Below are 72,089 nucleotides of genomic sequence, written 5' to 3'. Positions count from 1 at the left end.
GAGGACTCAGAAGGTTAGTGGAGAAGGGCTGTGGCAATGGGGAGTGAAGTCCTAGCACAGCCCTAATTGACAGAATCCCATGCTTGTCTCCCCAACTAGACCTTACAGCTACACTGGGGTGGAGATCCATCTAACAGCTCTAGGGCAGAAAAAACTACTTGTGGTCAGAATCCTAGATGGATTTTTGAAAACAGCTGCACTAAAACATTGAAGGTTGGATCAATGCACACTCTACTTTGGAAACAGAGTCCTACTTTAACAAAGAGTTTAAAGGCAAATAGCAGGCTAGGAAAATGAGCAAAAAAGTAAAGTTTCTGATCATTGAAAGTTATTATGATGACAAGGAGGATCAAAGCATTCAAAAGATGACAACAAAATCACAACTCCTATATCTACAGCCTCCAAGAAATATAAGAATTGGGTTCAAGCTATGGAAGAGCTCAAAAGGGGCTTTGAAAATCAAATAAGAGAGATGGAGGAAATATTAGGGATAGAACTGAGAAAAGTGCAAAAGGAACTACAAAAGGGGCAGCTAGATGGCTCAATGGATAGAGCACCAACCTTGAATTCAGGAGGATCTAAGTTCAAATTCCTAGCTGTGTGACCCTGGGCAAATCACTTAATTCCAATTGCCACAGAAAAAAATAAAACAAACAAACAAACAAACAAACAAAAAAACCAAAAACTAATGAAAAGCATGTTTAATTGACCAATTGGCAAAGGAGGTAAAAAAGTTCACTGAGGAAAATATTTTTTTGTTTTTTCTGAGGCAATTGGGGTAAAGTGACTTGCCCAGGGTCACACAAAAGTAATTCTTTAAAAAATAGAATTGAGCAAATGGAAGCTAATGACTTTATGAGAATTCAAGATAAAATAAAGCAAAACCAAAAAATGAAAAATAGAAAAAAATGTGACATATCTCATTGGAAAAACAATTGACCTAGAAAATAGATCCAGCAGAGATAATTTTAAAAAAATTATTGATTTGCCTGAAAGTCATGATCAAAAAAAAGACCTTGGACATCATCTTACAAAAAAATTTCAAGGAAAATTGTCCTGATAATCTAGAACCAGAGGGTAAAATAAAAATTGAGAGAATCCACTGATCACCTCCTGAAAGACATCCCAAAATAAAAACTCCCAGAAATATTATAGTCAAATCCCAGATCTTCCAGGTCAAGGAGAAAATATTGCCAACATCCAGAAAGAAACAATTCAAATATAGTAGAGCCACAATCAGGTAACACAAAATTTAGCAGCTTCTACATCAAAGGACCAGAGGGCTTGGAATATGATATTCTATAGAGCAATGGAGCTAGGACTGCAACCAAGAATCACCTACCCAAAAAAAGTGAGAATCATCCTTCAGAGGAAAAGGAAAAGGAAACGAGGATTTTCAAGCATTCATGATGAAAAGACCAGAGCTGAATGGAAAACTTGATTTTCAAATACATGACTGGAGAAGTGTAAGGAGATAATCAAGAAAGTGATATAAGGGACTTAATAAGATTTATCTGTTTACATTCTTACATGGGAGGATGATACTTGTAACTCATTAGAACATTCTCATTATTATGGCAGTTAGAAGGAGTATATATAGACAGAGGGCATGGGTGTGAGCTGAATATGAAGGGATAATATCTTTTTTTTTTTAAAATGATGAAATAAAGGGGTCAGAGAGGAATGTATTGGGAGAAAAGGAAAGGGAGAAGTGGAATGGTACAAATTATATGCCATAAAAATTAGGGAAGGGATAGCTTTTACAGTGGAGTGGAAGAGGAGTAATAAAGGGGGAGTCAGTGGATTTCACTCTGATCAGAATTGGCTCAAAGAGGAAATAACATACATACAAAATAGGGGAATAGAAATATATTTTATCCTGCAGGAAAATAGGAGAGGAATGGGATAAGGGAAAAAGGAGGGTTATAAATGAGGCTACATAGTGGAGAAAGGAGTAGTAGTAGAAAAACCCTTTTGAGAAGGGACAGGGTGAAAGGAGAAAGGATGAATTGGGGGAATACAATTAGCAAAAGTAATTGTAAAAAAAATTCAAAGCAAGTATCTTTGATGAAATATTATTGTTCCCTGGAAATGATGAGCAGTATACTCTCAGGAAAAAAAAAAAAAAAAAACCTAGGAAGTCCTCCATGAACAAAGTGAAATATACTGTATACAAAGTAATAGCAATGTTTTGAGATGCCCACCTGTAAATAACTTTGCTATTCTCTGTACTATAATTATCCCACATCTACTCTGAAGGACTTATGATGAAAAATCCTATCTATACTCAGAGAAAGATCTGATTGAATCTGAATACAGATCAAAACATCTCTCTATCTCTCAATTTTTAGCTTAAATTTTTTTTGAGGGTTTTTATTTTCATGAGGTTGGGAGATCTATGATTTCTTTCACAGCTTGGCTATTATGGAAATGTTTTGCATAGCTTTACACATGATTTTTAAATTGTGGGTGGGGATAAGGAAGAGAACCTAGAACTCAAAAATCTTTAAAATAAATATTAAAAATATTTGAAATGTAACTGGGAAAAATCAGAGTAATAAATTTTAACAAAATAAAAAATAAAAAAGATGAAATGACCTGAAAAAATACCTCTTAATTAACTAGTTAATGATTTACTGAAAAGAAGAGTTTGATAAGAGGATAAGAGATAAAAATAAATATTATATAGCATCTATCACATACCAGACCCTATATTCCTCATATTATCTATCTAGAAGCTCAAGACCTATAAAAGAGCTAACTTTAAGGATATGCAATTGAGTAATCAATGAAGATTATAGAGGGAAATTGTAGAAAGTGTACACTACAACATTGCGGGCCATAAAAAATTAACAGCAACCAGATACCTTGCAAAGCATGCCCCCTGTATTTAGAATTATACATCAGAAGTTCACTGACTTTCATAGGTTCACAGACAACAAAATTTCCATACTAAAAATATATGCTTCATCATCAAGTACCAAGGATGCCTATAATGAGTTTGTGGTAACAGATAATAAATGCGTTTATTATATCATGTGGGTATTTGTGTGTATGGACAAGTCATTTAACTCCAGCCTGCTTGTTTTTTTCAACTCTAAATAATAATACCTAATTCCTAAGGTAGATGTGAGGATGAATGAGTAAATATTTATAAAGTACTTAGCATAGTTCCTGGCATATAATATTTGCTTAATGCATCTTTGTTTCCTTCTTCTTTCCTTCCCATAAAAGAATAATAGGATAGTGTTTTGTCCTTGGATCATTTCTCTCTGAACTCCATCAAAAAATGAAAATGAAATAATAACACTAATAATACTAAAAGGTTCTCCATGGCTGATATCCAGCTCTCTTTAGCCAACTATATGCCATCAAATGACTGAATCAATTGTTGAATTGTTTGTGGAAACAGAAAAGCTTAAGATGGCAATTTGGGATTAGATGTTTTCCTTTGAAATTGCAAAAGCTTTATCTTTAAGGAGCCTGGATTTAGTAATCAAATTAGATTATCATTGAAGACTTAAAAGAGTAATAACTATTGAATACATAGCAAAACTAGAATTATTAACAAGAAGCACACTTTCTTTCCTAACCTGATGAATAGTAAGCATTCATATTTCAACTATAGAAAAAATTCAAAATTTCCTAGAGATATTTTGCAAAATATTTTGTGCTTGAATTAAGCAATCATTATTCATTAATTTGTTACTCATAATCACCTGGACATTGTTTCATGTTTAAGAATATATTTTCAATAATATTTATATTTTAACAGGTGTTATCTGAAATGCATATACTGAATAGATATAGGAAATGAAAAATTTTCAAAGTATAGACACTTTACTAATGAAATAAAAATTATATATGGGAACAGGATGGGACACACACTATCCCCATCCTACAGCAAACTATTTGAATGGTACTGAGAATGCTTCCAGTGAGTCTATAAAGCTTATAAGTTATAAAAGTAGATTCTTTCATCATAGCTTCTATTGTAATTCTGAAATCAAATAAATACTAGATGTCTTATTCAATACAATAGTAAGCCTATTTTGTCTACTTTCTTAGATAAATGAGTATCATAATGAACATCAAGCATAAAATACACTAATAGAAGAACAATCTGTTCAGGCCTATTTCTACCTTAACTTCATCTGTAAGGATAAAAATGAAGTTATCATAATGATATTAGTGATAACAGAATAATAATAAGGTAGACTATTAATCCAGGATTATTTCTATCAAAATCTCATCTATAAGGATTAAAATTATTTAATAAATAGCATATTAATAATATAAAAGAGCAGATAGACTTGCTATGGATTGTTTCTAACATGTGAAGATCTAATCAAAATCGATAAAGTGGATGTTAATATTTATATGAATATAAATACAAATATTTATATTAATGTTTATAAAGAAAACAGAGGGATAAAACTCTTGCTGATGGATTTTTTCTTAAAGCCATGTTGAATGATTCTTAATTTCCTGCATAATCTAAATTAGTTCTTTTATTCCTTTGCTCCTCCAAAATGATTGGTCCAGAGAACAACAACAAAATTTTGATTTAACTTAAGTAGCTAAGGTAAAACTTTTTAAAACAATCAAAAGCCTAGAAACCTAAATTATATCCAATGCCTTCTTTACGGTGAGTACCAGGATCTTTAGTGTTGAAGAAATATTACGACTGGAAACCTTCATCCCAGCTCAGAAACAACTGGCTCTTTAATTTCCCTCAGCATGGGTAATGTTTTCTTGCTTTTAAAATATTACCTTGGTCTGAAGATTATTCTCCATGGATTCTGAACTTGAGACAATAAATAAATAGAACCTTTGGGGAGTGGGATGTAGCATTTTTTTTCTTGTTATGCTTGTTCAAGCAGGATCTCTCTACCCTTTGATAGTTCAGCTTTTACTTGAGAAATTGTGGGTCTTTTCCACTGATGGGTGAAATACACCATATAATCGACTGAGAAAAAGAAAAAAAAATCCATTTTCAGTCTGCATGCTTGTAATCACAATATGTACATCACTTTACTTTCAGGCTTTACTAGTCCTTTTGACCTACATAAGCAATCTTGAAAAAATAGTTCATATTTATAAAATTATGAGTATACATGAAAAATGGGGAGGTTATGAATTATGGTTGTAATTAAGCATGTGGGCATGCAGCAGGGCAGCCACGCCAGGACTAAAAGCACTTTCCTTTTTCTTTCCCACTATTTCTTGCCAGAACTGCCTACTCAGATTAGACAGAATCAGTTCTCACTTTTAGATTTATCTTCCTGTTCAAGTAGCCAACAGCAAAGGGTTCCCCAAAATTGTGGCAATAGGCAGTATTGGTATTCATTCCAGATGAATGTTAACTTTGTGGGTGGGTATGTTTTTCTTAATGAATGGGCTTAGGTGAAACTTATTCAGAGTAAGAGCACTGGATTGATCAGCGGGACAGAATCACCTAACATGTTGACTCAACCAGGAATAAGAATAGGTTCTCTTACTATTTCTTATGTCTTCAGTATTTTACAATTAACTCATATTTAATAATTTTCGATGATGTGTGATTTACCTAACCTAAACGTTCACAGAAGTGTTGAACAAGAGGTTGATACTCAAGATACACAGGGGAGAGAATAAGGAACCACCTGGCAATTTGTGGTAAATTTATGCCACTGGGTCCTGATGAATCATACCCAAATTTTCTGAAATAATTGGCAGTTATGATTGTTGAGATATAAATAATTATTAAATAAATTGAAAATTAAAATACAGAATCAGAGGAAAAGAGAATGGACTAAATATGATCACATGAGGAAAATTAAATGAGAAAGAAAGAACAAGGAATCCTTATGGGGCCTGAGAGGGGAGGATTTCCAAATCTTTTAAGTCACTCTATAGATGAACTCATATGTGTGCTTCCCAAATTGAATTTGAGCCCCTTGAGAGCAGAGACTGACTCATTTTATTTTTCTTTTCTTACTTGTTTTTTCATCTTATTTGTATTCGTAGTGCTTAGAACAATGTATGTGGGTACTTGATAAATGTTTTTTCACATATTTCATGCATTAAAAATCCTTAAATTTTACATAAATATTACACAAAATTTGTTTTTGTGTTGTTATTAAATGTGATGTTTCTCATTTTGTTTTTTTTTAAGATAGCAGAAAACAGGGGAGGTTCCATCATGCTGGAAAAAGGAAGCTATTCTAATTTAAAAAAAAAAATAGAAGAATAGAATCTGGAAATTATAGACCAATGAGTTGGAACTGGAGTTCAAAAAAATGTAAAATATCAATGGTATCAATGAACATCTAGAAAAAAAAAAGTATTGATCACAAAAATCTGACCAGCACAACTTCAAGAATAGCATATCTTATTTATTATTATTTTTTAAACAAGATCCCTAAATTGATAGACCAGAGAATATATGGCTATTTTCCTAGCTTTGGGTAAATCATTTTAACAAAGTCTTTTCTGCTTTGTTTGTAAGCAAAAACAGATTAATCTATGGCAATCACTGTGGCAGGCGTTAAAAAAAAGAATTGTACAAAATTATATTTCAAATTTAAAGGAAAAATAGAAGTGCAAAATTTTTCCAGCAATATCTAGTGGCACACCCTCTCCTATAACACCTTGATCTCTGTGATGAATGGGTTCAGACAATACAATTTCTACTGAGCAATGTTCCCACCAAATTCACATCCAAACACAACTTTCCTGAAGGATGAGTTCTGTCTCAACTCCTGCTAGGCTGGATCCTAAAGCTCATTCCTGAGGTATAAATCCTGAGCTGTTTGCAAAACCTGGAATGGAGTTGACTCTCATAGGATGAGCAATTCATACCAGTGACTTTACAAAACTCATATTTATCCTGTTTCTACACAATATTGATTTCTTCCATTAGGCCTGTATATTTTGAAAACTTTTCACTCCATGTAATTTGGAGACTAAGAATATTTGGTTTGGTGGTATTTACTAAAAAAAAAAAAAAATCATTAATGCCAGTTTCAATGCTCTTGTGATGAAGAGAGCCATCTACACCCAGAGAGAGAACTGTGGGAACTGAATGTGGATCACAACATAACATCCTCACTCTTTTTGTTGTTATTCACTTGCATTCTGTTTTCTTATTCATTCACTTTCCTTTTTGATATGATTTTTCTTGTTCAGCAAAAGAATTGTATCAACATGTTTATACATATTTGATTTAACATATATTTTAACATGTTTAACATATATTAGATTGCTTGCCATCTAGGGGAGAGGGTAGGGGGAAGGAGGGGAAAATCTGAAACACAAGGCTATGTAAGGGTTAGTGTTGACAAATTATCTGTGCATATGTTTTGAAAATAAAAAGCTTTAAAAATTAAAAAAAAATTAAATTGTTTTGTGGATCAGAATGATTATGGGTAATGTTTGTAATGAGGCTTCCATTAAGAAGTATAATGGATAGAGCATTGTGCGGGAGTAAGGAAGACTTATTTGTGAGTTCAAATCCAGCTTGAGACACTAGCTGTGTGATGCTGGGCAAGTTGTTTAACCCCATTTGTCTCAGTTGTCCCATTTGTAAAATGAGCTGAAGAAGGAAATGGGGAAAAAAAAAACACTCTAGTATCTTTCTTAATAAAACCCCAAATGGAATCATGAAAATTCAGGCACAATCTAAAATGACTCATTATCAAATAGAACAAAAATCTGCTAAATTCTCAAGTACATTTTGGGTTTTACATTTGTCAGAGAGCCTCTGTGGCCTAGTTGATAGAGAGATGACCTCATAGTTAAAAGAACTTTGATTTAAATCCTGCCTATTGCATGTACCAGCTGAGAAACCCTCGGAAAGCCATTTGTCCTCCAATATGTTCTTTTAGTAGTCAACTGTCTAATAAGACTATAATTTTAGAGTGCCAAGCTTTAATGGTAGATGGAATTTCCTCATCTGGCAATTCCCTATACCAATAAAAAAAATTATAGCTTTCTATCTTTTTTAATCTCTATCCTCTCATTTGTAGTAGAATTTGCCATCTGTTAGATTTATAAAGGATAGCATCATTCTGGTGTTTAGCTACCTAATTATGTACTTTATTAATAATAGCTGATGCAGTTTCACAATTTGCAGGAATTTATATTTCAGTTTTCACTACTTCCTTGCATATTCTGCCCCTAACAACAAGCCCAAATTTCCTAAGGATAACTTTTCTGTAATCCTCTTCCCTTTTTTGTAGGTACATTGAGTTCCACCCCTTCATTTTATTTGTCTTTGTTTTTTTGGCTAGGCAATTGGAGCTAAATGACTTGCTGAGAGTTAGACAGCTAGTAAGTATCTGAGGCTGGAATTGAATTCAGGCATTCCTAACTACAGGTCGACAATCTATCCACTGTACCATCTAACTGCCCTAACTTTCTGTACTTTCTTGTGACAATGACATGATGATGAATTATCATCTACTGTTCATTTCTATAAATAAATCTGCATGACTCAGTCATTGATTTAGCACTTATTCATTGAAAATATAGTTAGTTATGTTCATATGACTATCATATTTGAAGCACCTTTTGATTAATTCTTGTACCTCAGATATTTCAGAGGTTCCATTTTGAAATAATTCATTTTTGATCACCTTTGGACAAATTTAGTGGTATAAAAAGGTTATTAAACCTATTGGGATACAAATACAAATGCTTCCTCCCAAAAAATCTCTCTGGCAAGAAGTTTAAATTCTAATGGGGTATCTCTACATATAAAATTACAGTGCATGTAAAATTGTATGTTTGTATATACACACAAACATATACATGTATATATTTATACACACATATATACATATATGTATATACACACATTACATAAACACACTTTATAGATACACATACATATATAAAACCTTATATAATTGTGTACAATTATGTTACATGTAAAATTATACATGCCATAAGCAGAGAATGTTATAAGTCCACCTACATATGTACACACACAAAGTAGGCAAACAAAGTAGTTTGGGAGGGAAGGAACTACCAGTGAGGGGATAAGAACAGACAATGCAGAAAATGAAATTTGAGCTGACACTTAAAGCAAACAGAGAATAGGTGAAGTAAAGTTTAAATAAGTACATTTGAGTAAAAGGAGATAATGAGTGAAAAAATATAGAAATAAGAGCTAGAATGTTGTCTAAAGCAAACAGGAAGAAAGCCAGTTTGGCTTAATTATAGAAATCAGAAGGAGAGTAATGATGGATGAGCCTGGAAAAAGAGATTTGATTGTCTAAAACTTTAAAAACTATACAAAGCAGATAATATTTTATCTTAGAGGTAATCCAGTAGAGTTGGTTGCAAAGAAGACTCACAGAGTCAGTTTATGCTTAAGGAAAATTAACTTGGCAGAAGTGGGTAAGTTAGATGAGAACTGAGAGATACTTGATGCAGTAAAACCAAAGAGGATATCATTTCCATAATCAAGAATTGATGAGAGCAATAGCTATTTAAGTGGAAAGGAAGTGTTGGATATGAGAGATGTTGTGGAAATATGAACAGCAAAGATTTCCAACTGATTGGATGTGCTGAAGCTAACTTGCACAAACTGTATGCATTTGTTAAATTTTCAGTGTAAGCATATATATCTTGGATTTCATCAAATACCATAAGTTACTGTTATTTTGTTTTGTTTTGTTATTTATGGTATAGACTTAAGAAAGCTGATGGAGACAACACTAATAATGCAGATTAATTTAAAATGTGTCATTTTCCCCCATGCCGCCATGCAAGGATGGATATTAAACTACTCAAACAGAGTAAAGGATCAAAGATAACGATGAGTTTAAATATTTGAGACAACAAAAGAATTATAATGCCTTCAAAATAATTGTTGAAATTTGGAAGAGGATAAGGTTTTTTTATATTTTTTTATTATAATAACTTTTTATTGACATAACCCATGCCAGGGTAATTTTTTTTTACAACATTATCCCTTGCACTCATTTCTGTTCTGATTTTTCCCTCCCACCCTCCACCTCCTCCCCTAGATGGCAAGCAGTCCTATATATGTTGAATATGTTGTAATATATCCTAGATACAATATATGTGTGCAGAACCAAACAGTTTTCTTGTTGCACAAGGAAAATTGGATTCAGAAGGTAAAAATAACCCGGGAAGAAAAACAAATATGCAAACAGTTTACATTCATTTCCCAGTGTTTTTTTCTTTGGGTGTAGCTGCTTCTGTCCATCATTGATCAATTGAAACTGAATTAGGTCTCTTTGTCGAAGAAATCCACTTCCATCAGAATACATCTTCATACAGTATCGTTGTTGATGTATATAATGATCGGAAGAGGATAAGGTTAAAAGAAACATAATGGATGCAGTTTTCTACAACATGAGTTGAAGATGTCTCCAGAATTTCCAGTTTGAAATATAGCATAAGCAATTGAATATCTGGACCTTATGTTTAGGGAGACATTGGAGGGAGGAGTCATTTATACAAAGATAATAGTAAATATATAAATAGTTACTGAACATGGGAGCTGCTGAGATAGCAAAAAGAGATAGCAAAGAGGAAGAAGAGGACTCAGGACAGAACTGGGGGAATAATCATGGTTAGACACTGATATGACTAAGGACAAAAAGGTAGGAATGAACCCGGAAAACCCAGCACAGGTAGTTATTAGGAGGAGCAGGTAGTAAATAGCATTAATTGTAAGGACTTAGGCCAAGAAAAATTGAGAGAGGAAAACCCAAGAGATTTGTCAATTAAAAGATCATTGCTAACTTTCAAGAGAAGCTCATTCATTCATTCTATCAATAAGCATTTATTTATTGTAATTAAAAAAACTACAACAAACAAAAACAATCAATTAAAATAGAGACTGAAATAGAGCATCAGGTTCAAGGAATGGCAAGGAGGCCAATGTTCCTAGATTACAGAATACTGATTGAGTGTAAGATGCAAGAACCTTGCAAAGATATGAGAGTCAGGGAGTAAAAAGGTTTAGATGTCAAACAGAGTACTTAATATTTGATGCTTAAGATGATAGGAAGTCTCTGGAGTTTTTTGGGAAAATAGGTGACATGGGAAGGTATTTACTATAGGAAGATTAATGTGATATCTGAGTTTAGAGAAAAATTTGAGACAGGAAGATCAAATAACAGGTTATTGCAATAGTCCAGGTATAAAATGATGAGTGCCTGAGGGTGATTATAAAGTCAGAGGAGATAATGGAGTATAAATGAAATATTATGAAGGTAAAATAGGCTTTGGAAATATATTGAAGGTTGGGGGAATGACAGCAAGTGAAGAATTGGGGATAACACATTGGGTACTTGGGATACTGGTAGGATGGTGGTACCTTCAACAATGATAAGGCTTAATTGGGAAAGTAATAAGTTTAATTTTGAACATGCTCAGTTTAAGATGTTTACATAACATCTAATTTGATGTGATTAGTAGGAAATTAAACAGTGATATGACTAAGCAAGAAAGGTTAACTAAGGAGAGGTCCGGTAGGTAAGAAAGAAGCTTGAAAACTCAGAATAGATAGTTACCAAGAAGAAAGGGCAGTGAATAGCCTCAATTGTAAGGACATAGGTCAAATAGAATTATGAGCTTATAACTTCCCCCTATCCCCAGCACAATAGATGGAAGCTTTAAGATATATTTGCAGAAATTTGTGCTGGCTTTCACAGACTGCATTTTCTACCCTGGGCAGTAGAGGGTACTCTACTGGATCATTTACCTGTGTTTATGATGGTTTCCTTGGTATGACTCTCTTTCTGACTTTTGGGTAGTCTATTTGTGATCACATTGGCTTCTTTGGCATATTATGTCTCCCTGCCTCCATTGGCTTAAACATTTACCATTTCTTTGTTTGGTGTGCCTAGTGAACTCCCTCTCCCCACCTCTCTGGACTTTTGATTATCTTCATGAGCTATTCTGGTCTGGATGAAAAACCTTCTGATTCATTTTTAGCTTCCTTTATTATTGCTCTTTCTAGAATAATTTTCTGATAATTGCTTATTTTTTGTGAAATAACTAATAAAAGAAATGATTATTTATAACCAATGATTTATCAGTTAAGAGATCATTGTGAACTTTGGAAAGAAGTTCAGTGAGTCAATCAATTAGTGTAGAAGATAGAAGAGAAAGTAGGATTGAATAAGGAGATTTGAAAATCATTAATATACTTGAATAATTATAATCCTGGAAGCTTATGACAATAAGTGAAGGCAGGTATACGAATGAAGAGAGAGTGAGTAGAAAGGACATGAAATCAGCAAGTACAGAATTTTTTTTTTTTTTCCAGCGAATTTGGCTAAAAAGGAAAATAAAAATATGAGACTATAATGTGAAGGAAAGGTTTTGTCTAATCAAGGTTTTTTTAGTGTTACAGGAGAATTGTGTTTGAAGAAAGAAGAAGCCAGTTGAGAGAGTTTGGAGATTTATTAGAAAACAGGAAAGATAAATAATTAAAGATAAAATCTGCTGGAGAAAAATGGGAGGAAATGAGCTAGATAATGTTCTCATGTACAGTAGTTGCCTCTGGTGAGAAGAAAAAAAGTAATTCAGAATAAAAGATGATATCAAGAAGTTTTGCCATTACCAGTGAGAGAAAACATGCTTTGATGATATTTATCAGTCCTTTTCTTACTTCTTGATGAGGAAGTCTTAGTCTTTCGATAGATTTTGTAGAGTGAGGAGAGTGAAAAGCCTGGTATTCTATTAACTTTATACAGATTTTTGGCTGGTAACCTTCTAGTATATTGTTTTCTATTTTACTATGTCAAAACGCAAAAAAGAGTGTTATTGGGGAGGTGTCAATTTCTCTAAAATTATTCTACTAGGTAATTGGCTTCAGGAACCAAGTCAGTGTCCTTACCATGTTTAGCCTCAACTTTCTCCTAAGGAGTCCTAAGAACAGGGCAGTCTCCACCTCAATTCTCTCTGTTAGAAGCCATTGTTTTCTTCATATTTCTGCTCAAACTCAAGCAACACTTTCTACACAAAGATGTAGACTCTTGATTCTCTACAATTCAGTTAGTATATATAGTGTCCCTAAAGTCTTACTTTAGTTTTAATAATTTTGTTATTGTTTGTCCTTCCTTCTCCAAGAGGACTATCATATCAGAGAAGTGATACCATGACATGTAAGTGAGTTGGATTTAAGTGAAGGAGGGCTGTGCAAGATCACCTTCTCTACTCTCCCCTCCAAAGCCATCTGAGTTCAGTGTCCAGGTACAGATCAAGATGACTGTAGATGGCCCTGAATGAAATAGGAAGCTTTGGCCTTTTTAAGCTAAGTTCTTCAACAGTTCTGTTTGACTGAGGCCATATCCATTCAGTGATAAAGGTTAGGTAGAAATTGAGGTACAGAATCTCCTCTTTCATCTAGTACAAAACAATATAAATAAACGGATGAATCTAGGAAGGGAAAACCCTCAAAGTTTCTGCCTAAAGAAGGAATTATTGCTATTTACATTCATAGACTAAAATCCCACTAAGACTTTTGGAAAACTTGGCATTTTGTAAATATGCCTTATCTGATAGAATGAAAGGAAACTTTTTGAATGTAAATGCTATTTCATTTTTCTCTTTTCTAATACAGTGTCTGTTAGGAAAAGTTTATTAATTGACTGATTCTTTACTCAGTGTCATGAACCTGGTTCTTGAAAATGAAGAAGTGTTGAGATCCTGGATAATCTAGGGGCAAAGATCTTAGAAAAGCAAGATATGTATATGTGTATATAAGTAATAAAATTATTTATGCACCTATATCGTACTTTAGTCTTCACCAAGCTTAACAGATAAGGAAATTGTTCTAATGATCAAAAGTTCAAAGTTAGGAATATGAGAAAGAAAGGTAAATTAGATTATAGGTAATGGTAAGTTCGAGGAGTTAACAGAAATAAAGACATTTGGCCTGGGTTTTGAATAATTACTAGAGTCTCTTGCTCCATCCCTAGCATTCTAGCAGGCATACCCATAGCAGTTTCAGGATTTTAAAACCTACAAAAAACTATAAGAAGTACAGATTCTGCTTCTTTATGGCTTGTAAAAAAGTATATGGTCGGGGGGGAAGCTTGGGTTTTTGTTTGTTTTCCTGAGTTTTTAGGTGAAAGTTGTCTTGATTCTTAGTTAAAAATACAAAGAAGGAACAAGAAAAGAATCGGCAACAGAAAGATTCAATCTCATCAGCTAAGAAATTCAAAAAATCTGTATTGGATATATCAAAATAGGCTCACAAATAAAGAATGTAATAAAATGACTTAGAGAGACTAGTGTGAGGGTCTTAGCATCCACAGTTTTCCTTCTCTCCAGTAAAGCATGGCTAAAACAACACAAAGTCCTGGAGCTTACTAATTTTTCATGCCAATTTTTGGGTATAATATGTGTGTTTTATAGACCTGGAAAACCCACAAGAGGCTGCAAATTGCTGACATAACTGTCTTTGAATGTAACAAAGCCTATTACCAGGTTATTTGTGGAAGGGGAAGGAGGGAGGGAAAGATCAGTTTTCTAGGTACCCAGAGGAGTTTTTCATTCTAGCTACTGAAATAATGAACCCTAAAATCTGACTCTGATAAAAGTCATTTCAATATCTCATTTCTAATCAAGATAATTTTTATTGTATCATTTTTTTTATTAAAACTTTTTATTTACAAAACATCCGTGGGTAATTTTTCCAACATTGACCCTTGCAAAATCTTTTGTTCCAAATTTTCCCCTTCTTCCCCCAACTCTCTCCCCTAATTGGCAAGTAGTACAATACTTGTTAAATATGTTAAAACACATATTAAATACAATATATGTATTATTATCTTTCTGCACAAGAAAAATCTGATTAAGAAGGAAGAAAAAGAAAAACTGAGAAAGAAAACAAATGCAAGCAAATAATAATGGAGAGAGTGAGAATGCTATGTGGTAGTCCACACTCAGTTTCCATGATCCTCCCTCTGGGTGTAGATGGCTCTCTAAGTAGAACTGGTTTGAATCATCTCAATGTTGAATTGAGCCACGTCCATCAGAATTGATCATTATATAGTCTTGTTGCTGTGTATAATTATCTCCTGGTTCTGCTCATTTCACTTAGCACCAGTTCATGTAGTTCTCTCCAAGCCTCTCTGAAATCATCCTGCTGATTGTTTCTTACAGAACAATAGTACTCCATAGCATTCATATATCATAATTTATTCAGCCATTCTCCAACTGATGGGAATCCACACAGTTTCCAGTTTCTTGCCAATACAAAGAGGGCTGTCACAAACATTTTAGTGCAAGAAGTATTTCATGAGCAGTACTGCTTCTTGAAGAAATTGATTAAGCAAACCATTCTGGAATTTGTCTCCAAAGAAAGCAAAACCATGTCAGCTGATGGGAAAGATGGATTTAAGAATAAAAGCATTAAATTTGCCATACTCTACTAATTCAGAGATCTACTCAGATAATTCAACACTGAACTAAAAGACAATTATTTAACAACCACCAAAGGATTTTACATATTGCTACAAGTAGTGTTACATTTATTTTAGGGATAGAATGCTAAATCTGGAGTCAGAAGGACTTAATTTGATTTTAATCTCAAACATTTATTAGCTGTGTGGCCATAACCAAATTATTTAAATTTTATGAACTTCAGTTTACTCATCTTTAAAATGAGGGGGTATGGGTTACTAAATGGTGCAGTGGATAGAGTACTGGCCCTGGAGTCAAGAGAATAAAAGTTCAAATATGACCTCAGACACTTAATATTTCTTAGCTGTGTGACCTTGGGCAAGTCACTTGCCTTGCCAAAATAAATGAGACGGTTGAACTCAATGTATCTCTAAGGTGACTTTCAGTTCTAATTGTACAGTCCCTAAAAAGACAATTAGTTTCCCTAACAAGAATCCATTCTTCTTGAAATGCGACCAAGTCAATCACCTTAGAGATAGGAATGATCACTGAAAAACAATCAGGAATGAGACCACCAAGATGAAAGAATAGTTATTTTCTCTTTATTGCTGACATTTTTCAGTTATATCCTATTCTTCATGACTCCAATTGGGGTTTTCTTTACAAAGACACTTAAATGGTTTGGCATTTCCTTCTCCAGTTCATTTTACAGAAGAAGAAACTGAAGAAAACAGGGTTGGGTGACTAGCCCAGGGTCATAAAACTAGTACATAGATTAGATTTATATTCAGTGAGGTGAATCTTCCTGACTTCAATTCCAACTACTCCATGCACTACAGTGTCACCACACTACAATCCCCTTTCCCCCAAGTAGCCATTTAATCTCTCGTTCTCATAAACTGCCAAAATTCCCAAACACAAAAATTATGAAGAGGAGATGAAATAATTATAGCTGTCCCCATAAGTCAGGACTCAAAGAAATATTAAGAGTGAGTAGCCTGATGAATTAACATTAGAGAAGGCTGATTTTTAATTTTTCACATGCTCACTACACACTATTTCTCTAAACAATCCCTATTCTTTGGCAGGGCAGTACAAGAGGATCCATGGATGTGTGTTATAAGATCCACTCAGCAATTTTTTTTCTTCTGTTGCAGTCTTGTAAGTACACCCCATTTCCTCTCTTCTCTTCAATTATGTGTCAACACACAATAGTTGATGATTGCTATCCTTTTTTCTTGAAGAAGACAAAAATGATATCACTCTATTGGGGTCAAGGTACAATGTGTTCAACTGTGGCTGATCAAACCAATATGAGCTTGGAAAGCTCATAAGTTAAGCACAAATAGTCCCCATGAAAACTTAGAGCAGTAATGACTTAAATTTTGCACATCTCACATTTCTTTTGAGATTTCTGTGCCAGTGTCTAACATGGAATATGTGCATATTTATATCCATAAATTATATCCATAAATGTGCACATATTCCATTTTAGACACTGGCACAGGACTGCCCAGTATGGCATGCCTGCATCAAAGAAGACAATAAGCAATAGACTTCAACTGAGCCCTTAACCTCCTCATAGAGTGGGTGGAGGTATTAGAAATTATTTAAGGCTGGCAAGAAATGGTCTCTATATGGAAATATGAATGAAAAATAGGGAAAGTTCTACAATTTGAAGGCTATTTACAAGGCCATTAAATTTGAAATTTGTTTTCAAGAGAAAAACATTAAGATTAATTTTCAGGTATAATTTTTATCACATGCATTTACCCCACTACAATGTATGTGGCACAATGGATGGAATGTGAGACCTGGAGTCCAGAAAATCTGAGGTTGAATCTTGCTTAAACACTTGCTATGGAGTAGAGCTGAGGTGGTGGAGAGCAGACAAGACTTTTCTGAGCTCTTTCTGATTTCCCTCAGAATCAACACTAGATCAAGCCTCTGAACAGATTTTGGAATGACAGAATCCACAAATACTTAGAGTGGAACAATTTTCCAACATAACATATCTTGGAAGGACTTCAGGAAAGGTCTGTCTCAATTGGGCAAGGGGTAACATGTCCCAAAACAGGCTTAGTGCTGGGATACACAGGGAGAAGAGGCCCCATGGAGAATTTAAGCAGGACTTGGCCAGGCACACCCCTGCAATGAGAAAGCCTGCAGCTCCACTGGCCCCGCTGGAGCTTACTAATTTTTCATGCCAATTTTTAAATATAATTTTTCAATATTGACCCTTACAAAACCTTCTGTTCCAACTTCTCCCCTCCTTCCTTCCACCCCCTTCCCTATATGGCAGGTAGTCCAATACATGTTAAATCTGTTAAAGTTTACGTTAAATATGATATATGTATACATATTTATACAGTTATCTTGCTGCACAAGAAAAATCAGATTTAGAAAGATGATAAAAATAATCTGAGAAGGAAAACAAGAATGCAAGCAGACAATAACAGAAAGAGTGGAAATGCTATGTTGTGGTCCACACTCATTTCCCATAGTTCTTTTACTGGGTATAGATTGTTTTCTTCATTACTGAACAATTGGAACTGATTTGGATCATTTCATTGTTGAAGAGAGCCATGTGCATTAGAACTGATCATCATATGGTATTGTTGTTGAAGTGTACAATGCTCTCCTGGTTCTGCTCATTTCACTTAGCATCAGTTCATATAAGTCTCTCCAGGTCTCTCTGAAATCATCCTGATGGTCATTTCTTACAGAACAATAATATTCCATAACATTCATATACCACAATTTATTCAATCATTCTCCAATGGATGGGCATCCATTCAATTTCCAGTTTCTAGACATTACATAAAGAGATGCTACAAACATTTTTGCACATATGGGTCACTTTCCCTCCATTAAGATCTCTTTGGGATATAAGCCCAGGAGTAACACTGATGGATCAAAGGGTATGCACAGTTTGATAACTTTTTGAGCATAGTTTCAAATTGCTCTCCAGAATGTTTGGATTCATTCACCACTCCACTAACAATGCATCAATGTCCCTGTTTCCACACATCTCCTCCAACATTCCTCATTATCTTTTCCTGTCATTTTAGCCGATCGGAGGGGCGTGTACTGGTATCTCAACTTTGTCTTAATTTGCATTTCTCTGATCAACAGTGATTCGGAGCACTTTTTTATATGACTAGAAATAGATTCAATTTCTTCATCTGAAAATTGTCTGTTCATATCCTTTAACCATTTATCAATTGGAGAATGGCTTGATTTCTTATAAATTAGAGTCAATTCTCTATATATATTTTGGAAATGAGGCCTTTATCAAAACCTTTGACTGAAAAAATATGTCCCCAGTTTATTGCTTTCCTTGTAATATTGTCTACATTCATTTTGTTTGTACAAAACCTTTTTAATTTGATATAATCAAAATAATCTATTTTATGATGAATAATGATCTCCATTTGTTGGTCACAAATTCCTTCCTCCTCCATAGGTCTGAGAGGTAAACTATCCTATGTTCTTCTAATTTATTTATAATCTCATTCTTTATGCCTAGATCATGAACCCATTTTGAACTTATCTTAGTGTACGGTGTTAAGTGTAGGTCAATGCCTAGTTTCTGCTATACTAATTTCCAATTTTCCCAGAAATTTTTGTCAAACAGTGAATTCTTATCCCAAAAGCTGAGGTCTTTGGATTTGTCAAAAACTAGATTGCTATAGTTATTGACTATTTTGTTCTGTGAACCTAACCTATTCCATTGATCAACTAGTCTATTTCTTAGCCAATACCAAATGGTTTTGATGACCTCTGCTTTATAATATAATTTTAGATCTGGTACAGCTAGGCCACCTTCATTTGATTTTTTTTTTCATTAGTTCCCTTGAAATTCTTGAGTTTTTATTCTTCCAGATGCATTTTGTTGTTATTTTTTTCTAGGTCATTAAAATAGTTTATTTGAGTCTGATTGGTATAGCACTAAATAAATAGATTAGTTTAGGTAGTATTGTCATCTTTATTATATTTGCTCAAGCAATCCAAGAGCACTTAATATTTTTCCAATTGTTTAAATCTGACTTCCTTTGTGTGGAAAATGTTTTGTAGTTTTGCTCATATAGTTTCTGACTTTCCCTTGGCAGATAGATTCCAAAATATTTTATACTATTGACAGATATGTTAAATGAAATTTCTCTTTGTATCTCTTGCTGCTGGATTTTGTTAGTGAGGTATAAAAATGCTGATGATTTATGTGGATTTATTTTGTATCCTGCGACTTTGCTAAAGTTGTGGATTTTTCTAATGGCTTTTTAGTAGAATCTCTAGGGTTCTCTAAGTATACCATCATACCATCTGCAAAGAGTGATAATTTGGTTTCCTCATTACCTATTCTAACTCCTTAAATTTCTTTTTCATCTCTTATTGCTGAAGTTAGCTTTTCTAATACAATATTGAATAGTAATGGTGATAGTAGGCAACCTTGTTTCACTCCTGATCTTATTGGGAATGGTTCCAGTTTATCCCCATTACATATGATGCTTACTGATGGTTTTAAATAGATGCTACTGACTATATTAAGGAAAAATCCATTTATTCCTATACTTCTAGTATTTTTAATAGGAATGGGTGTTGAATTTTATTATATGCTTTTTCTGCTTTAATTAATTGATTTACTTCTGCATTAATTAGTTGATTAATAGCTTGTTCTATTTCTTTTTCTAAAAAAGATGCTATACCATTTGGTGCATATATGTTTAGTACTGATATTGTTTCATTATCTATGCTCCCCTTTAACAAGATATAGTTTCTTTCCTTCCTTATCTCTTTTAATTAGCTCAATTTTTGTTTTTGCTTGATCTGAGATCAAGATGGCTTCTACTCTTTTGACTTCACCCGAAGCATAGTAGATTCTGCTCCAGCCTTTTACCTTTATTGTGTATATATTACCCTGATTCAAGTGTTTTTCCTGTAAATAACATATTGTAGGATTCTGGCTTTTAATCCATCTGCTATCCTTTTCCACTATATGGGAGAGTTCAACACATTCACATTTATGGTTAAAATTACTAATTCTGCATTTCCTGCCATTTTATTAGCCCAAGATTATGCTTTTATCTTTCCTTTCCCTCTTATCCCACTCCCCAGTATTAAACTTATGAGTACCACTTGCCTCACTCAGCCCTCCCTCTTTGGAATCCCTCCTTCCCTCTTATAGCTCTTTCCCCTTTCTTAAACCTTTCCCCTACTATTTCTGTATTCCATTAACCTACCCCTTTCCTTTTCACTTTTCCCCCTCCCACTTTTCAATGAGGCAGGAGAAGTTTCTCTGTAAACCAAATATGTCTAATATTTTCTCTTTGAGCCAAGTCTTATGAGAGTAAGATTCACACAAAGTTCATCCCCCTCCCTTCTTGCCTCAGATATAATAGGTTTCCTTTGCCTCTTCATAAAATGTAGTTTCCCTCTTTTTACCGCCACTTTTCCCTTTTTCTGGTAATCTCTTTTCTACTTCTCATTCCTTTTTTATAACAGTAAAATCAAATTACGCATGTACTCTTTATGTATAGTCATACCAGAAATACAATTATCAAGAGGTTTTTTTTTTTTTTTTTACCTTTTTGTACTTCTTTTGAGTCCTATATTTTGAGGTCAATTTTTTTGTTTAGCTCTGTTTTTTTATCAGAAATAAATGGAATTCACCTATTTTGTTGAATGTCCATCTTCTTCCCTGGAAGAAAACGCTCAATTTAGCTGGGTAGTTTATTCTTGGCTTCATTCCAAGTCCTTTGCCATTTGGAATATTAGATTCCAGGCTCTTTGATCCTTTAATGTGGACACTGCTAGATCCTAAGTAATCTTTATTGTGGCTCCGTGTTATTTGAATTGTTTTTTTCTGGCTGTTTGTAGTATTTTTTTCCTAGATCCAATAGTTCTGGAATTTAGCCACAATATTCCTTGAAGTTTTAATTTTGGGGTCTCTTTTACTACATAATTAATGAATTCTTTCAATAGCTATTTTATCTTTTGATTGTATGACATCTGGACAGTTCTCTTTGATGATTTCCTGAAAAATAGTATGTAGGCTCTTTTTTTTTTTTCACCATGATTTTCAGGGAATCCAATAATCCTTAGATTATCTTTCCTAGATATATTTTCCAGGTTTGTTGTTTTCTCAAGGAAGTATTTAACATTTTTTTCTATTTTTTCATTTTCTTTTTGGTTTTGCTTGACTGATTTTTGATGTCTCCATGAGTCATTCATTTCCATTTGTTCAATTCTGATTTTAATGAATTATTTACTTTATTTACTTTTTAAATTGCTTTTAGTATTTGTCCAATTGAGTTTTTTAAATGAATTGTTTTTGTTCCATGGAATTTTTTTCCATTTCACCAATTTTTTTTAAGGAGTTATTTTCTTTTTCCAATTCATAAATTCTATTTTCTTAGGAGTTGTTTACTTTTTTCCAATTCATAAATTCTCTTCTTCAGGGAGTTTTTTTTCTTTTTTCAGTCTATCTTTTAATGAGTTATATGCCTTATCCAGACTCTCTTGCAAGGTTTTCCTTTCCTTTCCCCATTCTTCCTCTAGGTCTTTTTAAAAATTCATTTTAATTTCTTCTATGAGAGCCTTGTGTTGTGGGGATCATGTCACATCCCCCTTTGGAGATTCATCTAGAAACAATCTGATTTTAGTCTCCTCAGAGTTTGAAATCTGCTTTCTTTCACTATAGAAGCAATCTACAGTTAGAGCCTACTTTGCCTTTATACTCATTTTAACAAAAAAAAAAAAAAAAAGAAAGAAAGAAAGAAAGAAAGAAAGAAAGAAAGAAAGAAAGAAAGAAAAAGAAAAAGAAAGAAAGTAAGGCTGTAGTCTGCTTTTTTGGGCAATGCTTCCAAGCTTCCTCAACAGACAATAGGAAGTGGCAGCAAAGTGGCAGCAGAAAAGCAGCAGTTGAGCTGTGATCAGTGGTTGTGCTAGGATCAGGCTGAGTCATTCCTGATGTTGGCTGGATGTGGCCAGGTCCTGTGAGACTCTAGTGCTTTGGGTATACTCTTTTCCCTCTATGCTTATGTTGGAAGTTTTATAACTTCTCTGCTGAACTACTGACTTGCTGCCAGGACAGAGTAGCCAACACTGTGGTAGAGTCCTCCCCCACAGATTTTCTGCCTACAGAGATCACACCCCACCCCCAGTCTGCTCAGCTTGAGCTGTCCTTCGTGCTCTGCCTGCTTGCCTAACCTGCCCCCGACCAAAACAGACCTTTTCTGGTGATTTTTGAGATTATCTTTTGTTGGTAATGTATTATACTTCCAATATTTGTGGGTTCTGACAGGTCAGCACTAATTCAGAGGCTGAATTTCATAAATAGTTTGAGGATAGTAGGAAGCTCCAAATGAAGCATGTGTTCTCTCTGCCATCTTGGCTCCACTCCCCAAACTACATTTTAAAAAGAGGCACAAAAGACCTATTACAGTTGAGGGAAAAAGGGAGGGATAATGAGTATTGTTTGAACTTTAATCTCATCAAATTTGGCTCAAAGCAAGAATATCATACATATTTAGTTTGGTATAGAAACTTGTCTCACTCTATATGGAAGTTGAAGATTGAAAGAAACGGGGAGGCTAATAGAAAGTAATGAAGAAGTAGAAGGGAAAGAAATACAAAAGGGGGAAGGGCTGAAAAAAGAGAGGGAAGATTGAAGGAGGTGGTGGTCAGAAGTAAAATACTGGTGAGGAGGGAAAAGGTGAAAGAAGAGAGAAAAATATAACTTGGGGGAAATAGGATGACAGGAAATACAGAATTAGTAATTTTGACTGTGAATGTGACTGGGACAAACTTGCCTATAAAATAGAAGTGGATAGCACAATGGGTTAAAAGCCAGAATCCTACAGTATGTTTTTGTAAGAAACACATGTGAAGCAGAGATACATAAAGAGTAAAAATAAAAGTCTGGAACAGAATCTATAATATTTCAGCTAAAGGTAAAAAATCAGGTGTAGTGATCCCTATCTCAGATCAAGCAAACAGAAAAAAAATGATCTAATTAAAAGAGACATGGAAGGAAACTACATCTTGCTAAAGGGTAGCAATATCATAGATAATGAAGTAATATCAATTATGAAAAATAATGAAGTAATATCAATATTAAACATATTTGCACAAAGTGGTATAGTATCCTGCAATGGGCTGAGGTTTGAGTTGATGCACTGAGGTCCCAAGTACATGAGGCTAAATAGTAATTGGACTATACTCTATTAATATATATGATTAGATAAAGAATGGTCCCTGCCCACTCTCTGTGCAAGTCCTGATGTGTTGTACAGGAAATGACGATTTTGGTGGGTGGAGGCAGAGAGAGGAACAGGAAGAGAAGCTGGGAGAGATTGGGCCTGGGTTCCATTCTCCTGGCTGCTGGTCGTGTGGCTGTGGGTCTAACTAGCTTCTTGACTCAGCTGCACACATTGCTATCGCCAATTCTCTTCCACCTCTGATCCTTCTTCACTGAGAATAAAGACTGACGATTTTCCCCTAACCTGAATTCCTGACTCCTGCTGATTTAAAAATACACGGTCTTTACAGTATCCAAATTCTTAGAGAAGTTAATCAAGTTGCAAGAAGTAGACAGCTATGAAAGTGGGGGATGTCAGCCTCCCTCTATCAATCAGAACTAGACAAATCTAACCACAAAACAAACAAGAAAGAAGTTAAGGAAGTGAATCGAATTTTAGAAAAGTTAAATATGATAGATCTTTGGAGAAAATTGAATGGGAATAGAAAGAAATAAACTTTTTTTTTCTCAGTGGTACATGGAACCTACACAAAATTTGACCATGAGGGCATAAAAACATCACAATCAAGTGCAAAAAGGCAGAAATAATAAATACGTCCTTTTATGTAATAAAAATTACATGTAATAAAAGATAGTCTAATATTTGATAAATCAAAAGACTCCAGCTTCTGCGAGAAGAACTCCCTGTTTGACAAAAATTGCTGGGAAAACTAGAAAAAATAGGCATTGACCAACATCTAGCACCCTCTACCAAGATAAAGTTGAAATAAGTTCATGATTTAGAAAAGGTGAAACTATAAGCAAATTAGGAGAACAAAACATAGTTTATTTCTTAGATCTGTAGAGAAGGAAGGCATTTATGATCAAAGAAGAACTAGAGAACATTATAAAATGCAAAGTGGATAATTTTGATTATATTAAACTAAAATAAACAAATCAATGCAGTCAAGATTAGAAGTGAAGAAAAACGGGAAAATTTACATTCAATGTTTCTCATTTCTAAAATATAGAGAGAATTGACTCAAATGTATAAGAATACAAGACATTTTTAATTGATAAATGATCAAAGGATATGAACAGATAATTTTCAAAAGAAGAAATAAAAGTCATTTCTAGTCACATGAAAAAAAAATGTTCTAAGTCTATTGATTAGAGAAGTGCAAATTAAGTACTACTTCACACTTCTTAGATCTGCTAAGTTGACAGGAAAAGATAATGATAAATGTTAAAGAGGATGTGGGAAAACTAGAATATCAATGCATTCTTAGGGAAGTTGTGAAATATTCCAACCACTCTGGAAAGCAATTTGGAACTATGCCCAAAAGGCTATAAAATCGTGCATTTTCTTTGGCCCAACAGTATCACTACTGGGTCTGTATCCCAAGGACATCATAAAGGAGGAGGAAAGACCCACATATACAAAAATGTTTGTAACAGCTCCCTTTTTTTTTCTTATTTTTTCAATTTTCTTATTTTTAAAATTTTTAATAGCTTTTTATTTACAAGTTATATGCATGGGTAATTTTACAGCATTGAAAATTGCCAACCTTTTGTTCCAATTTTTCCCCTTCTTCCCCCCCCCCCTTCCCCTCCCCTACATGGTAGGATGACCAATACATGTTAAATATATTAAATTAAATACAAAATAATACATGTCCAAACAATTATTTTGCTGTACAAAAAGAATTGGACTCTGAAATATTGTACAATTAGCCTGTGAAGGAAATAAAAAAATGCAGGCAGGCAAAAATATAGGGATTGGGAATTCAATATAATGGTTCTTAGTCATCTCCCAGAGTTCTTTTGCTGGGTGTAGCTTGTTCAGTTCATTATTGCTCCATTAGAACTGATTTGGTTCATCTCATTGCTGAAGACGGCCAGGTCCATCAGGATTGATCTTCATATAGTATTGTTGTTGAAGTATTTAATGATCTCCTGCTCCTGCTCATTTCACTCAGCATCAGTTCGTGTAAGTCTTTCCAGGCCTTTCTGAAATCATCCCATTGGTCATTTCTTACAGAACAATAATTTTCCATAATATTCATATACCACAATTTATTCAGCCATTCTCCAATTGATGGGCATCTACTCAGTTTCCAGTTTCTGGCCACTACAAAGAGGGCGTAACAGCCCTTTTTGTAATGCCAAGGAACTGGAAAATGATTTGGATACCCATCATTTGAGTTATGGTTGAATAAGTTATGGTAAATGAATGAAATAGAATATTATTATTCTATAAGAAGTGATTAGCAGTCCTATTTCAGAAAATCCTGGAAAGATATGAACTGATGCTAAGGGAAGTGAGTAGAACTTAGAGAACATTGTATACAGCAACAACAAGATTAAGTGATGATCAACTGCGATGGACTTGGCTATTTCTAACAATGAGGTGATTCAAGGCAATTCCAATAAACTTGTGATGGAAAGAATCATCAGCATCTGGAAAGAGAACTATAGGGACTGACTGTAGATCACAGAATACTATTTTCTCCTTTGTTGTTGTTGTTTGCTTTTTTCCTTTTGCCCCTTTGGTCTGTTTTTTCCTTGTTCAGCATGATAAATATGGAAATATATTTAGAAGAATTACACATGTTTAACCTATATTGTATTACTTGACAGGGGAGATGGGAGGTAGGGAGGGATTGAGAATATTTCAGAACACAAAGTTTTGCAAGGGTGAATGTTGAAAATTATTTTTGCATGTATTTCAAAAAATAAAAATCTATTTTTATAATAGTTTTTATTTTTTGAAATACATGCAAAAATAATTTACTTACTAGGGCTATTAAGATTTACCCTATTATTTAAACGGGTGAATCTCTGAAAATTAAAATGCAAAAATGGAGCCATTATTATATCATTATAATTATATTATGGCTTGAACTTAATTAAAATCTATATGATAAAGGAGATTAAAATCTAGAGGGTAAGCACCAAGAAATAGAGTCAGAAGCTGTGGGACAAGCTTTTCCTAAGCATTTATTTATCTATAAATTTAGATAAAATCTAAATTTAGATTGTTATCTAAGTAATTTTCCTCTAGTACTTTCTGACATTCCTTTCAAGACCTTCTCTCCTTAAACAAGAATAACAAAAAACAAACCCTAAAAAAACTCTCAAAGTACCTCCCCCCCCCCAAATGTCATATGCTTCTCTACAAAACTTTATTTATTTGTTTGTTTATTTTGCTGAGGTAATTGGGGTTAAGTGACTTGCTTAGGCTCACACAGCTAGGAAGTGTTAATTGACTGAGGCCACATTTGAACTGAGGTCCTCCTGACTTCAGGACTGGTGCTCTATCCACTGCACCACCTAGCTGCCTCTCTTTACAAGACTTTATCCTGGTTACCCAGAATTCCCATACTTGGGTCTGCTTTCCTGGACACTACTCCATTCACTTAAGCAAAATTTACTTATTCTCCGTTGGAATTCCTAGGCATCAATAAACAAATACATTGCTGGATTTTGTGATAACAGGTTAATGTGTTACTTCTGTCAAGTATATTATTTATAATTTAATAAGTATTTTCAAAACTTGAAGGCTAGGAATGAAACAACAACAACAACAACAACATCAGTTTAAATGGCTACCTTTCCATCTATGTAAAAACTTTATGAGAGTATTCAATACAGAATCGAGAGGGCTTTTTAAAATAGTTTTTTATTGCTACATTTCAGGATTACCATCTGGATTGACTGATTGAATGTAAACAGCAATCATTTCTGCTTTGACCAGAAACCCTTAGGATTTTCCCTCTGTTGGTCAGATATCCTTTAGTACTTGTCTATACATTTTAAAAATGTTCTTGAAATAAAATTACCATTTAATAAATACTCTATCTCAATGTCTTTATCTATGTATCTATCTACAGTGTTTATAACTAGTTCAGTCAGAGGTAAACCAGAGGCAGAACTTAAAAAGAACATGGACAGAATGCTTGCAGGGATCCTCAAACTATAGCCCACAGGCCAGATGCAGCAGCTGAGGACGCTTATCCCTCTCACCCAGGACTATGACGTTTCTTTATTTAAAGGCCCACAAAACAAAGTTTTTGTTTTTACTATAGCCCAGCCCTCCAACAGTCTGAGGGACAGTGAACTGGACCCCTATTTAAAAAGTTTGAGGACCCTTGTAAGCCTTACAGGATATTTCAAAGTGTTTGTTTTGTTTAGTTTTTCACTACAAATTTTCAAAGAAAGGAAGGACCAATTTTTCAATGCTAACATTTTACTGGTGCTGCTACATACAGAATCAGATCACCAATGCCACCAAAAAACTAAAGATGGACGTGACATAGAAGACAAACAACAGGTATATTGTGGATATATCAAAGCTATAACATATAACTAAGAAGAACTTTCAAAGAGAAATAGAAACAAAGGTTTTATCAAGGACTTACATGGAAGGAAGAAGAAAGTTGCTGGTCAGATGGCAAGAGCAAGAGATGACAAATGCACAATTAGATTCCATCACTAGCATCCTTATGACATCAGGAGAAATTGAGAATGCTATTTTATTGGGTGTGTGCCTCATAGTGGAGTCTGGTCACATAAGATCAACAGTCATAAATGAGTTGTGATATGAGTTGTTGAAGGGAAAGTCCCAAATCAATGAAATCACAGATCTACTTGAGTATTTTAAATTTATTTTTGTTTTTAAAATATTCTTTTTATTTTGAGTTCTCTGCCAAAAGTTAGAGGAATGCTTCCAACTTCAAAACTCTGAAACTATGATTATTTACTAGAACTGTGATTTGAAGTCTTTCCATTTTTTTTTGCATTAATGTGACAGGAAGACAGACAAATAAATAGATAGATAGATAGACAAATAGACAGATAGACAGACAGACAGACAGACAGATAGATAGATAGATAGATGGTTGGATGGATGGATGGTCCAGCTTAGAGTCAAGAAAATTTGAATTCAAACATTATTTCAGACATTTATTAGCTGTATAATGCTTGGCAAGTCAATTAACTTGTTTGCCCCAATTTGCTCATCTGTAAAATAAAGATAATAAAGACTGAAACTACTTCTAAGGTTTCTTGTGAGGATCAAATGAGATAATTGTAAAGTATAATTTGTAGTTGTAAAGTGTAAATTGTAAAGTTCAATGACGAACACAGTAAGCACTATATAAATGTTAATTATTGTGGAATACATACATACCTAAATACTTGTATATGTATATGCCTATATGTTAGTATATATGTAAGTGTATATATGTTAAAATTGTTTTGTAGAATGGTTGGGCCAATTCGTCATACTTGCTATAGCAACATGAATTATTGTGCTTGTCTTCTCTTCCCAATTTTTGTCTTCAGAATTATTAAATTTAACTACTCTATGTCTCAGAGTTGAAACATAAGGTTCCCAAAGGCAATCTGAAAATTCTTTCAATTAGTTCTTGGTTTGAAATATTTAGGCATCCTGTGCATACCCTTTGATCCAGCAGTGTTACTACTGGGATTATATCCCAAAGAGATTATAAAGAAGGGAAAGGGTCCTGTATGTGCACGAATGTTTGTGGCAGCCCTTTTTGTAGTGGCTAGAAACTGGAAACTGAATGGATGTCCATCAGTTGGAGAATGGCTGAATAAATTGTGGTATATGAAAATTATGGAATATTACTGTTCTGTAAGAAATGACCAACAGGATGATTTCAGAAAGGCCTGGAGAGACTTACACGAACTGATGCTAAGTGAAATGAGCAGGACCAGGAGATCATTATATACTTCAACAACAATACTAGATGATGACTAGTCCTGATGGATCAGGCCATCCTCAGCAACAAGATCAACCAAATCATTTCTAATGGAGCAGTAATGAACTGAACTAACTATACCCAGAAAAAGAACTCTGGAGATGACTAAAAACCATTACATTGAATTCCCAGTCCCTATATTTATGCACACCTGCATCTTTGATTTCCTTCACAAGCTAATTGTACAATAATTCAGAGTCTGATTCTTTTTGTACAGCAAAATAATGTTTTGGTCATGTATACTTATTGTGTATCTAAGTTATATTTTAATATATTTAACATCTACTGGTCATCCTGCCATTTAGGGGAGGGGGTGGGGGGGGTAAGAGGTGAAAAATTGGAACAAGATGTTTGGCAATTGTTAATGCTGTAAAGTTACCCATGTATATATCCTGTAAATTAAAGGCTATTAAATAAAAAAAAAAAAAAAAAAAAAAAAAAAAAGAAATATTTAGGCATCCTGAACAGCTTTCTTATGTCATTTCCTACATTATGATGTTCAGTACATATTTTAAATTATTTTCTTGCTTTTCTCTGAGATCTATAATACTTAATGTGTCTTTAGCATTGCTTTTTTGACATTGATGATTTTAGCTTGTATGCAGATAATGTATTTTTTAACATTTTTTTTCAAATTTGCTGATCTCTTTTTTCTTTAAAAAAAGGTTATAGATTTATTTTTCCAATCTATTATTTTTGCAGCATTGAGTAGTATAACCTCTCACATATATGTATTCCTAAGCTTTTTCTCCTCTTTTTCATTTATCCTTTGAATAATTCTGAAATTCTAATTATGGTAACATGCACTCTTGATATTCCATAAGGTTCTATGTTTTATTGGAATTGATTTTCCATTTGCCATGCAATATTCAGTAAGATTGCTTTGTAAATTCTTTGAGGACTTAATATAGTTGTACTTTTCACATATGGGGGTTAGGAGCATATTATCCCTTGATCTGGAAAATTGACATAACTTTTTTTGTTTTTTTATGGCCAAAGAAGAAACCTAATCATCATGGAATTAAAAGAAAAAATGTCAATATTTTACAACACTATACATGTTATGTATTTATGACTTTGTAAACTTTTTCTGTGTCATGTGCTGACTGTTGCATGTCATCTGCAGCTTCTACAAAACTTCCAAATTCCCCTTTATTTTCTTGTGCCAGTTCATAATATATCAAACCCTCAATGTAGAAAGGCACAATATAGAATGGATAACAATACTCATCCTTTTTTTTTAGTTTTAAGATGCTATCTATTATTTTGTCTGCATGTGTTCAGAGTTTATTTATTTTATTCATTTTGTATTTAGTATTTCAGCTTTTCCCCTTATGTTTCCCCATAATTCACTTTCTTCTTACCATTTCCTGGTTGTATTTGATCCCAGGTCTAGGTTGTAAACCATCTCAGCTTTTAAGATCAAGCATTAATTCCAATTGTGTAATTTCATCTCTTCCAATATACCAGTGGGGGAGATTTTCTGGTCAGATAGGTCCTCTCAAATCATTCCCCATAGGTAATTCTGAAACCACTTATATGTTAATTGACCATTTCTCAAAGTTTCACATGTGGAGGCTTAAAAAAATTCTGGTGATGATAATAATAACAATTATTCCATGTAATAATTGTTGAACTATTTGAATATAGTTTTGGACCTGAAAAAATACCAATCTTTAAACATTCTTCTTCTGAAATTATAAAACAGTATTAAGTGGCAAATACAATCTATATTTCTGATGATTTTTTATTTAGCTTGCCAAAATCTGGCTTTATGAGTAGCTATTCGATACCCAGAGTACTCTATGAATATGTCCCATATGCCTTTTGCTCTCCCACTCCATTCCCAAATCAGGAAATAACATTTGGCCAACCATAAATGGAACTTGAACCTTTAAATGCTCTCAAAATGAAAATGGATGTGAACTTGGCCAAATGTATTGTCTCATCTCTGTTCGGCTTCTTTTTTTTTTTTTTTTAACCACCTGGCAGGGTTAGATCAACTTAATTGTTTATGGCATCCTTCTGGACTAATGAATATTTCTAATAGATTGTTGTACTTTAGAGCCTACTTTATGGAAATGTAAATCAATTCTCACATTCATTATATAAGCATATACTTTTTTTTTTGGCCTACAGAAATACCACTGAGATATTATATTCTCCATAATGGCTTGTAATAGGCTACTGTGGTGGTCTAATGGGGGCAAATATGGGTGGGACAAAGTTAATTACTTGGTTTAGGGAACTATGGAAAAAAAAATAGCAGCACTACTACTTGTTTCATGTGACTGAGCTTCAGAAACTCTTCTTAACTTTACAACAAATCACTTATTGCTCCCAATTTTAATTCTTTCTTCCTTCTACCTCCAAATCATCTTGACTATTAATTTGCATCTATTTAATGGGGTAAAAGTTGTTTCTCCTTGATAACTGTAAACAGTTTGATATGGTATACCTTTTTTAAATTTTATTTTTATCTTTTCCTCTTACTAGTATTTTGATTTCCAAAATACTGGAAAAAATAATTTTCACCATTCACCTTTGCAGAAACTTGCATTAATTTTTTTTTCCTTTTCTTCCCCCCTACCTCATTCCTAAAACAATAAGCAATCTGATAAAGATTAAACATATGCGATTTTTATGAAGATATTTCCATATTCATTATGCTGCACCAAAAAATTATATAGATCAAAAGAGGAAAAAAAAAGACAAGAAAGAAAAAAAAACACAAGCTAACACACAACAACAGCAACAAAAGGTGAAAATATTATGCTTTGATCCACATTCATTCTTTATAGCTCTTTCTCTGGATGTAGATGGTACTTTCTATCCTAAGTCCATTGGAATTGCCTTGAACACTGCATTTAATGAAAAGATCCAAGTCCATCACAATTGATTATCACATAATCTTATTACTATGTACAATGTTCTCTTGCTTCTGTTCACTTCATCAAGCATCAGTTACTTTAAGTCTTTCCAGGCTTTTCTGAGATCAGCCTGCTTATCATTTGTGATAGTGCAATGATATTCAATCACATTCACATACCATAACTTATTCATTCCTTCCCCAGATAAGGAGCATCCATTCAATTTCTAATTTCTTGTTATATAACATATCTTGAGAATAGGAGGAAGGAGTATGAAAAATCATAGAAAATCAATTTATGGACAGTCAAGATAAGTATTTTTGAAGTCCTATACTCTAATTCCCTCATTTTATATAAGGACAAACTAATTAAGTGGCTTTCCCAATGTTAGCCAGGTCATAAGTAGAAGACTCATAATTAAAAAACAAATCTTTGGACTCCAGATACTATTTTACCCCCACTATACTATATAGCAACCATAGAGCCTAGATGGTTCTCTCAGAGTTCATACCACATTGTAGAGTGAGCCAGAAGTCTATGGAATTATAACCTTTAATATCAATAATTGTTAAAAATTTATCATCATTGCCTTTTTGTTATATGAGCCAATAAGTAGTTAAATACATGTCTAGAGACAGTAAGCATTTGTAAAATAAATATTCATGAAGCTCTCAGAAATGAGAACTCAATTCAAAGTGCTGATTTTTTATTTCAAAGTGTTTATGTCCATAAAAAATTGGTTAAAATTTGCTAGTATTTGGTGACTAAGAATTTGGTAGCAGTTTCTACAATAAGAAGTAGTATCTGAATTTGGAGAGTAGAGTCTTGAAAAAACTAAAAATTGACACAAATTGAATGAGGTTATCAAGTGCAATATGTTTTATATATGTATATACACATATACACATATATATACACACAGACACACATACACACATACATGGATAGGCACAGACATAGATACACACACACATAAGTTTCACCTAAAAGAAGTCAGAACTGGGATTATAGCAAGTGAATATCTAAGCAAATAATAGCTCCACTCCATATTCTAAACACTGCTAAAGAATAGAGTTTTCAGAGGAAGGTGTCAGAGATCTAAATAAAAAGACAAGATAAAGAACATGAGAACAATTCTAGGCAATAGGCTAAGTTCTGATATTAGGGTGGAGTTTAGAGAAAGGAAACGGCAGTAATTTGTTCTCTCTTTTGTTTTATATTAGCTGCCAGATAAAGGCATTCCCAGGATCTACAAATTTTAACTATACATAGAAAAAAACCCAGTGGACTATAAAGAAATTCTGCAAATAAATGGGAATACAGAAAGATTTTAATTGCTAGGAGTTAGCTAGTAATAAGTATAAATCTAAAATCTCATATCAAAGAGAATATTATCTCAAAAAAATAATTTCATCACCCCCACTAAATTGTTAGGTAGGTATATACTTAAATATACCACTAGGTATATACAAAATTTCTGAAAATTAGTTGGTGATAAATGGAAGAAACTGACATTCTCTTCCACATAATAACTTTAGGGTGCTCCTTTTAGTCAATATCATGCTTTCATGTAAGACCATAGAACCAACATATGATTTTATGTGCATTAAATAGCTGGACATGAGTCAGTGTCTGATATAGTGCTTATTATGATCTACAGATTTTCTCTGTATATCATGAATAGGTAAGGGAAATATAGTATTTATTGTTGTTTTCTTTCCTTGTATATGTATATGTATGTGTCTGAGGGCAAGACTAAAATTTTCTCAGTAAGATATTTTGTGCTTGAGTTGGAATCAACAATCTGAATCTTAACTATACTTTTATATCTTCCTCAGAGTGAAGAAAATAAAACAAAACACAAAAATAGGTATATTATTTTCATATACAAACTTCTGTAAGTTACTGCTATTCTAGAATCTTGGGTAGATGGGGATGATGAAGGGGGAAAAGAATTATGATTAAGGTGGAATTATAACAATGGGTATTAACATGTATGTAAGCATATATATGTATCTAATTTCACATATATGTATATACATAAATGTGTATGTATATTCACGTGTGTTGCCTAACTCATGGTGAGTGTGGTCTGAGATCACAGTTTGAATAGGTCAAAGGTAGAAGGATTTTTGATGAGATTTTAAGTTGGAACATGATAGACAGTATAGTTCCATAGAGGAAAAAAGCCAAGGTTCAAATCTTGTTTCTTATGGTCAAATCTCAGTCTCTCAGTGGCTGTCAGTTCTCTAAGACAGTAAAATATAGATGTTACTCATCTAAAGAGGTAGACTAATGATATCACAGATAATAAAAAAATCATTTTCAGCAACTCTATGAAAATATCATGAGTTATATTTTCTCACATTTGCAAGATTAGGTTTGGCAAGAGTGGGGAGGGAGTAGAATATGGTGTTAATCACTCCCCTCCTTCATGCTGTGACTTATTTTCATCAAGTCATAAGAAAATGAAGAAGAATTAGGGGAAAAAGGTTGTTTGTTTTATTATTGTTTTTTTACAATGATGCTCAGTACTTCTTTACAATAATTTTATTCTGTCTTTACAATAAATTTATTGTCATATAAAAAGCAGCATTGAAGGCATATAATCATATGGATTCACTCAAATTACATTTTGGAAATAAGCAGAGAAGGGGAAAGATAGTTATCTATTAAAATAATATTAATAACTATAAAACCCACTAAGTAACTTGAAAAGGTTAGAAAGGGAGTACAGATAGAAGCTAGTCTGCAATTAGTAACACATAAAAAGGAAAAAGCCTTATTTTAAACATTCAGTCCTCTTTTCCTCTACATGTCATAACATCATTAATTTATAAGATATTTCTCTTATATTAATTGTGACACCATAACTAACTGTCCATATAGATCATTTTACATGTATTTCAGTCCTTAATTGAAGCTAAAATAGATGCTATAACAAGAGTACATATCATTTTACAAGATTTTGTAAATTTGGGGGAAAAAGCAATTATTTACTCCTCAAAAGCTGTCTCTCTCTGCAATTTCAACTGAAATTACTATAAAGCAGGAAAGGATTGTTCAGTTGTACTGTGGGGAGGGAGATGACAGCAAAGAGATTTGAGCCACACATGCCTCACATTAGAGATAATAGGTATTCCCTCTCCCCTTAAGGTACAATGAGACAGAAAGAGAGTATTAGAATTTTTGTCATTTATAATTTCCTAAAGGCTTCAACACAGAAGAAGGTTAAAATACTGGAGAATGGAGTGGCTTAAGAGCAAAACCAATCAAATAGTATGAAAATTCTCTAGAAATGTTCAGAGGAACCTTTCCTCCATCTTTTGAAAATTTATGCAATGAACAAGCATTAGTTCAAGTTACACAGGAATCAATTTAAATCATCTCACCAATATGAATAGAATCTGATTTTTTGTTAAATTTTCTCATCATCATCATTATCATTATCATTCTTTTTTGTCATTGAAAGTTTAAAACCTTATAGTCAGAACCAGAAAAAAAAAAACCAATATGCACAAAGATTAAATTATTGTGAAGCTAGAACAAACATATTAAGAATGAGATTATGTGAGGAGGTGAGATGAGTCTGTGTTTATGAATCTGGGCAACTAGAAGGATAGTGATGTTCTTGATTAAAATATGGAAGTTCAGAGGAAGAGTGGGTCTGGGATTGAAAGATATTGAATTATATTTTGGACCTGTTGGTTTTGAGATGCTTAAAGGAAACTCAGTTCAACATGTTCAATAGGCATTTGGTGATATGAGCCTGGATATATAAATCAGGGAACCATTTGCATGGAGATGATAATTGAATTTTAGAGTGCTGATGAGGTTACTGAGAGTCTGAGGCCAAAAAAAGAGTCCTATCTCATGATAGAGCCTTGAGGAATACTCAGATATCAATGATAATTTAACAAAATAGAATTGACAATGAACAAGCAGAAGTGAGAGAGATCCCAGAATCCATTGCCAAATGCTTCAGAGACATCAAGGCAAATCAACAAATACTTTTTGAATGCTTAGCATATGTCAGGTATTGTATTAATTTTTTTGCTTGAAACTCAAATAAAAAAAAGGCCCGGGTTTCAAGGAGATCACAGAGCACAGCATATGAACAATCATGTACAAACAAGTAATATACAGAATAAGTTAGAGATAATTATCAGTGAAGGCACTAATATTAAGGAGGGAAAAGAAATTGAAAAGCTTCTAATTGAGACTTCAAGGAAGCTAGAGAAACCAGGTGGCATGAGGGATAACCAATGAAAATGCCTGGAGTTCAGAGATAAAGTCTCATGTGTCAAAAAGGATAAGGAGTGAGGAAAAGGCATTGGAAAAATCCATTGCACTTTGTACTCACTCTAGTCCTTTCTGCTTCCCACCCTACCTTGGCCTTGTAGCCAAGAATGTGGACACAGTGGAAAGATGGAAAATATAATTTTTTTTAAAAAAGTGTTGACAATATACCTTTTTGTATATGAATTTCTATGTTCATGAAATCTGGCACCAGGGCAGAGACACCCAGATAAATTCTTAAGTGAAGTTTGGTAACACCAATCTGGACAAGGGCCCTTCTCACATATGTTTTACACATAATGTAACCCTATAAATCAAACTACTCAGTGCATAAATTTCATATAAAAAGCAAAGCTGTGAACACTTGGTAGAAAGGGGGAATCAAAAGCCTAGGAATCAATACTGATTATCATTTGGACCATCAGAAGCAGGCAGAGAAAGCAATTGCCTTTGAGGTGTGATGTGAAGGGTGATGAAAACTCCTTTCTCCCAAATAATCTCCCCATCCTTTCACTTCACTGATCTGCAACTGTGCCTGAAATACCATGCATTAATATCTTTGTGTTTTTGTTTTTATTTCAGGATCCCTTATTTGCAAAGGCAGTGTATAAACTAAGTAAGAGGTTAGTAGGGGGTTAGTTATCTTATTTGCATTTTGGTTTGGAATCACTTTTGATCAACTTTGGATTCATCAATCAATTACTAAAGGTTCATTTATTTAATGATTTAAAAGCAATGCATATTTTGTTAATGTTTTATTTTGTTCTCATTTCCCAGTGATTAGCCACACTAAGATACTTACTCTTCTTTCTAAAAAAAAATTAGTATAGTTTAACAAAGCCAATATATTGATCAAATCTTTCAATATGTGTATCTTAATCACACTTATAATATCCCATAATTGTTCTAACAGGCCCGAGATCATGCTTGATCACCAAAAATGTGAAGTTTGAACGGGTCACTATATTCATCTTAATTTTTTCCAATGTTGTTTTCCTTTATATTATTGAAATCACTGCAAAAATTATTCTTCTCTTACTGCTTTTAATTTAGCCACTTTTCTCATACTAATCCTATGATATAATATTATATTGTTAAGGGTTCTTAGGTGTGGAGATAAGAAGCAATTTGATGCAAGGTCATATGCAAAATGCAATCCCAGACCTAAAGCTCCTGACTTTAGTTAAATCCATTATTTTTTTTAAAGTGCAAAATTGTACATGACAATCATCCTCTTAACCCTTCTCAGAATTATTTCCCTGTGTGACAATTAAGAGTAGTATTCTGGGAACTTCAAATTTATTTTATTCATGCTCATAGAATCCAGAAAAGTAAGATACATTTGATATGCTTTAAAAAAGGAAAATGAAAGTCAGTTCTGTGAATCTAGAAATTTATTTTTGGCTTTGCACTCTTCAGTGTTTGTTAATATGGTTCAGTTGTTTTCAGTCATGTCTGACTCTTCATGACCCCATTTGGAGTTTTCTTGACAAAGATTCTGGAGTTGCTTGCTATTTCCTTCTTCAGCTCATTTTATAGATGAGGAAATAAAGGAAAACAGAGTTAAGTTACTTGCCAAGGATCATAGAGGTAATAAGTGTCTGAGGCTAGATTTGAATTCAGAAATATTGTCAACCAATCCTGGCACTGTGTTCACTGCACCACATAGTTATTGTTTGTTATCCTTCTGAGTTTGTTGTGATCTACAAATTTGGTGAGCATGCTCTCTGTCCCTTAATCCAAGTTATTAATAAAACAAGTGTGCATATAATAACAGCCCAATTTTCTGTGTTGATCACGTTGTCATTTTATCTCTGCTTCTTTTTGTATACCATTATCTTTTCTTCCTCATTAGCTCCAGTCACCCCCTCCTGGATTTGAAGAGATTGGGTTTATCTTCCTCTCTGCCATGACTATGGAGAGCAAGGTATAGGAAAAAAAATTTTTTTTGGTGTCTCATGTGGACCCAAGTTTATCTCAAATATGTGCCCTGAACTGGGCAAGTTTATGCCTGAGATAAACTATCTGTCTCCTAGTTTTTATGTTTTAAATTAATTATCCAGAATCAGCTTTACGGTAGATCTATCTAGAGCCAGCCTTATGAATTTAGAAAATCCCAAAGTTTCATTAAAGATCCTATTAATGTTTGGAGGTGAATGGTGAAAGGAGTAGTGACAACAAAGTTATTATTGCCATCATTGATGGAATTTTTTTTTAGAGGCAATTGAGTCATACTAAGAACAAATGGACACAAAATGATAATCCCTCAAGGACAGCATTATGTGATGGAGCATAATCTCTTGTCCTAGAGAAGAAAGATGATTATGAATAAAAATAGGAAGATACTGAGCTCTATGTGTTAACCCTTTGTTATACTTGTATCCTACATATGTGTCACCAAAATATTTTTCTAAGTTTGAATCTATTTGCTCCACCAAACCATAGTTATTTTTTTAAGATATTATATTCTAAGTTATTGAGGCAAATGTTTTCACTACCTTAATAAATGTCTTGGCTAGAAACTAATTAAGTCAACTACTTGGTTGGTTACTTTTACACATTGGTAGAGGATTAGGAAGTTGTTCCTAGAATATTGGGAGTATGATTAGTAGTAGTAGCTACTCTCTGCATATCCTACTCTCAGAGAGTGAACTCAAGTTTAAAGATCAGTTAGTGCTACAATAAATTTCTATTACTGCCAATTTTCTGTTTCTAGCTCTATGTCTATATTTATGTCCATATCTCTGAGTCCCTATTTATAGCTACATATGTAATCAACAAATACTGCTATTGGGAAAGTTTGGAAGTTTAGAGAGAAGAAAATGGAGAAACATGGTCTCTTTTAGCTCCTTTTCTACATAGAAGTGTTGACAGAAGAGATTCTTTATAAGATATATCTTTTGCTCTCTTTAAGCATTCCAGGAGGTTTGACCTTTTCTTGATTTATGACTCACTTCAAAAGACAGAGTCTCAGAAGCAACTATGCTTTACAAACAAGTCTTTTGAGATTCACGTGATTCATCTATTTCTTTTTTATCACACTTATAATAGTTAATTTCAATGAAAAAGAAAACATTGAGGATCTTTTTTCTTTTTCTTTCTTTCTTTTTTTTTTTTTTTGTTTTTTTTGTTTTTGTTTTTGTTTTTGTTGTTGAGAAGCCCCAGTTTTGGGAAAATTTAGGATTCTGGACACAAGTTTAAACCTCTAATCTATTCAACGCTGTTATCTAACTAAGGCAACTGGGTGGTGCAATGGATAGAGTACCAGATGTAGTCAGGAAAATCTGAGTTCAAATGTGGCTTTAGATACTTAGCATATGATCTGGGGCAAATCACTTAACCCTGTTTGCCTCAGTTTCCTCATCTGTAAAATGAGCTGAAGAAATGGTAAATCACTCCAGAATCTTTGCACCCTCCACCCCCCAAAAAAAACACACCCTCAAATGGGATCACAAAGAGCCATTTTTTTGATTCGAGGACCATATCATCAGGGAGGTTATATCATGACATGTAAGTGATTTGAAATGAGGGAGTGCTATGCAATGTCACCAGCCTCACCTACTGTTCTGGAGCCTTCTGGGTCCAGTAGCAAGTTATAGATTACAATGGCTACAGATAGTCCTGGTTTCAGTAGGAGACCTTGGCCTTTTTAAGCCTGAATAGGTCTTGGTTCTCTGAGACAACCCAATCACTGATGAAGGCTAGAATAGAAAATGAAGTAGAGAATGGCCTCTTCTATCTAGTAAAAGAAAAAAAAAATTCAATCCAGGAGGGAAGACTCTTAGGGTTTCTGGCCAAAATAGAAACAATTGCTATTTACATTTACTCAGGTCAACCAAAGACCAAATAATGACTAAAAAGGGCTTGGCCTAGGATCTACTATAGGTCAATCAATGAGAGTTTGAGTGATTTGGGTTTAAGGCAAGGTGCTAGCTCATAAACCCCAAGATATCTTTCAATATTTCAATGATCAAAATTCACATTGTTTTGGATAGAGCACCTAAAGGTAAGTGTATGATATCTTTGTGGATATAGTGAAAAAGAGGAAAAGAAGAAAAGAAAGGAAAAGAAATGGAAATCAAAGAAAGAAAAGGTGAAAAAAGGAGAGGAGAGAAAAGTGCAGTAAAAGAATAAAGAAGAGAAAGTTCAGTTCTTCCCAGTATAACTTAGTTAAATCAAATCAACTCTGCTTCTCTCTACTCTCACACCACTTTTAGGGGGAAAATTCATGCAGACACATCTATTTGTGAGTATGAACATATAATACATGTTAGGAATATATATATATATATATATATATAATTAGATATAATACATGGCATATGCATGTGTACACAATATACATATATATGTGTATACGATAAAATTATTTGAATGTATGAATACTTGTATAGATACATGCATATGTACTAGTCACTCATAAATTACATGCATGCATATACAAATTTGAATATGATGTATATGTAGAATATTAGTTCAGAGTCTATCATAACAACAAATCTTTAACATATAAAATTTCCTCTTTTGCTGTCGTAATTATGACCTCATTAAGATTCCAATAAAAAATAAAGAAAACTATTTTTTAAAAGGAAAACAGAAATGTCCACAGTGTTTCTTTCTCTCCCTTCATGTTAAGCTACTAAAATATTTACATTTGAAATTCCTTCCTGCAAATAATTCCAAGTCAAATGTAAATATAACACTTAGATTACTCTCAGAAGAACATTCATTCTGTGAATAATTCATTCACATTCAGAATAATAACAATAATAATAAAGAGGCAGAACTCAATGATTTTAATTGACTTCATTTTATAATCTGATAGACAATTGATATTAGAAATCAATCAACAGGAATTTGTTAAGTATCAACTATGCTAGGTGTTAGAAACAGAAACTAAAAGTTAAGTATATGAAAGTATGTATGGGGGTAGTAGTTTCTCAATTCCCACATATATTTTATAACTTTTTCATTCCAGTAATACAGAAACCATGTATTTAAGAAAAAGGCAGTCCAAAATATGCATATGCAAATATATGTGCAAACCAGCAAAAGGCACATTCCAAGACCAGATGTAGGGAAAATTATGAGATGTGTAAAGTCTCAACTTTTAAAAAAATTTATATTCCTATCATCAATATTTTAAATATGGTACCAATACATGTAAATTTAATCATATAATGTTTATATATATATATATATATATATATATATATATACATGTATATACAATTATCAAGTTCAACTATACGAATAATTATAAATAAGTATACATCTTACACAAAAATGATTTGAAATGATGCCATGAAGATGATATAATATTTGATTTAAAGTTAGTGAGATTTAAAAAAAAATATTCATCAAAACATAAAAAGAAATGGACAGTTTGCTTTGGCCTTCAGGGAATTATAGAAATTATATATAGTTTACTCTTAAGAAACCTTAAATTAGTGATTAATGTATATTATAAAAGGAAATGATAGAGATTGTGTTTCACAAGATCATAATTTGCAAGATATCTAGCATCTACAGAATATATAATATAGCTCCAGTTGAAATAACCCTTCTCATGAAGTCTGGATATAGTTATTGTTCCTTTAAGACAGAAAGAATGGATTCTTGAGGACTGACAGAGTTAGTTGTCATTTTGTGAATAAGACTGCAGTCTATCCATCAACAAGCATTTATTAAGCACTTACTATGTGCCAAGAGGCTTCAAAAAAGAATGTAAATTGGTTACAAAGGAATTTTGAAAAAGTTTTAGAGATATTTTGAGAAAAGAAGATTTAATTCTTATTCTATGGAGAAGTTACTATAAGTAAAAGAGACCTGGAAAGATTTTATTCCTGGTTGGCTATGCTTGTATGGACCTTGTAAAGTGGTTAATTATTCCTTATTATTAATATACTGCTTATATCCTTAATATCTTCCAGTATTTCAAAAATGTGTTGATATTCATGTCATCCAAATAAACAGCATGAGTTTATGATGCTTTTTTTTAAATACACTATGAGCACAAATCTTAATTGTCTCAGAGGTATCTGAAGTTATATCAGTCTATTAAAATATTTCTTGCTAACTCTAAAAATCTCTTCTTGACTCATATGTTATTGCCTAGTGTATATAAAATTGTCTTGAAAAAACTTTCATGGCCATAGAGCTAAATGCATTGAGTAGTACCAATTGCCTTTTTGTATCTTGGTATGTGGGATAAGTGACATTCCAAATACTATAACACAGCTCCAACTTCTATTACTGTTGTTGTCTTGAAGAGACTGGCACTTGATTTTTTTGGAATCACTGCCTCACTTTTTTTGGCTTGCTTCACTTCTCATAGGTCCAGAAAACTCCCCCAAACTTTCACACTATGATTTCTGTTCCAGGAAACAACAACAGAAAAATAACAACAAATTTTCTATTTAGCATCTACTGAATGCAGACATTATTGAGATAATAGGACAAAATGACAGGGTACTTTTATAGCATCTAATTTGTCCCTACTTCTATAATTACAAGGTCATATTTTGTAAGAGGTGTGTTGTTGCGGTTGAAATTCAATGGCATGTCTGGATTTAGAGAAAACAAGTTAGCATCCAAAGGGAAAAAAAAAGTCTTTTCCCCAGGAAGAATATTAAGGATGACTGCAAGTTTTCCACAGTCATAACTAATGCATGAAAAAAAAAAACTTAAATAAACCAGATTCTTCCAGACTGTAAAGCAATTTTCCAAAAGAAAAAAAAAATTTCCCCTTTCCCTTTTCCCTTCCCTTCCCTTCCGTTGCCTTTCCTTCTTTTCCCTTCCCTTTTCTTCTGTTTCCTTCTCTTCCTTTCTCTTTGTTTTTCTTTCTTTTTCCTTCCCTTCTCCTTAATTCTCTTCTTTTCTCTTTCACTTTCTCTTCCCCTTCCCCTTTCCCTTCCTTCCTTTTCCTTTCTCTATCTTTTCTTTTCCTTTTCCTTTTTCCTTCCTTTCATTTTCTTTTTCTAATTTTCATTTTCTTTTCTTCTTTAATGTTGAGATTGATTAACTAGTGTGATAGTGCTTTCATCAAAAGAAATTTGCAAGGTGGAAGGAGGAAAAGGAATGGGGAGATGATGAGTTCAGTTTTGTATATATTAAGTTTTTCGTGTTAATGGAATATATAAGAGAAAATTTCAATTAAATTCAAGTAAAGAAAAGTTGGAATGGTATGTCTAGATTTCAGATTTTAGGTTTGGGATTCATGTTCATGGAACTATAATTGAAGCTAAATAGAAGAGAGCTCCACAAGCAAAAGATAGAGAGAGAGAAAGAGAGAGAGAGAGAGAGAGAGAGAGAGAGAGAGCGCGCAAGCACTGAGGACAAATGCTTGAGATCAACCCTCAATTTCAAGGCAGGAACAACAATTTTGATTCTATTTCCCCCTCAATTAATTTTTTTCAATTTCTTTCTAGTTCTCTACTAATAAAGTTATTTGAAATAAAAGTTGACCTTTGTTGTCTCTACTCTGTTAACATATACTTGCTTATCAACTCCATGCATTTTGTTTTTGGATTCCAATATTTCTAGAAATTTCTCTCTTACTCAATTTATTAATAACATTTTAATCACTAAATCAAATTGTATTTTCTCAGTTCTCATCTTCCTTGGACTTTTAGCATTTTATCATTTGAAATTTTGATTACACCCTACTCTCTTTGTACTTATCTAATTGCTACTTCTACATATTTGCTATGTCCAAAAATACCCATTCGGTATTATATGTCTATCTTCCATCTCAGGAGATGGATGGCATCTTCATCAGCATCTTCTGTAGTACTATTTGGCAATTGCATTGATTAGAGTTCTAAAAGTCTTTTAACACTTAAAAAATGTTCTTATTATATGATTGTTCCATTGGTTTTGCTCACTTTACTCTACACTAGTTCATACAAATCTTCTGATTTCTCTGAAACCATCTCTTTCATCATCTCTTAAAGCACAATAATATTCCATTACATACATATGCCATGATTTGTTCAGCCATTTCCCAACTGATGAGCACTCCCTTTTGTTTCTAGCAATTTGCTACAACAAAAATGCAGCTATGAATTGTTTGCACACATTTCTCCTTTTCATTCTTTATTTGATCTGTTTGAGGTATATAACTAGAAAGAATTGCTAAGTTCAAGATTATGCATAGTTTAGACCATCCTTGTAATGTACATATTCCATTGAGATAATCAGTAAAAATCTTGTAGATTTATTCCCCTCCTCTTTTCATGTTAGCTGGATTAATTTACCAGACTAGAAGCAAACTGCAAAAATAGCTTTCATATAGTCAATACTGACCTGGATTCAGTCAAGAATATTTGAGTTGAAGTCTTGTGTCTAACACATTGATGGAGATAAATGGCTATAAAAGTATATTCTGAAGTGCCAGATCAAGTATATTAAGTATTAAAAATTGTTTATTCTCAATTTTAATTTACTGAGCAGACCAGGAAGGTCAAATAACTTACCTAGAGTCACATATGTAATAAATCCATCTAGGATGAAATTTTTGATGATCCCTACTGCTTTGAACTTGGAAGCCAAAAAGAATTTAACTCAGAGGAGATGGAAGTGGGGTGACAGAGGGGAAGAAAAAAAAAAGGAAAGTGAAAACATATAAAGTTGTCTTGAATGGTGTAGAGCCACCTGGAGAAGCATAGGATTCCTTCTGAGAACTCTCATCTTATGATATTGAATACATAATATTAATTAAAGCTTATTGAGTATTTGAATATTCATTGGTAGGCAGCACAATGGTTCAGGGTCTACAAGGCAAGATCACAAATGTGCAAGAAGTCAGAGAAGAGGGGACCATAAAAGAAGGGAACTATTAAAACAAAGATAAATCATTTTGCTTAGGATGGCCTTATTTATGGAACCTAGACTTCAAGCCCTGAAACTTTTGAGCAGAAACAGAAGTCAAAGCAGTTAGGGATAAAAGTGTGTAGTAGAGGGGTGGGAAGAGCTTCATTTGTTAGCTAAATTGGTACCAAAAATTATTTCTGTCAAGTCAATAAAAGGACAAGGAGATAGAGCAATAACAAGGACCATCAGGGGACAGACTTTATTGTTGCTCAGATGTTTTTAGTCCTATCCAATTCTTCATGGTCTATTTATATTTTTCTTGGCAAAGATATTGGAGTAGTTTGCTATTTCTTTTTCCAGCTCAACTTATAGTTGAAGAAATGGAGGCAAAGTTAAATGACTTGTCCAGGATTACACAGTTAGTAAATATCTCAGGACAGATTTTAATGCAGATCTTCCTTACTCCAGGTTTAGTGCTGTACTACTGGTACTGGTACACTGTTCCTGTACCACTTACTACTGGCACCACTATACTACCCAGCTGCCCCAACATTTTTTTTTAATTTTTGAGTTTTATGTTCTCTCCCTTATTCCCACCCACAATTAAGAAATCACATGTGAAATTATGTAAAAGATTTCCATAAAAGACAAGCTATGAAAGAAAACATAGATTTCCCACCCTAATAAAAATAAAAACTCTCAAGAAAAATTAAGCTAAAAAAAAGAGTGAGACAGAGGAAATGCTTCAGTTGGCATTCAGCACAATCAGTTCCTTTTCTGGGATATGTATAGGATTTTTCATCATAAGTTCTTCAGAGCAGTTGTGGATGAATGTGTTGCTGAGAATAGCAAAGTCATTTACAACTGGTCATCTCAGAACGTTGTTATTATTTTCTATATAGTACAGCTGGAATTCATGGAGGACTTCCAAGTTTTGTTTTTCTGAGAGCAACCTATTTATTATTTCCCATAGAATAATAACACTCCATTACAAACATATACCACAGTTTATTGTGGCATTTCTCAATTGATGGATATCCTCTCAATTTCCAACTTTTTTGCCCTGAGAAGATAGCTGCTATAAATATTTTTGTACATATAGGTCATTTTCTTTTTTTCCCCAAAATCTCTTTGGTATGCATGCCTATTAATGGTGTTGTTAGGTCAAAGGATATGCATGAATTTATACACTCTTTGGAAATAGATCATATTTTTTGATCATTCATCAATTGGGACATGGCTATTATTTTTTTATACATTTCAGTCAATTCCCTCTATGTCTGAGAGATGAGGTCTTATTAGAGAAAGTTGCTTTGAAAAATTTGTAAAAATTATTATTGCTATGTGTATTCCCCTTCCAACCCCCACTCTTGATTTATTCTTTATCTTCTTTCACCCTGTCCCTCCTCAAGAGTGTTTTGGTTCTGATTATTCCCCCCCCCAAATTCCTCTCTTTTATCACCCTACTCTTCCTTACCTTATCCCATTCCCCTCTTATTTTCTTGCAGAGTAAAATATATTTCTATATCCCTATTGAGTATATATATTATTTCCTCTTTGAGCCAGTTCTGATCAGAGTGAGATCCACTCATTTCCCCCTCTATTGCCTCTCTTCCACACCACTGTAAATGGTATTTCTTGTCTCTTTTTATGGAAGATAATTTGCACCATTGCATTTCTCCCTTTTTCTTTCTCCTAGTACATTCCTCTCTCACCCCTTAATTTCATCATTTTTTAAAAAAAAGATATGATCCCTTCATATTAAACTCATACCTGTACCCTTTGTCTCTGTCTCTGTCTTTCTGTCTCTCTTTGTCTTTGTCTGTCTGTCTATATATATATATATATATATGCATATATATGTATATATATATTTTTTCTAACTGCCATAATAATTAGAAAGTTCTAATGAGTTACAAGTATCATCCTCCCATGTAGGAATGTAAACAGACAAATTTTATGAAGTTCTTTATGATATCAAAATTCCCTAATTACCTCCTTATGCTATTATAGAGTCCTTGTATTTGGAAATCAAAGTTTCCTTTCAGGCTGATGTTTTCATCATAAATGTTTGAAAATCTTCTATTTCATTGAATGACCACTTTTTTCTCTGAAGGATTATGCTCAGTTTTGCTGAATAGTTGACACTTGATTGTAATCCTAGGTTCATTGCTTCCCGTAATAACATATTCCAAGCCTTCTGGTCCTTTAATGTAGATACCACTGAATCTAATGTTATTCTGTCTATGACTCCATTATACTTGAATTGTTTCTTTCTTGATGCTTGCAGTGTTTTCTCCTTGACCTGGAAGTTCTGAAATTTGGCTATAATATCCCTGGGAGGTTTCATGTTGGGATTTCTTTCAGGAGGGGATTCGTTATTATCAGGATAGTTTTCCTTGACAATTTCTTGAAAGATGATGTCCAGGCTTTTTTTTTTTTTTTTTTTTACCATGACTTTTAGATAGACTAATAATTTTAAAATTATCTCTCTTGGATCTATTTTCCAGGTTAGTTGTTTTTCCAATGAGATATTTCATATTTTCCTATTTTTTCTTTTTCTTTTTTTCTTCTTTTTGGTTTTGCTTTATTGTATCATGATATCTCATAAAGACATTAGCCCACATTTGTTCAGTTCTATTTTTTATGGAATTATTTCCTTTAGTGAACTTTTATATTTCCTTTCCCAAGTGGTCAATTTTGCTCTTTAAAGGCATTCTTCTCCTCATTAGCTTTCTGTATTTCCTTTTGTACCTCTTTCAATTCTTTTCCTAATTTTTTTATCTATCTATCTTACTTGATTTTCAGAATCCCTTTTGAGCTCTTCCATAGCCTCATTCTTATTTTTCTTAGAGGCTTGCATGTAGGAGTTTTGACTTTGTTATCATCTTTATCTAAGTGTGTGATTTGATCTTTCTTGTCACCATAATAATTTTTAATGATTAGAAACTTTTTTTTTTTTTGGTTGTTGTTATTGTTATCTGCTTATTTTCTTAAGCTATTACTTGGCTTTTAACTCTTTCTTAAAGCAGCTCCGTGTTTCCAGGGTGGAGGATACCCTGTCCCAAGCTTCAGAGGTTTTATGCTGCCGTTTTCAGAGATCCTTTTAGGAACTTTGAAGATAAGCACTCTTTTCTGCCCTGAAGTTATTAGGAGTCTCCCAAACTCATTGTAGCTGCAAGATCAAGTGTACTAAAGTTGCTGGGGCTGGGGCTGTGCTGGTTTAAATTGTTCTGGAACTTTACACTGGACTCCCATCCCTTTTCCATAGACCTTCTCCACTGAACTTTCAAATTATCTCTGGTTTCCCCAGGCAGAGGGATCCAGAAGTCTCTTACACTGCTGCTGATTCAGAGGTTCCCTACCTAGGGTTAGGGCTGGGATTGGATCAGTGTTGATTTGGGTTCCCCTGGGTGCTGGATTAGTGTTGTGCTAGTTATGGCTTGCACTGGGATTGTGTGCTGGATGGTTTCACAGACTTTTTCTGCTGATCTTCCAGACCCTTTTTGGTGTCTCTGGGATGAGAGGTCTAGAAGACACCAGTATTGCCACTGATTCAGAGGTCAGTCTGAGTCTGGGGCTATGCTGGTCTGTCTTGCACCAGGACTACATGCTGATTTCCCATCTTGGTGTCACATACTTTTTTCTGCTGACCTTCTAAGTTGTCTTAAGTTGGAAAATGCTCTACTCCTTCTTTGTGGATGTTCTGATGCTCTAAAATTTGTTTACAGTCATTACTTAAAGGAATTTGGAGTGATTTAGAGGAGAGGTTGGGTGAGTTCCTGCCTTTACTCTGCCATCTTGGCTCACCTCCTGCCCCAAGATTTCATTGAAGCACCCAATTAAAGTTCCTGTATCACTGATTCCAAGGATCCAAATGGTTTCCTTGATTGAACAACTGTGAAATAAAAAGCTCCTCTGTGGAAGGAAGTGTTTATTGGTCGCCATAAAGTCTCTCCATTCTTCAGTTCAGGCTGCATAGTTGCCAAAGATATTCCTAAAGCACAAAGCTGAGAGACTCAATTCCTTGTTCAATAAACTACAATGGCTCCCTATGACATTAAAGATCAAACAAAAACTCTTTTGTATAGCATTTAAAACCCATTACAGCCCGGCTTTAGTTCATTATTATGGGTTTATTATATATAAATTTCTCTTTCATTTATTCTATGGCCAAGCCAAATTGAACTTCTTGCTGTTCCTCATGCAGAACATTCCAGCTCCATCTCCATCCAAATACATCTAGCCATTATCCTATTATATATATATATATATATATATATATATATATATACACACACACACACACATATATATATGTATATGTATGTATGCATATTCATACAGATAGGATCCTATATTTTTATCCTATATATCCTATACAGGTTGTCCTATATATTCCTCTTTGCCTCCTTTAAAGACTCCTTAGCTTTCTTTGAGTTCAATTTAATTTCCATCTCTTAAAGGAAGCCTTTCCTTATTCCCCTAACTGCTAGTTCCATCTCCCAGAGAAATCAGTATTTATTTATTTTATATATATATTGTATATTTTCCTGTATATATCTATTGTCTCCCTGAATAAAATGTAATTTTAAAGGTATTATGCCAATTCTTCTTGTGTCTGTAAGCACTCAGTACATGAACTTGGCAAAAAGTTGCCAATTAATAAAATCTTGATTAGTTGACTGATACATTAATACTTCCTATTCCACTGGTCCCTCAGCAGTGGAGGAACTGTTTGTTCTTTTATGCTTTTTTAAACTGAATACAAGCAGTGGAGACTTAGTGTCTGGGGACTATTAGGGTACAACGTGTATGGCTAACAACATTACCATTAGAAGAAACTAGTGCCAGAAAAGGTGTGGAAGAGGGACTCTGTCATGGAAACATTAGATTTATTTGTAGAACTTCCCCCTATTAAATAGTGATGCAAGCAAATAACATTTTCTGCAGTGTACAGCTTATGGAAATTTCAGAAATGTCAAATATTTGATTTGGTTCTGTGCCTGTTCAATATCTTGCACATTTCTAAGTTAACTGTCTTTAAAATGGAATGTAGCTATGATTCATTTTCACATTCCCCTCTGGGCCAAGAATTCAAGAAAGGTGCTATAATTTTATAATTTTACCAATTACCTCAATCAATCTAACTCCTTAAATTCAATTCCCAATGCAAGTGTCAGAGACATAAGGTGTCTTATGGGGACAGTGCCTTGTGGAGATGGCATGTCTAGCTCTGTCAGGACTCTTTATCCCTTTGCTCTTTCAACTATAATGGGAAGGCAGGGAACATAGACTTAGGTGACTTTTTGATCTAAGCAGCTAGGTGGCACCTCCATAGAGTACTGGCCTTGAAGTCAAAAAAGCCTGAGTTCAAGTTTGTTCTGAAGACTCTTAGTGATACTTTACCTCAGATTTACTCCATTTCCTCTATTATAAAATGGAGGTAATACAGCATTTACCTCACAGGATTGTTGTGAGATCAACTGAGGTATCTATAAAGTACTTAGCACAGTGTCTGGCTGATAGTAGAAGCTTAATAAATACTTGCTATCTTCTCCTTTCTCTTACCTATAGACTTCATAGTTTTTCCAATGAAAAGAATCACAAAATCAGTTAATTTTAGATTGGCAAAAGACCTCAGTAGCCATCTAGTCTATCTATACCAGATTGATAAAAAAAAAAAAAAAATTCCACTACAATTATTTTTGTCATTATAGTTCAGATTTTCTTCAGAATTATATTTAAACTCATATCCTCAAAGATTCCATAAAAGATTGATCTTTGGCCTGTCATACTCTAAGGTTCTGTTTCTTCTTTTTTTCCCTTATTTAAAACTCTGAACTTAAGAAATAAAATATTTTCATAGCAAAGTGGAATAGAAAAAAGAAGATTGCACCTGAAACACATAGACACATATGTATATATACACACATTTGTGTATACACACACACACACACACATATATATATATAGTTGGATTATACATACATATACATATGTGTATGTATAATTTGACCAGGTCTAATTGCTGCTTCTCACACACAATGCTCCCTCTCTTATCTCTGTCCCTTTGTATTGGCTACCATTTCTTGAATGCCCTATCTTCTGATTTCTGTCTCCTAGAATCTTAGCTTCCTTCAAATCTAAATGAAAATGTTATCTTCTATAGTAAACCTTTATGGGTCATTCTAGAGGTCAATGCCTTTCCCTCTAAGGTTTCCTTCCTTTTCTTTATGTGGCTTTTGTGTATCTTTTGAAATTATATTCACGTGTTTTCCTCCTCCAATGTAGCTTATTTGAAGACAGGGACAATTTTTTTTTAGTGGTATCCTAGTGCTTTATGATAATGTCTGTTGTATGGGTGATATTTAGTTTGTTTGTTGATTGATTGATTTCTTCTGATACATACTACTTCTGTGACCTTGAACAAGTCACTTAAACTCCATTATCTAAAAAATAGGCCTGAGTTTTTTCATCTATGAAAAAGAATATTGGATTAGATAGTCTCTGAGAGCCCTTGCTACTTCTAAATCTATGATTTTATAAGTAGAATAGCAGACAGACATAGCAAATCTAGGTTCCACTTGGAAAGGATTTTATCCTGATAACATATCAATAATAACACATCAATAATTTTATTTATTTTACATGGCTTCAAATGTATTTTCTTCTTTTTAGCAAGTCTAAGTGACCCACAGATAGACAGATTGACTTACAAAACACTTGCAACACACCGTCAGAGAAGCATTGAAAATAGTTGCGATTACTCTTCACTTTTTTTCATTTTGGTCTCAACTAACTTATATACTGAGCAGAAGATCAGCTTTCTTAGCAACTGCTGGATAGCTAGGAGCATGTGATTTCAATCAAATTAAGATTCCAGGACAATGACTTCATCCATATCACTAACAATTTGCTTCACAAACCATTTGCCCAAATCTCATTATCCCTACACATCTTTAGCTTTATTGTGAATGGGGTGGGGAGGAAAAACATGAAACAAATGAAAGACTACCACCAACAAACAAAACACATGACAGAGGATAGAGGAAAAAAAAACCCAAACCATTTTATTTGCAACCTTACCTTGTACCCTCTTTCTACACTATCCCCACCAGCGTGAAACAGACTATCAATAACATTTGGACTAAAATTTCCTGTATCTTGAAAACCTACAAAAATATATACAAAAATAATTAGTCCTGGTGAGTGACAGAGTATGAATAAACAGGAAACAGTAGTCTCTCAGGACAGAAATGATCATTCTCATTCTGCTCTTTTTTTTTTTTATCATCAACATCATTACCATCATAATCATCATCACTATCATCATATATAGTACTTTAAGATTTGTAAAACATCTGACAAATAACATATTATTTGAATCTCACAACAATTCTGAGAAGGGAGTGGATATAATTATCCTCATTTTGTTGTTGTTCAGTCATTTCCATCATCCAAGCTCTTTGTGACACTTTTTGGGGGATTTTCTTGGCAAAGATCCTGGAGTGGTTTGTCATTTCCTTCTCCAGTTCATTTTACAAATGAAGAAACTAAGGCAAACAAGTTAAAGTGACTTGCTCAGGATCACATAGCTAGTAAATAATTGAGACCAGATTTGAATTTACTGTGTTTTATCTATTCAGATTAATTTTTGTTTATTTTGCTCCCATTAGGTAGGGGAAAGTCAGTGCTAGGGATAAAAAGATGCATAGAACATTACATACAAAAATCACAATCTAAAGAAGGGATTTGATCAGAAGTGTGCTGGTAAATATTTAACAACCAGTACTCTGTAAAAAAACAAAACACCTGCACAGCTATTTATGTTTAATCAGAATTATTGACATTTTCTCTATCACTTTCTTAAGTTTAGATAATCAATAAAATAATACATATAACCCTGATATGTAACATTTGTGATTTTCAAATTTTAAATATTCACACTGAAAAATTAACGATTAGCTTCAGCCAGCATGAGTTGATTCTGGAATAACCCTGAATGTGACATATTCCCCAAATGACTTTTGCTTCACTTTTTGATACCAAACTGTGATTTTATCAGTGTTGGAAACTCCTGGTGTAAGAAACCTCTTCACCATTGCAGACTAGACACTTGTCTGCAATGTACAGTTTTAGAGAATTTTCTGGAGTCACAGAGAACTTTAAAGACAAACCTATTATCCAATGTGTCAGAAACAGTTATTGATCATAATATTTTCTTATCCTAAGGATGACTTTTGAGAACCTGCAGTTCTAAGTAAAAAACAAAAACAAAAACAAAAACAAAAAACCCTCAGAGAACATTATTATTCTTTGCCATAAAGAATCAAGAGCACTATGGGATTATCCAATGGTCACATATGAATACAAAGTGTCAAGTGGAAGCTTGAGAAATTTTTGACTAAAATGTAAGATGTAATATTGAATAGCATGCAAAGGAGTTCAAACATTTTAAATAGGGAAACTTCTGAAGGCTTTTAAGCATAGTAGTGACATGACCAGGACAATAAGTAAGGAATAAATGTAATCATTTACATACATATGAAAGTTTAAGATTTATAGTCTTTTACATTACATTTATATTGTCTAATCTGAAACCATCATAGCTCTGTGAAATAAATAGTATAGCTTTGCATTTACCCAATTTGTATTTGTATAAAAAAGGAGACAAGTCAATGATTTGGCCAAGCTCAGGTAACTTGCAAATCCCAGTGGTTGAATTTGAATCCAGATGTTTCTAGCTCCAAATTCAGCTCTTTATCAACTACCCCAAATACTGATTTGAAGATTAATGACATGAAAGGTTGGTTATATGTTTGTATGCAGGATGGATTGGAGGTGTGAGTGTACATAGGCAGCAAAATATGAGTACAGTATGGAGTACGGAGAGTAAAGTATGGAGAAGTCCAGTGTAAGAATGAGGCCTGTGCTGAAATGTTGGCAGTGGGACTAGAGTAAAGATCATGGGTATGAGAACAAACTAAACAAATCACCTGTTTCTAAACAAGGCTTTCAAAAGGAATTATAAATTAAGGTCTCCCCAATTCAGTGACACATGGGAAGTATAGGATGAACAGATGCAAAGTGAAATGAGCAGAAATAAGAAAATATGCAGAATGACTACAAGAGGTTAAATCTGTTGTGTGGACCTTGAATAGAAATGGATCCCTCCAGGCTGCTTATTGACTTTAAAAAAACCACAAACTAACATTGTCTATGCTACATCATTACTTAAAATTCAATTATTAATAACAATCATCAATAATCAGTCAATTAATTATAATTAGTTAATTATGATTAAATAAAATGTTTTAATCTGGTTTGAGTGAGTCTCAAGTTTTGAGTACAGCTAGAATTCTGTAGGCAACAAATTTGACACCTTTTGGAGTAAGTGGGGAAAAAAATGACACTAAAAAGAAGATAGCCAATGAGTAATTAGAAAAACAATAATAACAGCATTAATGCTCCTACAGAACAAATAATGAAACCATACTTTGCTCTCAGCAGAGAATGAAGGAACTACTACAGCAAAATGTATATATTATCAGATATGATTGCTTTTATAATCCTGTTTAACTTTTTTTCTTTCTTTCTTTCTTTTTTTTTTCAAAGGAATGTTTGACTTCAAAGTGAGATTGAGTAGCTGTATATGTTGAAGGGATTTCTGGAAAAAACAAATATAAAACCAAAATTATCAATTAAATTACTTTTTACAATGTCATTAATGGACTTCAGGTACAGCAATGAATTTTAAGTTTAGGAAATAAAGGACCATAAAGACAATGTAGATGATTTGCCTTTTTTTCAAAGAAGAGAGAAGATATGCATTTTAGACCTCATTGGGACAATAACATTTTTGTCTTCTCCTGGCTTATTTACAAACTAGGGAAGTATTTAAGTAAATAAACTGAAATAAAAGATTCAAAGGATGTGATTCATCCCCAAAATTCGTTGGACTGTCTGGCATTTGATGTGCAACAACAACAACAACAAAAAGTTCAAACAAATCAAAGAATATTAAGATAGAGGTCCAGCTCTATTATGGAAGAGAAGTGGCTTGCAAAAGGTAACATAAGCAAAGTAGAACAAAATCATCTTGCCCTCACTTGTTTATCATGACTTCCTTGAAGACAATTATAAATATAATTATTGATTCTTTTTTGGTATCGAGAACAAAGAAGAGGCACATAACAGGAAGGTATAATGAATAAAGATATATACACATCGTAGAGGTATTATTATTATTATTTTTAATGAGGCAATTGGGGTTAAGTGACTTGCCCAGGTTCACACAGCTAGGAAGTGTTAAGTGTCTGAGGCCAAATTTGAACCGAGGTCCTCCTAACTTCAGGGCTGATTCTCTATCTACTGCACTATCTAGCTGTCCCTATTATTATTATTATTAAATATATTTTTATCTACTGTTTTCTATCTATTATGCATCTATTTATCTATCTATTATCTTAAAGACAGTGAAATTGGGATTAAGAGCTGTTAAATAACTTATCTAATGTCACTTAATGTCAGAGGTGAGATTTGAACCCAATATTTTAAAAGTACATGAAGAAAATTTCCAATGAAAACTTATGTTGTCAGAGACTCCAAACAAAGCTGTTTGGACAAAGCTGTTATAACTTCTTACCTCTGAATACAATGAAAAATAACTAGTATCTTCACATATTTATTTTTACATCATAAGAGTTCAATTGATATACTTCTAGGAAATCAGGAGAAAACATGAATAACTAGTATGGACTATGAAGTTATTCAGTTATGCAGTCAGTGAAATATACTGCTAGTTTTTTCAAAGTTTCTCACCGTCTTTTCCTAAATAGTAGATTATTTTTTTCCTTTAAAGACTATAAAGCACTTTGCTAGTTTCATTCAGGCCATCTTTGCCATATCACCAGCACTGGGACAAGTGAATTCATTTAGGTTAGGAGGAAGTTGGAGAAGCAGCTTCTAAATGTGACTAGCACCTCTAAATACTGCCAAGGAGGGACAGCTAGGTGATGCAGTGGATAGAATACCAGCTCTGAAGTCAGGAGAACCTGAGTTCAAATCTGACCTCAGACACTTAACACTTCCTGTGTGATCTTGAGTAAGTCACTTAATCCCAATTGCCTCAGCCAAAAAAAAAAAGATATTGCCAAGGAAACATCTAATACTCTTTGGTAGTTGATCCTTAATTGTGTCAATGTTTTAGTATAAAGGACTGCTACAATGAAAAAAAAAATCAACTGTTTTTCTTTCACAGCCATATATTCCTTAATTCAACATGATGATGAAAAAAAGATGCATGGTTTTTTTTGTCCTTTTCTCCCAAAAATTCATTTTTGAAATCTCTGATCTCTAGCCAAAAAGCACTCCACTGAACACCTCTGCATTCAAAGGATGTACTTTATAACAGAAGAATACAATATGCAACCCATAAAATAACCATTGGTGGAGAGCAAACACCTCTACATTTACCATATGATAGGATTAGAAAATATATATTTACTCTTGTTATGACACATATGGTTCCACTTTTGTACTCCTGTAGATCTCCTGGACTAATGACATAATGCCATATGTCCAACAGCAAAGAATAATGGCACTGACATGTTCAGTCTGCAACAAACTGAATCATTTGTCTGCAGTTATAAAACATCATTCAAGTGACTCTATAAGCTGACATCTACTTACATGTTGTAGGCATTTGGGACAAAATGTTACCCATTTCTTTCTTTTTCTTCCAAATGTAAATTTTAAACATGAAAACATTTACAAATACAATCTTCTTTGAATATTGGGGGGAAGGCTAAATTGGCTGAGTACCAGTTGTAGCCAGGCTTTTAAGGTTGGCCCTATGACACTTTCAATGTGTCAATGATGTAACATGTTGCAAGGCCATCGTGATCATGTAACATATGAAAACAAAGGTTTGCGGGGCAGGGCACAGGCTACATGCTAACTCTTGAGAAACACAGTTATCTTATATGGCAATATTTATAGTTTATTCAACAAAGACGTCTGGGTCCAGGATGAAAGTGGTAATACTTTCAGTCATTTCTATAGTCCTCACCTGGTTGCTAGTTAGGTCTCTGCTAAGGAAAGAGGGAAATTATAAACCAAACCGAAACAGGATGGTACCAACATGTTTTCTTGTACCAATATCTAGATTAGCTATCTAGACTTTTGATTAATATGGTGAGGTAAAAGGCCATAGAAAAGTCATGCTTTACCACATAGACCCTAACAAACATCTAAAATCGACTCCTGACCAGACACCATTTAAGAAATTCAAAGATTAGCTGCAATTGGAGTCTTCTCCCACCCCAAACAGAAAATATCAGAAAGATATTAGGCCCATTAGAAAAGCAAGAGCAAACAGATAAATAAGTTGAAGCCTATCAGCAGCTGGACAAGAGATGCCCTGGAGTGCCCATCAACTTCAAAGGTCTGTATCTAGGTATAGAGGTCAAAAAGTCCAGAGTTCACAGTGCTCCAGGGATCTTGAAAATTTAAAGTCCTATGACCCCTTTGTCCATTTATATAGAGAGATGGAACCAGCATTGTTGTGACATAATAAAGGCAATGAAATTTTTTAAGCGGGAGCAAAGGTTTAGGAGAGGAATAGTCATAAGTAAAACAAACTTCAACTTTGAAGATTGGGTCTTAAAACATTTATTAAAAGGGGGAAAAATTAGAAGGAATCCAGAAAACTGGAAAGAATCTTTATAGCAAATATCTCTGATGAAGGTATCATTTCTCAAATATATACAGAAATGAGCCAAATGTATAAGAATATAAGCCATTCTTTAATAGATCAATAGTATATAGGATATAAATAGGCAGTCTTCAGGTGAAGAAATCAAAGCTATCAGAAATTCTCTTTTGATTAGAAAAATGCAATGTAAAACAATTCTGAGATACTTCTTATACTTATCAGATTAGCCAATATGACACAAAATGAAAGTGATAAATGTTGGAGAGAATGTAGGAAAATTATGATAACTAATACATTGTTATTCAAGTTGTGAACTGATCCAACGATTTTGGAAAGCAATTTGGAATTATGTCCCAAAATCTATAAAATTGGGCATACTCTTTGATCCAGCAATACCACTTACTAAGTCTATTTCTCAATGAGATCACAAAGAAAGGGAAAAGGACCTATGTGTGCAAAAAATATTTAGAGCAGCCCTTTTCATGAGAGCAAAATTTTGGGTATTAAGGCAAAGACCATCAATTAGAGAATGATCTAAGAAAAGTCAAAAGTTAAAAAGGCATAACTGAAGAGGGAAATGTGCTTATCCATAAAGGCATCAATATAAATAAAATAATATCCATATATGCATCAAATGGCATATTATCAAAATAACTGAAAGGAATAAAATAGCTGAACTGATAAGAAAAATAAATAGTGAAACTATAATAATTAAGAACTTTAGTATAATCCCCTTTGTAACTTAGAAAATTACAACTAAAAGATGCCAATGATTTAGTACAACCAGTAAGAACAATTTACACAAATAACACAATGTAAACAAAAATTAATTTTGAAAGGTTACACAATCAAATCTATTCCTATTTTGCCTTCACATTCAGTAATTCTAAAGACATCATCGTATGCTCTGAGTTGGAAAGGACTTTAAAAATTACATAATCCTACTAATACATTGTTGCTAGAGTTGTGAACTGATCCAACCATTCTGAAGAGAAATTTTGAACTGTGTCCAAAGAGCTATCAAACTGTATGTATGTTTTGATCCAGCAGTGTCTTTCCTGGGCCTGAATCCCAAAGAGATCATAAAAAAGGGAAAAGGACCAATGTGTGCATAAATTTTTGTAGCAGCCTTTTTTGTAGTATCAACAATCTGAAAACTGAGTGGATGCCCATTAGTTGGAGAATGGCTGAATAAGTTATGGTATATGAATGTTACGGAGTCTTATTTTTCTATAAGAAAAAATGAGCAGGATGATTTCAGAAAGGCCCAGAGAGGCTTACATGAATTGATGCTCAGTAAAGTGACTAGAACCAAAAGAACACTGTATACAGCAACAATAAGATCATAAGACAATCTATTCTGATGAAAGTGGCTCTTTTCATCAATGACATGATTCACACCAATTCCAATAGACTTGTTTTTGATTTTTTTGCTGAGACAATTTGGATTAAGTGACTTGCCCAGGGTCACACAGCTAGGAAGTGTTAAGTGTCTGAGGCCAAATTTGAATTCGGGTCCTTCTGACTTTAGAGTTGATGTTGTATCCACTGTGCCATCTAGCTACCGCATTCTAATAGACTTGTGATGTAGAGAGTCATCTGCATCCAGAAAGAGGATTGTGGGGACTAAATGTGGATCACAACACAGTATTTTCACCTTTTTTGTTGCTGTTGTTGTTTTCTTGGTTTTTTTTTTCTTTTTTTTTCCTTTTTGATGCGATTTTTCTTGTGCACCATGATAAATGTGGAAATATGGTTAGAAGAACTGCACATGTTTAACTTATATTGAATTATTTGCTGTCTAGGGGAGAGGGAAGGGAAGGAGGTAGGGAGAAAAATTTGGAACACAAGGTTTTGCAAGGGTAATGCTGAAAACTATATATATCGCTTGAAAAATAACAAAAAAAGAACAATGTTCTAGTAATAAAATAGTAATAAAAATACATAGTTCAATTCCTCCATTTTATAATTGTGGAAACCAAATCAAAGATAATTAAAATATTTTACCCAAGGGTGCAAAGTATATAGAAAAGCCATGATATGAATTTGTTTTGAGACTTCTGATTCAAAATGGGGATGGCTCTTTCTTCCACAACACATGGCATGGCAGCCATTTGTAGTGAGTAAAATATCAAGATATTCAATGAAACCAATGTGAGAAATGAATCTGGATAAAAGGATACATATGATGGTAAATAGACAGTAGTGGAAAGAGTGGAATGATTTTATGGAAAGTATGGGTCGAGTCTGAAGCTGGTGCAACTTTCAAATATGCTATATTGGAGATTAGATCTTTTTCCATATCTTTAGAAGAAGTAGCTGATAGAGTAGTAGATAGAGTGCTAGTCAGGAAATCCTGAATTCAAATCACACCACAAATTAACTGTACGATCCTGGAAAAATCATTTAACATGTGTTGATTAATAATACTAAAACCAGTGTTCACATTGTAAACTACTAATAATAATACTCCCAAATGCCAGGATCCTAAGCAGCAAAGAGATTCTTGTTAATTCAAAACAATCAAATAAACAAACAAAAAGAACAAATACAAAATCCCTTACCCAATGCCTGAAATCATGGAAGAAGGTGCTACTATATAAATACTTATTTTTTCTCTTCTCTTGTATGTACATCAAATTGAGAAATAGTATTCAATGGTGGTTCGTTAACTTCTTTATAGCCTATAAGTCACATGTCATGTTATCTATACATTATACTTCATCTCTTCAATCAAGATTTTGAGCAAATTTTCCACCCTCCTACTTCCTTCCCCATTCCTCACACCTTGTGATTGGAATGTTCTCCTTCACCTCTGTTTTTTTTTGGAATTCCTAACTTTTTTCAAAAATCAATTTGTACATTCTGATTTTCTTAGTACTTTCCCCTCTCATACTGTTGAACATTTAAATTACTTTTTTATGTATACACTATATTCCCCTAAATGAGTGTTTTTGTTTTGGGCATTTTTAAAATCCCAAGTACCTTGCAAACTTATTGTTATACTTTTAACAAATTTTGTTGGTTAAACTTAATTTAACTAGAGGAATTAAAAATAATAAAACTAGTATTCAAATCAACATAGTATATCTTATTTGTATTTAAAAAGCTGTTTTTTGCTCTGAAATGTGTCTTTAAATGTGAGATACCTGGTTCTGTACCCTCGGTACCTCTTTATTGCCCTTGCCTTTTTTGACGACTTATGAATTTGAAGAGCCAGAGTTAAATATTTCACTATAGAGCTTGATGGTTCATGGAAGGGTAGTAGAAGCATAATAAAAGTGAAATTACTTAAATTAATATACAGATTGAGTGCTATACTAAACAAATCACCAATGGAAAACTTTATAGATGTAGATAAAGTAATAGCAATTATTTTTTGGGGGGAGGGAGAAACAAAAAGATAATCAGAAAAGTATCAGTGAAGTATGTACAAAATTATTATACTTTAAATTATGGATTCTTACCTTAGAAAATATTTTGATGACTACATTTCAACATATTTATTTTCCTTTATTTTCAACATATTTATTATTTTCCTTTGATCATTTAAAAAGACATCATTCCTCAAAGAGGTCTATATGCTTCACCAGACTGTCAAAATGTTTCAAGACACATATGTTAAAAACAAACAAACCTCCAAGTGTAATTTTTAGTGACTGTTCCACACTATCTTCCCCATATATAAACCATGATTCAGGGTCCTCTAAGGCACAGAGATCTCATAAACTAAGCACAGTACTGGGGGTCTAATTTTGAATCAAAAGAGTTTCTCTCTTTTGCTTTTTGAACCTTTCTGCAGTTAATCTAGAAAAAAATCTTCAAAATAAAGTCCACAATTAGTTTCTGTATATATGAGTAATAGGGTCCCCATCTTTTATCAAGAAAAAATATTGGATATGGGTCAATTTTTATTCATCCTTCATAGAAAATATTTAGTGATAAGAAATCGCAAGGGCCTTGTAAAAAAGGCAGAAAAATAAATCAATCCGTCTATCATCTCCCTATCTCTCTCATCCTTTTGAAGGGAAACAAGTTCAGAATTTAAAAGTCAGATGATTAAAACAATAGAAAGAGGAAAAAAAATAAAGATATATATCAGATCAGTAGGTTAGCAAAGAAGTCAACTTAAGAATAGAGGAGACTAGTTAAGAAAAACATAGACAATTTCATTTATGTACAAGTGAAAGTTTTTCATGAATAAAATCAATGAAGGTAGGATAAAAAGACAGAGAGTGAGAAAAGTCACATCAAATATCATTTTAAAAAGTCATATCTAAGATATGTAGGAAATAGACATAAATATGTAATTTCAGACACCAATGCTGCTTAGATAAGTGACTGAAAGATATGAGCAGTTTTCAAAAGGATTACAAGTTACAAATGACCAAAGGAAAATATATTCTACACTATCAATAGTGAAAGAAATGGAAATAAAAACAGCTAAAGTTATACATCAAAACTTGAATATTTTCAAAAAAGATAAATATGGGAATAGTCAAAATTGGAAGAGTTGTGAGAAGACAGGAACACTAATACATGATTGATAAAGCTCTGAGTCAATTCAAAGTTTCTGGCTATCAACTTTGAGTTTCACAAGAAAACTGATTAACTTCTCCATACTCTTTGAGCCTGTGTTCCCACAATCGAGTATATGACCCCAACAAAATCAAATAAAGACGTTGAAATATTACTAGCTGTGGATGTTTTTGTTCTTTAAAATATAAGAGTTCTCTCTGGGAGAGAGGTTTTCTGGAGATAGTCTTGGTTTCAGTTACAAGTAAATAATCACCCCAAATCGCAGCCAGCTGATAAAGGTTCAGATCTTTTATTGTGTCCTCCAATATAGCTCGGTTAGTTTTCTTAGAGGCCTATTTTTCTGCTTGGTTCTAAGAGCTCTTTCAGCTTTGTCCTTTGCTTCTGCCTCTGCTTTCTTCAACCTCCAGCCAGCACCAAGGTGGAAGATTCAATGAATCTCTCTTGCCTTGGAGAGAGGGCTTGTAGGCTTCCTCCCAGAGTGCTCCTCTCTGACCCCAGTCAATGTTCCCAAGAAACTCTCTTAACTCTAAGAGCTTCCTCCATATATATGATCTCCCAAAGGTTAACTCCTCCTTCTGGAGGCAGGGCTTAAGGGAGGTGTAAATTCGGATATCTCATACTAAACCGTGTGAACTCCAATGAGTACTTAAATATTTCTTGTTTCTATGAGCTCTCTAAAGGTGTGAACACAAGCATTGTTTCTATCAGTTGTACTTAGTACCTTGTTTCAAGTTCTGGCCCAAAATATCTCCTTCTAAGATCAAATCAATCATATTGAACCATGCTAAATTAGATAATTATTGTCTCTATCAATTCTAATGGCTTAACAGGTTGTAAAGATTCCAACAACTAACAACTCTGTGGTATTAAAGAGGTAGAAACAAAGAGTGTGCTCATGGATTGTCATATGGTTAATGAAAAAGACCATGGTATATGAATGCATTGAAAGATTATTTTAAGATAAGAAATGATAGATCTTAAGGAACATGGAAAAACATGGGATGATTTGTATGAACTGATACAGACTGAAATATAAAGAACCATAAGAACAATATGTCAAATGACAATATAAATGAAAATATAGTTTAAAAAAAGTTGAATTCTGCACAACCAAAACAGGATGAAGGTCCTAAACAGAACAAATAATGAAATATAATGAGGGTTTTAGATGAACAAATTGTATTACAGATGCAATTACTTTATTGAGTGTTTGTACTTGATTTATTTCTTTGATACAAAGAAGGACTGATAATGGTAGATGATAGAGGTCCATAAATGACTGTGATATAAATGTAAGAGACATTATTTTTAATTTCTAAAACATTTCATTATATTATTAGTTTCACTTACTTATTGAAGGCCTCAGATTCAAAAGTAGAGCTAGAAATAGAAGCTAAATCTCCTGATTTCCAGCACTGTGTTCTTTCCATTAGGCCACATTGCTTCTCAAGCTAAAAATAATTTAGCCTAAGGCCTTCTTCCTTCAGTCTCCTTTCTCCCCTCCCCTATACTCATATTTGCAGGAAAACCAAGCAGCTACTGATGTTTTTTCATACGTTACTCTGAACCCTGTTGACTTAGAGTGGGAAGGAGCCTGACAGACTTGACAGGAGCCCAGATGGACATTGCTTGAACAGCCTGGCTTGGAAAGAAAGCATAACTGACTAACAACCCAAGCCCCAGAGGGGCCTCATTCAAAAGGAGTAAGCATGCTGCAGGTCAGGATTAAGGTGGCTTGGCAGAGGCACAAGGGGGGAAATGCATAGCGCCAGCCCCTACTAGGACTGGCTGATTTGTACACTTGGTGGCTTGAAAGGTAAACATTTTGCTACATCCTGCTAGTGATTTCTTTGCCCACTCCCTGAGGGTTTTTTTTTCAACTTTCCTGATTTGTCTCAGATTCAGAAATCCTTTTCATGAAGACTAATTTCCACTTTACCTCTACATCCAAGGTTGGGGGAATCACCCACCAGACAGACTGTTTGAAATGTCAAAGGATCAAAGTCACCATTTTCCATCCCTTGTATTATCAAGGGTGTTTCCTTGTCCAATGAAGCACTGTTATAGGTGTGGGTTTAGCACCAGAGTAGAAGTTATTGGACTGGAGAATATGACCAATGGAGTGTACAGGGAGCAGCTAAATGGAGAACCTGGAAGATATCCTACAAGTTCTCTGTAGTAGCTTTTTCAAATGTGGTGAGGTTTTTGGGATAATCATTTTTCCCTTCTTGCCATTTAAAAAATTAATAATCAGTAGATAAGAGGACATGCTGTTCAGTGGGTAGAGAGACTGTCTCAAGGCCAGTAAATCTTGGTTCAAGTCTTAGCTCTGACATATATAAACTGAGTGATCCTGGTCACTTTGTGTTCTAAGCAATTTTTTGAAACTATCAATTGCAGCAAATATACTGATCTGAATTGGTAAAAGGAATTTTCCTCATAGGAATTCTATTAAACCAAAGAAATCACAGTTCCATCCTTTACTTCTGCTGCTAATCAATAGGCATGACACAGTGTGGCAGAATGGATAGAGAAAAGACTTGAGTTTGAGTCCTGTGCCCTGACAAAAACTAGCTCTTTCAATGTGGGCAAGTCACATTATCTGATTGCTCTCTAAGACGCAAAATTATAAACCTGACAATCTGTATCATTTTGGGAAATCAATGAAAACACAGGTTCTTATATAGAAAATTTAAAAAGTCAACACACCCTTGCTTTCTCTTTGGATATCAGGTTCTCTTAGATCTTCATTAGACTCCCTGTATTACCAATTTCAACCCTTTCCATACTGGCCTTTAGGAATTTATATATAATAGCACCTACCTACTGGAGATGTAGTATACAAATCAAATGAGATTTATAACACTGTAAACCTTAAAGTTCTATATTATTATTTTTATTATATTGATACCAAATGAGAGGAATCCTTCTTTGTGGAAATGTGACCAGACAACCAATATTTTTGCAGGTTCTCATGTCTCTATTCTCTTCTAGTTATGGAAGAACTAGAAATGACATTTTTCATCCCTAATGAAGTTCTTTTCTACTGGCAAATAACTCAACATTAGTAACAGATATGATTTAATCAATAGAAATGTCATTAAAGTAGAGGCATTAATATTTCCAATGTCACTGTAACCTAACAGCCATTGAATCTTTCCAACTGACTCATGGCAGAAACCTCCTCTGTTTTGTCTCTCCTCATTAAGAGGTGAGATACTTGAGAAGAGGGATTGATTTACTTTGTTTTGGTATTTTCAGTGTTTAATTTTTTTTTAAATTGAAAAGGCATTTAATACTTTTTTCATTCATTCACATAATTAGATCTCATTGGAAAAGCCTTTAATATAGTCCTCATTTGTTGATTTCACATGATTTCATACTTTTGCTATTAACATGGTTTCCTATGTTTGCTATTAATATGGTTCTTCTATAGATGTTATGTTACTCTTATTATTTAGGTTCTTCATATGTTTGGTAGAATTCACTTGTGAATCCATCTGACCCTGGAGATATTTTCTTAGGAAGTTCATTAATGACTTATTTAATTTCTTTTTCTAAAATGGGAATCTTTTGATTGTTGGAGGGGATGCGGGAAATCTGGGACATTGATGCATTGTTGGTGGGGTTGTGAACGAATCCAACCATTTTGGAGAGTAGTTTGGAACTATGCTCAAAAGTTATCAAACTTGCATACCCTTTGATCCAGCAGTGTTACTACTGGGATTATATCCCAAAAGAGATTATAAAAAATGAAAGGGACCTGTATGTGCACAATGTTTGTGGCAGCCCTTTTTGTAGTGGCTAAAACCTGGAAACTGAATGGATGTCCATCAGTTGGAGAATGGCTGAATAAATTGTGGTATATGAATATTATGGAATATTACTGTTCTGTAAGAAATGACCAACAGGATGATTTCAGAAAGGCCTGGAGAGACTTACACGAACTGATGCTGAGTGAAATGAGCAGGACCAGGAGATCATTATATACTTCAACAACAATACTATATGATGACCAGTTCTGATGGACAGGCCATCCTCGCAACAGATCAACCAAATCATTTCCAATGGAGCAGTAATGAACTGAACCAGCTATGCCCAGAAAAAAAGAACTCTGGGAGATGACTAAAAACCATTACATTGAATTCCCAATCCCTATATTTATGCACACCTCCATTTTTGATTTCCTTCACAAGCTACTTATACAATATTTCAGAGTCTGATTCTTTTTATACAGCAAAATAACGTTTTGGTCATGTATACTTATTGTGTATCTAATTTATATTTTAATATATTTAACATCTACTGGTCATCCTGCCATCTAGGGGAGGGGTGGGGGAGTAAGAGGTGAAAAATTGGAACAAGAGGTTTGGCAATTGTTAATGCTGTAAAGTTACCCATGCATATATCCTGTAAATAAAAGGCTATTAAATAAAAAAAAATAAAATGGTTATCTTTAAGTAATTTATTTCCTTTTCTGTTAATCTTGGCAATTTATATTTCGGTAAACATTCATCCACTTTGGTTAGATTGTTGGGTTTGCTGCCATACAGTTGGATAAATAGATCCTAATTATTACTTTAATTTCTTTTTCATTGGTGTTAAGTTCATCCTTTTCATTTTTGAGGCTGGTGATTTGGGTTTTTTCCTTTCCTTTTTCTAATCAAATTAACCAAAGATTTGTCCATTTTATTGGTTTTTTCATAAAACCAACTTTTAGTTTTTTTGACTAGTTCAATAGTTTTCTTAGTTTCAATTTTGTTAACTCTCCTTTGAGTTTCAGAATTTCTAGTTTGGTATTTAATTGGGGTTTTTAAATTTATTTTTTTTTGTAGCTTTTTTAGTTGCATGTTCAATTAATTGATCCCCTTTCTCTATTTTATTCATGTAGCTATTTAGAGAAATAAAATTTCCCCTAAGAATTGTGTTGGCTATGTCCCTTTGATTTTTGTATCTTGTCTCATTATTGTCATTCTCTTAGATGAAAAATTTTCTGTGATTTGTTGTTTGACCCACTCATTTTTTAGAATTAGAATATTTAATTTCCAATTGGTTTTTAGTCTGTCTTTCACTGGCCCTTTATTAAATATAATTTTTATTGCATGATGATCTGAAAAGGAAGCATTAACTATTTCTTCCTTTCTGCATTTGATGGTAAGGTTTTTATGTCCCAATACATGACCAATTTTTGTGTAGATATCATGAACTGCTGAGAAAAAGTTTATTCCCTTCTGTCTCCACTTAACTTTCTCCAGAGGTCTATCATATCTAGGTCTTTTAGGATCCCATTAACTTTAGTTTCTTTCTTGTTTAATTTGTAGTTAGATTTGTCTGATACTGAGAGGGGAAGGTTGAGGTTCTTCACTAATAGAGCTGTGCTGACCATTTCATCCTGTAAATTAATATATTCTCTAGAAATTTGTATGCTCTACCACTTAGTGCATATACATTTAATGTTTACTACTTCATGTTTATGATACCCTTTATCAAGATGTAATTTCCTTTCTTATGTCTTTTAATTAGATCTATTTTTACTTTTGTTTTATTTAAAATCAGAATTTGCTACCCCTGCTTTTTTTTTTTTTTTTACTTCAGATGAAGCATAATAAATTCTGTTCCAGCTTTTTACCTTTACTATGTATGTATCTCTCTGTGTCAAATATGTTTCTTGTAAACAACATATTGTAAGATTCTGCTTTTTAATCCACTCTGTTATTCCCTTCCATTTTATGCGAAAGTTCATCCCATTCACTTTCACAGTTATGATTAGGAGCTCTGTATTTTCATCCATCCTATTTTTCCACTATACCACCTTTTCCACTATCTTATCTTCTATCATCCCCCCTTCTTTTACTTTCCCCCCTAGTGTTTCTGCCCTTCCTTTTATCCAGTCCCTCCCTTTTCTGTCTTCTTTCTCCTCCTATTTCTTTTTGGAGTTAAATAAATTTCTATAGTCAACTGAAAAATTAAGTTATACCCTCTTAGAGTCAAAACTGATGAGATCAAGTTTCAGACAATTCTCACCCTCTTCCCTTTTTTCCTCTATTGTAACAGGTCTTTTTGCCTCTTCATGTGATCTAATTATTCCATTATACTTCCCCTTTCCTCTTCCAGTATAGACCTTTTATCACCCCTTAATGTTTTTTTCTTTGATATCATCACATTAGAGTACATTCAAAACCACATCACAATGAAATAATGACCCTCTGTCTGACCTAGTAACAGATATGGTTCTCAAGAGTTCCAGATATCATTTTCCCATCTAGTGACATAAATAGTTTAAACTTTAAATAATACATATTTTTCCCCCGCTTACCTTTCTATACTTTTCTTGATTCCTGTGTTTGTAAATTAAAATTTCTGTTTAGTTCTGTTTTTTTTTTTTCAATAGAAATGATTGAAAGTCTTTCACTTCATTGAAGATCCATTGCTTTTCCTGAAATGTGATGCTCAGTCTAGTGGGATAATTAATTCTTGGTTGTAACTTTTCCTTTTCCTTTTGGAATATGGTATTCCAGGCCCTCTGATCCTTTATTATAGCACCTGCCAGATCCTGGATCCTGACTGTTACTTAATAATATATGAATTGTTTTTGTCTGGCATCCTATAGCACTTTCCCCCTTAGATTGTAATTCTGGAATTTTGCAACAATGTTTCTTGGGATTTTGTTGTGTGATAGCTTTCTGAAAGCAATCAATGAATTCTTTCAATGAATATTTCCCCCTATGTTTCTAGAATATTGGAGTAGTTTTCCTTGATGATCTCTTGAACAATGCTATCCAGGTTCTTGTTTTGATAATAGCCTTTAGGTGGAGCAATAATTTTAAAATGATCTCTTCTGAATCTATTTTCCAGGTTGGCTATTTTTCTAACAAGGTATTTCATATTTTCCATTTTTTTTCATTCTTTTACTTTTAACAGATTCTTCATGTCTCATAGAGTCATTAACTTCTATTTGTCCCATTCTAGTTTGTAATGTGTGATTTTCTTCAGTTAGCTTTTGTATTTCTTTCTTCAGTTGGCTAATTATATGTTTGACAGTGTTGTTTTCTTCATTGGATTTTGCTTGCATTTGGCCTTTTTTTTTTTTTTTTAAGCAATTGCCTTCCTCTTTCAAACTGTTGGCTCTCTCTTGCATCCCTCTCATTTCTTTTCTAATTTTTTCTTCTACCTCTCTTATTTTACTTTTAAAGTATTTTATGAGCATTTCCAACAAGGCTTATTGGGCTTGATTCCAATTCATATCCCTTTTTGAAATTTCCTCTGTGGACACTTTGTCCTCTTCTGAATTGGTATTTGGTCTACCCAGCAACATAGCAGCTTTCTATGGTCAAGGTTCTTTTCTGTTTCTTACTCATTTTCTTTCCTTTTCTTTTAGTAATTCCTCTTTTTTTACTTTTATGGGTTGAGCTCTGCTCTTGGGATAAAGTGGGCACTGTACCAAGCTTCCTGTGCATTTCTGAGCCTTGGCTTTGAGCACAGGGACCCTGTATGTTTGCGGGGGGGTAGCTTTACCTGATCTTTTTCTGGAATCAACCTAATTTCCCAGAGTTTGCCTTCTGAACTGGGATTGGAGGCTACCCCAATGATTTGCCCCTCCTAGGACCAATGTTTTAAATTGCTGTGATAAAGAACCTCTCACAGGCTTTTCCAAAGTATGTCTGAGCTGGGCTGAACACCCTTTTCATTCCTGTGAGACTGACCTTTCTTGAAGTTATTCCAATCTATCTTGAACTAGAGAGTGGTTTCATTCTGGCATACTGTTCAGAGACTTGGTTTCATGTGTTTTTTGAGGAAAACTGAGTGAGCTCAAGCAGCTTCCTCGCTTCAGTCCACCATCTTGGCTTCATCCCTACAAGTTTTTATTAGATTTCTTTAAATTTATTTTAGATAATTTTATTAGATTTTTAAAATTCCCACTTTTAATTTATCAATAAAATATTTTTTTTCTTTTCAATTCTGTATATTTCTTCTCTGATTTTTACAATTTCCACTTATAAAATTCCATTTAAGTTCACTCCTTCAACCTTTTCTGGCATGAGCAAGTTGGTTCTCTAGATCAGTCATGGTTAATGTTCTCAAGGTTTTAGGATCCACTCTGTGGGTGACTACCCTCTTAATATTTACATCTTTTATATTTCACCTGTTTCCTTTCCCTTTATAGTCAATAAACTCAATTCTTTAACAAAGAGAGTTTCCTCACATGGCACAGTAAGAACAAGGATAACACTATTTCCCTAATATCCTAGACTGCACTTTCCAAAATAAATACAAAGTTCATGGAGGTTAGAAAATGGGTATGATTGAAAAATTAAAAGCTTAAAAAATCCAGTAGCAGCTCTAAAACAAGAGAAATAAATTAATAAATAAAAGTTCTCCTTCAGAAAGGGACCCATATATGCAAAAATGTTTGTAGCACCCTTTTTATAGTGGCAAGAAACAGGAAACTGAATGGAGTTCCATCAGTTGGGGAATGGTTGAATAAGTTATGGTATATGAATGGTATGGAATATTATTGTTCTATAAGAAATGATTAGCAGAATGATTTCAGAGAGATCTGGAGAGACTTACATGAACTGATGCTAAGTGAAATAAGCAGAACTAGGATTTCAATGTATACAGCCATAGCAAAATTATGCGATGATGGATGTGGTTCTTTTCAATAATGAGATATTTCAAGCCAGTTCCAATGATCTTGTGATGATGAGAGCCATCTGCATCCAAGGAGAGGACTGTGGGAACTGAATGTCGATCACAACTTAACATTTTCTCTTCTTTTGTTGTTGTTTGCTTGAATTTTATTTTTTCTCATTTTTTCCTTTTTGATTTGATTCTTCTTGTGCAGCAAGATAATTGTATAAATATATATACCTATATTGGATTACATATATTTTACCATGTTTAACATATATTAAATTGCCATGTAGGGGAGGGAAGTGGGGAAAATGGGGAGGGGAATTGGAACCAAAGGTCAATGGTGAAAAATTATCTCTACATATGCTTTGAAAAAAAAAAGCTTCATTTTTTTTAAAAGAAAGAAAATGGGTATGAGTTTCAACTTCAGTGAGATGAGAAACATCTATGTACAATAATATGTACAATTTCAAAACTGCAGGTTCTCAAAGAACTTACTTTCTCTGAAGGATAGTCAAGAAATCTGACTGGCAAATATTAATTATGAACAAATCATTCCATTGTTCATTTGGGCTGCTTCTGTAAAGGGCACATCTAATGTGGATGAGTCAATTCATTACTACTTTGGGTCAAGTAGGCCACTTGGCTAGTTAACTGCATCTTCATGGGCTTGACTAATGCTGGGCTAGTTCAAACACATTACTCTTCCCCAATACAGCTATTGCCAGAGAGACATAGAAGGCTTACTCTTCTATTAGGATGCAGTTATTTGGTCTGAATAAAGCAGATGTCTAATCTTCTAGCTTTTCACA

The sequence above is a fragment of the Sarcophilus harrisii genome, chromosome 4 (genome assembly GCF_902635505.1).
Source record: "Sarcophilus harrisii chromosome 4, mSarHar1.11, whole genome shotgun sequence".
In the NCBI taxonomy this organism is placed as follows: Eukaryota; Metazoa; Chordata; class Mammalia; order Dasyuromorphia; family Dasyuridae; genus Sarcophilus; species Sarcophilus harrisii.
Note: the sequence above shows the minus strand (reverse complement) of the source record.